The following is a 72,089-nucleotide window of genomic DNA, read 5'->3' on the forward strand; positions in this document are numbered from 1 at the left end:
ATAGTTTGATATGTGGGTGGACCGGCGCTTGGGTACTGCCCTTACTTGGACAAGCATCCCACTTATGATTGACCTCTCTCACAAGCATCCGCAACTACAAAATAAGAATTAAGACAAAGTCTAACCATAGCATTAAACTAGTGGATCCAAATCAGCCCCTCACGAAGCAACGCATAGACTGAGGTTTAAGCTTCTGTCACTCCAGCAACCCATCATCTACTTACTACTTCCCAATGCCTTCCTCTAGGCTCAAATATGGTGAAGTGTTATATAGTCGACGTTCACATAACACCACTAGAGGAAAGACAACATACATCATATCAAAATACCGAACGAATATCAAATTCACATGACTATTATTAACATGACTTATCCCATGTCCTCAGGAACAAAAGTAACTACTCACAAGACATAGTAATAATCATGACCAGAGGTGTAATGAATAGCATCAAGGATCTGAACATAAACTCTTCCACCAAGTAATCCAACTAGCATCAACTACAAAGAGTAATCAACACTACTAGCAACCTTACAAGTACCAATCGGAGTTGCGAGACGAAGATTGGTTACAAGAGATGAACTAGGGACTGGAGAGGAGATGGTGCTGATGAAGATGTTGATGAAGATGCCTCCCCTCCGATGAGAGGAGTGTTGGTGATGACGATGGCGACGATTTCCCCCTCCGGGAGGGAAGTTTCCCCGACAGGATCGTCCTGCCGGAGCTCTAGATTGGATCTGCTCAAGTTCCGCCTCGTGGCGGCGGCGAAACCACGAAAAAGCTCCCAATTGATTTTTTTCCAGACCAGGACGCTTCATATAGCAAAAGAGGGGGGCTAGTGGGCCTTCAGGCAGCCCACAAGCTTGCCCACCGCCACCAGGGGGTGGTGGCAGAGTGGGGGCTTGTGGGGCCCTGGTGGTCCCCCTCCAGTAGTTCTTTCGCCCAGTATTTTAAATATATTCCAGAAAAAATCCACGTAAATTTTCACGGCATTTGGAGATGTGCAGAATAGTGGACTTGGATTTTCTCCTTTTCCAGTCCAGAATTCCAGCTGCCTGAATTCTCCCTCTTCAAATAATCCTTGCAAAGTAAGAGAGAAAAGGTATAAATATGGTACCACAAGTAATATAACAACCCAAGAAGAAATAAATATCAACATGAAAGCATGATGCAAAATGGACGTATCAATGTCCATCACTAAAAGTGAGCTCTTCGAGCTGACCTAGGGCGGTCGATGAGAACTACTCGTCAAGCTTGGCCCGGTCAAAGCCATTGGAACGAAACTTGCCCATGGTAAGGCCTCTGATTGAGACACTGTGTGCACCGAGGATCTGGGACAATTCATCCAAGCGCTTGTGATAGCCATTGCAGAGAATGTGCTCGTGGATGAGACCAAGAGGGGCGCAACACCATAGGGGGCACCACCGCTGGGAGAGGATGGGTATCCGTACGCCATCTTTGATTGGGATAACGAAGATGATGATTGTCAACATATCATCGGGGAGGCTACTGATGTAGTCTAGGCCTGCCGGAAGCGCTTGCGATTTTGGCTTGACCCGCCTATGCTTGTTGGCAGCCTTGTCCTCCACCTCTAGAGTATCAGAGACAACGACACTTTTTGAAGTGAGTAGAGCAGTGGGAGGATAGTGATTATGTAGTTAGAATAGGGCAGAAGAATATTATATTGGTAATTAAAGTTACTTGGTAGGAATTGATTTAACTGATTCAAAAAATAAAATCCCAATTGGTTGCTTAAATACTACACAATTAATTTGATATTGCTACACAAGTCTACATGCAGAGAATAGAAAGAACATTTACTTCGAACAAAGTCTGGACGGATGATGTCATTGGGGAACTTAGTATTTATCTTATGACCAGGCTCTTTTAGGTGTAGTGTAATTTTAATACCAACTTTCAACACATAAAACTTAGAAATTTCCGTCCAAAGGCCAGCTTCAAAAAAAGGAGTGACAATCGTCATCAAGTTTTACAGAAACAACGATTGTAAATCCATGGTTTGTGTTCAATAAGACATCCTTGGAGTCTTCAGTCATGTAAAGGCCAAGATTTTACACTACAGTCGTTATTGCAAGGCAAAAGATGTACTACAGGAGGTGATAAGATTGTTAAAGAGTGGGGTAAGATGCTAATATGGGAGTAGTTAAAAGAACAATACATCAGTTGATAACAAAGGACAAAAATATATAAATAAACAGATAATGTAACCATGATGTCATGCGAATATATATATATATATATATATGAGAGTAAATGAAAGAATAATACATCATTAATTTTCTTGATATAGTAGAAGAAGAAGATCCCCTTTGACGTATATGATGCATGTGGCATACTTTATCCAAATATAGCGATATATAGTATAGGTACAAAAAATATAGGCCATGCCAACCTAGGCAGTGTTAGATTGAACATATGGTGTGCTTCATGAAGTTGTCTGGTATGGTGAGATGGAACTCCTCGGTTGTCTGGTCGAGGCCGCATAGCCCTGTTGTGTCCTTGCCTATACACTATATGTATAAAACCCTTGAATCAGCTAGAAGAAACATGAATCCACAGTGATTTTCGTCGGATGATTAAATGGGGCATGTGATACGTCTCCGTCGTATCTACTTTTCCGAACTCTTTTGCCCTTGTTTTGGACTCTAATTTGCATGATTTGAATGGAACTAACCCGGACTGACGTTGTTTTTAGCAGAATTGCCATGGTGTTGTTTTTGTGCAGAAATGAAAGTTCTCGGAACGTCCTGAAAATTTACGAATATTTTTTCTGGAATAAAATAAAAATACCTGCGCAAAGATCCACGTGAGGGGGCGTGCCAGTGGGCCACAAGCCCACAGGCCGCGGCCACCCCCTATGGCCGCGTCATGCAGGCTTGTGGGGCCCACGTGGCACCACCGCCCCCAATCTCAGTTCTATATCTTCCGTTTCGCCTTGGGAAAAAATAAGAGAGAAGGTTTCATCGCGTTTTGCGATACGGAGGCGCCGCCACATCCTGTTCTTCATCTGGAGGGCAGATCTGGAGTCCGTTTCGGGCTCCGGAGAGGGGAAATCGTCGCCATCGTCATCATCAATCTTTCTCCATCGATAATTCGATGATGCTCTTCATCGTTCGTGAGTAATCTCATCGTAGGCTTGCTGGACGGTGATGAGTTGGATGAGATCTATCATGTAATCGAGTTAGTTTTTGACGGGGATTGGTCCCTAGTATCCACTATGTTCTAGATTGATGTTGGTACTACTTGGCTATGCTTAATGCTTGTCACTAGGGCCCGAGTGCCATGATTTCAGATCTGAACCTATTATGTTGTCGCCAATATAGGTGTGTTTTAGATCCTATCTTGCAAGTTGTAGTCACCTACTATGTGTTATGACCCGGCAACCCCGGAGTGACAATAGCCGGAACCACTCCCGGAGATGACCATAGTATGAGAAGTTCATGTATTCACCGCGTGTTAATGCGTTGGTCCGGTTCTTTACTAAAAGGAGAACCTTAATATCCCGTAGTTTCCATTAGGACCCCGCTGCCACGGGAGGGATGGACAATAGATGTCATGCAAGTTCTTTTCCCTAAGCACGTATGACTACATACGGAATACATGCCTACATTAGATTGATGAACGGGAGCTAGTTACTTATCTCTCCATGTTATAGCTGTTACATGATGAATCACATCCATCACACTCATCCATCACTGATCCACTGCCTACGAGTCTCTTACTAGTGGTTCTCGCTACGTTACTTTGCCTAGGCTTGTCCCTTGCTACAAGAGGGACTGGGCCACTTTGTTGCTGGTGTCACTTTGCTGCTGTTACTTGTAATTTGCTGCTGCTGCTACTACTGTTCCTTGCTACTCCGCTATTACTTGTTGAAAGACTTTGTTGGCGCTAACATCCCGTCAACAAGGCTTTTTCTAGCGCCGTTACCAGGGATTGTCAAAGCTTTTTCTGGTGTCGTTGCTATCATACTACCTTGCTACTGATACTTTGCTTGTAGACACTAATATTTCAGGTGTGGTTGAATTGAAAACTCAGCTGCTAATACTTGAGAATATTCTTTAGCTTCCCCTTGTGAGCGAATCAATAATATTGGGTTGAATACTCTACCCTCGAAAACTGCTGCGATCCCATACGCTTGTGGGACATCAAGGCTTTTTCTGGCGCCGTTGCCGGGGAACCACATCTATATTCTCTGAGTCACTTGGGATTGACGTCTGCTAATCACTATGAGGAATCCGAAAGATCCAAGAACTAAAATCTTGCCTTCCACTACGAGGAGAGGTAAGGAACTGCCTGCTATGGCTGATACTGCTTTGCCACTGGGTACATTCCTTGATGCACATATTGCTAGAGTTGCTGCTAGACGTGATGATACTTCTGAAACTGCTGATACTATTGAAGTAGAACCTGCTACTATGCCTGAATTGCCTATTATGCCTGATACGCGCTATGTTATGGAGGGAGAGATAGCTGAGGACTTTATTACGTGTAAGGATAGCTATGATGTTGAGAAACTTCTGCGCAAGTGGAAAGAAAAATCTTTGAACGCTAGGATGAAATACGACCCGAAGTTTGCTACTTCGCCTATCTTTGTGACCGATAAGGATTATGAATTCTCTGTCGACCCTGAGTTAATCACTCTTGTCGAATCTGATCCTTTTCACGGTTATGAGTCTGAAACGGTTGTAGCCCATCTTACCAAACTGCACGATATAGCCACCCTATTCACTAGTGAGGAAAAGATCCGCCACTACTATATGCTCAAGCTGTTTCCTTTCTCGCTAAAGGATGATGCTAAGACCTGGTTCACTTCTCTTGCTCCTGGTTGTGTGCGTAGCCCCCAGGATATGGTCTACTACTTCTCTGAAAAATATTTCCCTGCCCATAAGAAGCAAGCTGCCTTGCAGGAAATATACAACTTTGCTCAAGCTGAAGAAGAGAGTCTCCCACAAGCTTGGGGGAGGCTCCTCCAGCTACTGAATGCTTTGCCTGATCACCCTCTTGAGAAGAATGAGATACTTGATATCTTCTATAATGGACTTACCGATGCTTCCAAAGACCATCTAGATAGTTGTGCCGGTAGTGTTTTTAGGAAACGAACCGTAGAACAAGCTGAGATTCTGTTGAACAACATCTTGTGCAATGAGAATGCTTGGACTATTCCCGAACCACCTCCTAAGCCACCTCCAAAGAAAAGAGGTATTCTATTAATCAGTCCTGAAGATATGCAAGAAGCCAATAAATCTATGCGAGAGAAAGGCATTAAATCTGAAGATGTCAAAAATCTACCACCTATCGAAGAGATCCATGGTCTCGATAACCCGATACAGGTAGTAGAAGTAAATTCTCTGCGTAGGTTTGATGAGAGTGATATTCCTTTTGATAAACCTGCTAGCTTATGCATGGATGCATTTGATAACTTTGTTGCCAAACAACAGAGTTTCAATGATTATGTTAGCAGACAATTGGAACAAAATGCTCGTATGCTTAGTCATTTAAGTGCTTGTGTGGACAGAAATGTCAATGATCTTAAGCTTCTGAGTAAACATGCTTCTATGGTTATTACTCAGGTAGAACAAGTACTTAAAGCTCAGAATGACTTGCTCAATGAGTTGAATGACAATTCTGTCAGAGTCGTTACTAGAGGCGGTAGAATGACCCAGGAACCTCTGTATCCTGAGGGTCATCTGAAGAGAATTGAACAAGATTCTCAAGGAGTTAGCACTGATGCACCTAGTCATCCTAGAAAGAAGAAGAAAGATGATAGGAACCTTCACGCTAGCAACCCTGTTGCTGCTACACCTGAGAGTCCAAACGATGTGTCTATCTCTGATGCTGAAACACAATCTGGTGATGAACATGAGCCTAACGTTAATATCAATAGTGATGTTCATGAAGATGCTCAACCTAGCAATGAAGAGGATGTGGAGATTGAACCTAGTGTTGATCTTGATAACTGATACGTCTCTGTCGTATCTATAATTTTTGATTGTTTCATGCCAATATTCTACAACTTTCATATACTTTTGGCAACTTTTAATACTATTTTTGGGACTAACATATTGATCAAGTGCCCAGTGCCAGTTCCTGTTTGTTGCATGTTTTTTTGTTTCGCAGAATATCCATACCAAACGAAGTACAAACGTAATAAAACTTACAGGGATTTTTTGGAATATTTATGATTTTTTGGAAGAAGAATCAACGCGAGGCGATGCACGGAAGGCCCACAAGCCATGTAGCCGCCACTAGGAGGTACGACGGCGGTTGTCAGGCTGGTGGCCACTCCTTAAGGCGGTTGGAGCCCTTCTTTTGCCGCAAGAAAGATAATATCCGGAAAACAATCGTGTTAAAATTTCAGCCCAATCGGAGTTACGGATCTCCGGGAATTTAAGAAACGGTGAAACGCGGAATCTGGGAGCGCAGAAACAGAAGGACACACAGAGAGAGAGATCCAATCACGGAGGGGCTCTCGCCCCTCCTCCACCATGGAGACCATGGACCAGAGGGGAAACCCTTCTCCCATCTAGGGAGGAGGTCAAGGAAGAATAAGAAGGAGGGGGGCTCTCTCCCCCTCTCTCCCGGCGGCGCCAGAACGCCGCCCGGGACATCATCGTGTGACGGCGGTCTACACCAACACCGTCGTCATCTTCACCAACATCTCCATCATCTTCCCCCATCTATATTCAGTAGTTCACTCTCCCGCAACCCATTGTACCCTCTACTTGAACATTGTGCTTTATGCTACATATTATTATCCAATGATGTGTTGCTATCCTATGATGTCTGAGTAGATTATCGTTGTCCTATTGGTGATTGATGAATTGCTATGATTGGTTTAATTTGCTTGTGGTTATGTTGTTGTCCTTTGGTGCCCATCATATGATCGTGCGCGTGGATCACACCATAGGGTTAGTTGTATGTTGATAGGACTATGTATTGGCTGGCTAGAGTGACAGAAGCTTCAAACCTAGCACAGAAATTGATGCATATGGGATTGAAGGGGGACCAATATATCTTATTGCTATGGTTGGGTTTTACCTTAATGAACGTTAGTAGTTGCGGACGCTTGCTAATAGTTCCAATCATAAGTGCATAGAATTCCAAGTAAGGGATGACATGCTAGCAAAGGCCTCTCCCACATGATACTTGCCATCGATCTAGTAACGTAGTCAATTGTTTAGGGACAATTCCGCAACTCCTACCACCACTTTTCCACACTCGTTAGACACTCGTAGTTGTTTCTTTATCTAACCAGCCCCTAGTTTTATTTAAGCATTCTTTACTTTCTTGCAAGCCTATCCTATCACTCCTACAAAGTACTTCTCGTTTCGTACTTGTTCTAGGTAAAGCGAACGTAACGTGTGCGTAGAGTTGTATCGATGGCCGATAGAACTTGAGGGAATATTTGTCTTGCATTTAGCTCCTCGTTGGGTTCGACACTCTTACTTGTTGAGAAAGGCTACAATTGATCCCCTATATTTGTGGGTTATCAAGACCTTTTTCTGGCGCCGTTGCCGGGGAGCAATAGCGTGGGGTGAATATCCTCGTGTGTGCTTGTTTGCTTTATCACTAAGTAGATTTATTTGCTGTTCTAAGTTGTTCTCTATCTTTAGTTATGGATATGGAACACGAAATACCAAAAAAATTAGGTGTACTTGCTACTCATGGAGATGGGGAACCTCCTAAAACCCTCGAGGCTCGTTATGTGGAAAATATTATGTACTTCTTTAATAATCCTGAGAAAGCCCCATTCAATTATATAATGGGATACACGTTGGATCAACGTGAATACTTTAGGGATCATCGGTTGACTCAAAAAGGGGAACTTTTATGGGATCAAATCCATTTGTTGAAATGGTATGCTTGGGTACTATGCAAGAGATATGGTGTTACTTGTTGCTCTAGGATGAAGGTTCCACACCTTTCCTTTTCTTGTGAGTTTAATGATCATAGAACCTTGGCTTCTTATGCTAATGGTATATATGATTACTATGATGTGGATCAAATAGAAGAGTTTGTTGCTTTTATGGGTGCTTATGAAATTGAGGCTCTGTTTAAAAGGTGTGATGATAATGATGATGTTCCTTATCGATATGAAAATTTGGCTATGCTTCGTTATTATTATACTAATTATGAATATAATGCCCATATTTAACGATTTAAGGAGAAATCCAATGCTGCCCAAGAAGAGACTATTATTTTGCAGGAAACTATGGAAGAAGAAAATGCTGAAATTGTGAGCTCATTAGATGAAAAAGATGACGAGGAGAGCGAAGAACAAAAGGAGGAAGAACGGACTAGCTACCCGTGTCCACCTTCTAATGAGAGTAACTCTTCTACTCATACATTATTTAATTTCCCTTCGTTCTTACCGAAGGATAAATGCTATGATACCTTGGATTCGTTTGAAATATCCCTTTTTGATGAACTTGATGCTTTCTATGCTTGTGGTCATGATGCCAATATGAATGATGCTTATGAAGATGAGCTAGCTATAGTTCCTTATGTTACACATGATGATTTTGATGAATATAATATGCATGTGCTTGCTGCTCCTACTTACAATTATTATGGGAGAGGAACTACATCTCCACCTCTCTATGTTTCCAATACGATAAAATTGCAAGAAACTGCTTATGCTATGTATTGGCCTTTACTTGGTGTGCATGAATTGTTCTTTTATGACATGTCGATGCATACGAAGAGAGGTAGACTTCATCATCGCATGATATATGTTACCTTGTGCACACTACTAAATTTCAAATCATTGCTAATTAAAATTGGCTTTGATATACCTTGGGATCCGGGTGGGTCCATTACTTAAGCACTTTATGCCTAGCTTAATGGCTTTAAAGAAAGCGCTGCCTAGGAGACAACCCGGAAGTTTTAGAGAGTCATTTATTTCTGTTGAGTGCATTTATTTAGTTTGAAAACAAAAAAATATAGAGGGGAACTTAAAACTTTTTCAAAAAGAGAAGCGATTGAAAGGTGATGCATTGCGGAAGTGAGGGTCGACCTTGAACACTTGTGTTCATGCTCATGGAAACAATGTAGAATTTTTCATGGAAGTTTCTCACAAAAATAATTATCCCCTTGTACAATTCCTTTGTGTTTTTAAAAATAATGTGCCAAGTAAAGCCTTTATGATTAGTTTGGGTGATAGTTGTTTGATCACGCTGAGAAAAGACAGAAACTTTCTGCTCACGAAATCAATTTTCATTTTTATTCTGGAAGAGATTTTGAGTTGGTTCTTTTTTCTTCTGATTGATATGCAAATTTTCCAGACGTTCGTAATTTGTCAGATTTTTTGAGATATCAGAAGTATACGGAATATACTGATTTCTACAGACTGTTCTGTTTTGACAGATTCTGTTTTCTATGCATTGTTCTCTTATTTTGATGAATCTATGGGTAGTATCGGGGGGTATGAACCATGGTGAAGTTGGATTACAGTAGATATAATGCTAATATGAATTTATAATGAGTTCACAACAGTAATTGAAGTGGTGATTTATTTTATTATACTAACGGATCTCATGAAGTTTTGTTGAGTTTTGTGTGATTGAAGTTTTCAAGTTTTGGGTGAGAGCACGATGGATGAAGGAATAAGGAGAGGCAAGAGCCTAAGCTTGGGGATGGCCGAGGCACCCCAAGGTAATATTCAAGGAATACTCAAGTGTCTAGGCTTGGGGATGCCCCGGAAGGCATCCCCTCTTTCGTCTACAATCTATCGGTAATTTTACTCGGAGCTATATTTTAATTTGTCACATGATATGTGCAAATGCTTGGAGTGTCTTTTGTGTTTATTTTTCCTTTTTATTTTATGCACCATGCTGGTATGAGATAGTCCTTGGTTGGCTTTATAGAATGCTTCTTGTGCTTCACTTATATTTTTTGAAGTTTGGATTGCGTGTTTCCCTACACATAGAAAACCGCCATTTGTAGAATGCTCTTTTGTTTCACTTATATTTGTTAGAGCGGGGCATATCTTTTGTAGAAAGAATTAAACTCTCATGCTTCACTTATACCTATTTATAGAGTTAACAGGAGTTGGTCATTCACATGGTTAGTCACAAAATCCTGCATAAAACTTGTAGATCACTGAATATGATATGTTTGATTCCTTGCAACAGTTTTGCGACATGAGTATGTGATATTAGAGTCATGCTAGTGAGTAATTGTGTACTTCTAGAAAATACTTGTGTTAAGGTTTGTGATTCCCGTAGCATGCACGTATGGTGAACCGTTATGTGATGAAGTCGGAGCATGATTTATTTATTGATTGTCATCCTTTGTATGGAGGTCGGGATCGCGCGATGGTTAACTTCTACCAACTTTTCCCCTAGGAGCATGCGTGTAGTACCTTGTTTCGATGACTAATAGACTTTTGCAATAAGTATGTGAGTTCTTTATGACTAATGTTGAGACCATGGATTATACGCACTCTCACCCTTCCACCATTGCTAGCCTCTCTAGTACCGTGCAACTTCCGCCGGTGCATTACACCCACCATATAGCCTCCCTCAAAACAGCCACCATACGTACCTATTATGGCATTTTCATAGCCATTCCGAGATATATTGCCATGCAACTACCACCGTTCCATCTCATGACATGTGCCACCACTTCCATATTGCCATTGCATGATCGTAAGATAGTTAGCATGATGTTTCCATGGCTTGTCCATTTTTTGATGTCATTGCTATGCTAGATCATTATCACGGTACACTACCGAAGGCATTTCATATAGAGTCATCATTGCTCTAAGTATTGAGTTGTAAGTGTGATGATCATTATTAATAGAGCATTGTCCCATGTGAGGAAATAAAAGAGGCCAGCGAAGCCCATTTACAAAAAAGAGGCCAAAGATGCCCACCAAAAAAAGGAGGCCAAAGAGCCCACAAAAAAATTAGAGAAAAGAGAGAAGGGACAATTGCTACTATCCTCTTTCCACACTTGTGCTTCAAATAGCACTATGATCTTCATGACAGAGAGTCTCCTATGTTGTCACTTCCATATACTAGTGGGAAATTTTTATTATATAACTTGGCTTGTATATTCCAATGATGGGCTTCCTCAAAATTTCCCTAGGTCTTCGTGAGCAAGCAAGTTGGGTGCACACCCACTAGTTTCTTTAGTGAGCTTTCATACACTTAAGCTCTAGTGCATCCATTGCGTGGCAATCCTTACTCACTCACATTGATATCTATTGATGGGCATCTCCATAGCCCGTTGATACACTTAGTTGATGTGAGACTATCTCCTCCTTTTTTTGTCTTCTCCACGACCACCATATTCTATTCCTCCTATAGTGCTATGTCGATGGCCCATGCTCATGTATTGTGTGAAAGTTGAAAAGGTTTGAGAACACTAAAGTATGAAACAATTGCTTGGATAAAACCGGGGTTGTGCATGATTTAAATACGTTGTGTGGGGAAGATGGAGCATAGTCAGACTATATGATTTTGTAGGGATAACTTTCTTTGGCCATGATATTTTGAGAAGACATGATTGCTTTGTTAGTATGCTTGAAATATTATTGTCTTTATGTCAAATGCAAGACTATTGCTTCGAATCACTCATGTTTTAGTATTCATGCCATGATTAGATTATATGATCAAGATTATGCTAGGTAGCATTCCACATAAAAAATTATCTTTTTTATAATTTACCTACTCGAGGACGAGCAGGAATTAAGCTTGGGGATGTTGATACGTCTCCGTCGTATCTATAATTTTTGATTGTTTCATGCCAATATTATACAACTTTCATATACTTTTGGCAACTTTTTATACTATTTTTGGGACAAACATATTGATCCAGTGCCTAGTGCTAGTTCCTGTTTGTTGCATGTTTTTTGTTTCGTAGAATATCCATACCAAACGAAGTCCAAATGTAATAAAAACTTACAGGGATTTTTTTTGGAATAATTATGATTTTTGGGAAGAAGAATCAACGCGAGCCGATGCACAGAGGGCCCACAAGCCCTGTAGCCGCCACTAGGAGGTACGACGGCGGTTGGCAGGCTTGTGGCCACTCCTTAAAGCGGTTGGAGCCCTTTTTCACCGCAAGAAAGATAATATCCGAAAGAAAATCGTGTTAAAATTTCAGCCCAATCGGAGTTACGGATCTCCGGGAATTTAAGAAACGGTGAAACACAGAATCTGGGAGCACAGAAACAGAAGGACACAGAGAGAGATCCAATCTCGGAGGGGCTCTCGCCCCTCCGCCGCCATGGAGACCATGGACCATAGGGGAAACCCTTCTCCCATCTAGGGAGGAGGTCAAGGAAGAAGAAGAAGGAGTGGGGATCTCTCCCCCTCTCTCCCGGCGGCGCCAGAACGCCGCCCGGGACATCATCGTGTGACGGCGATCTACACCAACACCTTCGTCATCTTCACCAACATCTCCATCATCTTCCCCCATATATATTAAGCGGTTCACTCTCCCGCAACCCGCTGTACCCTCTACTTGAACATGGTGCTTTATGCTACATATTATTATCCAATGATGTGTTGCTATCCTATGATGTCTGAGTAGATTATCGTTGTCCTATCGGTGATTGATGAATTGCTATGATTGGTTTAATTTGCTTGTGGTTATGTTGTTGACCTTTGGTGCCCATCATATGATCGCGCGTGTGGATCACACCATAGGGTTAGTTCTATGTTGATAGGACTATGTATTGGCAGGCTAGAGTGATAGAAGCTTCAAACCTAGCATAGAAATTGATGCATATGGGATTGAAGGGGGACCAATATATCTTATTGCTATGGTTGGGTTTTACCTTAATGAACGTTAGTAGTTGCGGACGCTTGCTAATAGTTCCAATCATAAGTGCATAGAATTCCAAGTAAGGGATGACATGCTAGCAGAGGCCTCTCCCACATGATACTTGCTATCGATCTAGTAACATAGTCAATTGCTTAGGGACAATTCCGCAACTCCTACCACCACTTTTCCACACTCGTTAGACACTCGTAGTTGTTTATTTATCTAACCATCCCCTAGTTTTATTTACGTGTTCTTTACTTTCTTGCAAGCCTATCCTATCACTCCTACAAAGTACTTCTAGTTTCGTACTTGTTCTAGGTAAAGCGAACATAAAGTGTGCGTAGAGTTGTATCGGTGGTCGATAGAACTTGAGGGAATATTTTGTTGGAATTATGCCCTAGAGGCAATAATAAATATAGTTATTATTATAATTCCTGTATCAAGATAATCATTTATTATCCATGCTATAATTGTATTGAATGAAGACTTATATACATGTGTGGATACATAGACAAAACACTGTCCCTAGCAAGCCTCTAGTTGGCTAGCCAGTTGATCAAAGATAGTCAGGGTCTTCTGATTATGAACAAGGTGTTGTTGCTTGATAACTGGATCACGTCATTAGGAGAATCACGTGATGGACTACACCCAAACTAATAGACGTAGCATATTGATCGTGTCATTTTGTTGCTACTGTTTTCTGCGTGTCAATTATTTGTTCCTATGACCATGAGATCATATAACTCACTGACACCGGAGGAATGCTTTGTGTGTATCAAACGTCGCAACGTAACTGGGTGACTATAAAGATGCTCTACAGGTATTTCCGAAGGTGTTCGTTGAGTTAGTATGGATCGAGACTGGGATTTGTCACTTCGTGTGACGGAGAGGTATCTCGGGGCCCACTCGGTAATACAACATCACACACAAGCCTTGCAAGCAATGTGACTTAGTGTAAGTTGTGGGATCTTGTATTACAGAACGAGTAAAGAGACTTGCCGGTAAACGAGATTGAAATAGGTATGCGGATAGTGACGATCGAATCTCGGGAAAGTAACATACCGAAGGACAAAGGGAATGACATACGGGATTATAAGAATCCTTGGCACTGAGGTTCAAACGATAAGATCTTCGTAGAATATGTGGGATCCAATATGGGCATCCAGGTCCCGCTATTGGATATTGACCGAGGAGTCACTCGGATCATGTCTACATAGTTCTCGAACCCGCAGGGTCTGCACACTTAAGGTTCGACGTTGTTTTATGCGTATTTGAGTTATATGGTTGGTTACCGAATGTTGTTCGGAGTCCCGGATGAGATCACGGACATCACGAGGGTTTCCGGAATGGTCCGGAAACGAAGATTGATATATAGGATGACCTCATTTGATTACCGGAAGGTTTTCGGAGTTACCGGGAATGTACCGGGAATGACGAATGGGTTCCGGGTGTTCACTGGGGGGGGGGGCAACCCACCCCGGGGAAGCCCATAGGCCTTTGGGGTGGCGCACCAGCCCTTAGTGGGCTGGTGGGACAGCCCAAGAAGGCCCTATGCGCCATAGGAATAAAATCAAAGAGAAAAGAAAAAAAAGGGGAGGTGGGAAAGGAGAGAAGGACTCCTCCTTCCAAACCTAGTTGGATTCGGTTTGGAAGGGGTGGACTCTCCCCCTTGGCTCGGCCGACCCCCTTGGGGCTCCTTGAGCCCCAAGGCGAGGCCCCCCCTCTCCCACCTATACATACGGAGGTTTTAGGGCTGATTTGAGACAACTTTGCCACGGCAGCCCGGCTACATACCTCCACGGTTTTACCTCTAGATCGCGTTTCTGCGGAGCTCGGGCGGAGCCCTGCTGAGATTAGATCACCACCAACCATCGGAGCGCCGTCACGCTGCCGGAGAACTCATCTACCTCTCCGTCTCTCTTGCTGGATCAAGAAGGTCGAGATCATCGTCGAGCTGTACGTGTGCTGAACGCGGAGGTGCCGTCCGTTCGGCACTAGATCGTGGGACGGATAGCGGGACGGTTCGCGGGGCGGATCGAGGGACGTGAGGACGTTCCACTACATCAACCGCGTTCACTAACGCTTCTGCTGTGCGATCTACAAGGGTACGTAGATCGGAAATCCCCTCTCATAGATGGACATCACCATGATAGGTCTTCGTGCGCATAGGAAAATTTTTGTTTCCCATGCGACGTTCCCCAACAGTGGCATCATGAGCTAGGTTCATGCGTAGACGTCTTCTCGAGTAGAACACAAAAGTTTTTGTGGGCGGTGATGTGCGTTTTTCTGCCCTCCTTAGTCTTTTCTTGATTCCGCGGTATTGTTGGATTGAAGCGGCTTGGACCGACATTACTCGTACGCTTACGAGAGACTGGTTTCATCGCTATGAGTAACCCCGTTGCTCAAAGATGACTGGCAAGTGTCAGTTTCTCCAACTTTAGTTGAATCGGATTTGACCGAGGAGGTCCTTGTATAAGGTCAAATAGCAATTCATATATCTCCGTTGTGGTGTTTGCGTAAGTAAGATGCGATCCTACTAGATACCCATGGTCACCATGTAAAACATGCAACAACAAAATTAGAGGACGTCTAACTTGTTTTTGCAGGGTATGCTTGTGATGTGATATGGCCAACGATGTGATGTGATATATTGGATGTATGAGATGATCATGTTGTAATAGATAATATCGACTTGCACGTCGATGGTACGGCAACCGGCAGGAGCCATAGGGTTGTCTTTAAACTAACGTTTGTGCTTGCAGATGCGTTTACTATTTTGCTAGGATGTAGCTTTAGTAGTAATAGCATGAGTAGCACGACAACCCCGATGGCGACACGTTGATGGAGATCATGGTGTGGCGCCGGTGACATGAAGATCGTGCCGGTGCTTTGGTGATGGAGATCAAGGAGCACGTGATGATGGCCATATCATATCACTTATGAATTGCATGTGATGTTAATCCTTTTATGCACCTTATTTTGCTCAGAACGACGGTAGCATTATGAGGTGATCTCTCACTAAAATTTCAAGACGAAATTGTGTTCTCCCTGACTGTGCACCATTGCTACAGTTCGTCGTTTCGAGACACCACGTGATGATCGGGTGTGAGAGACTCAATGTTCACATACAACGGGTGCAAAACAGTTGCACACGCGGAACACTCGGGTTAAGCTTGACGAGCCTAGCATGTACAGACATGGCCTCGGAACACATGAGACCGAAAGGTCGATCATGAATCATATAGATGATATGATTAGCATAGGGATGCTTACCACTGAAACTATACTCAACTCACGTGATGATCGGACTTGAGCTAGTGTAAGTGGGTCATGAATCACTCAAATGACTAGAGAGATGTACTTTTTGAGTGGGAGTTTAGCAAGCAATTTGATTAAGTTAAACTCTAATTATCTTGAAGATAGTGTAAGTCCACTTTGAATATATTTGTGTTGTAGATCATGGCTCACGCGACAGTCACCCTGAATTTTAATACGTTCCTAGAGAAAGCTAAGTTGAAAGATGATGGAAGCAACTTTGTAGACTGGGCTCGTAATCTTAAGCTAATCTTACAAGTTGGGAAGAAGGATTATGTCCTTAATGCTGCGCTAGGAGATGAACCATCCGCTATGGCTGACCAGGATGTTAAGAACGCTTGGTTAACACGTAAGGAGGACTACTCAGTAGTTCAATGTGCAGTCTTGTATGGCTTAGAACCGGGACTTCAACGTCGCTTTGAGCTTCATGGAGCATATGAGATGTTCCAGGAGTTGAAGTTCATCTTTCAGAAGAACGCCCGGATCGAGAGGTATGAGACCTCCGATAAGTTCTATGCTTGCAAGATGGAGGAGAATTCGTCTGTCAGTGAACATGTGCTCAAAATGTCTGGGTACTCAAACCGTCTAGCTGAGCTGGGGATTGAACTCCCGCAAGAGGCTATCACTGACAGAATCCTTCAATCACTGCCGACAAGCTATAAAGGCTTTGTGTTGAACTACAACATGCAAGGGATGAACAAGTCACCCGGCGAGTTGTTTGCGATGCTGAAAGTCGCAGAGTCTGAACTTCGTAAAGAGCATCAAGTGTTGATGGTGAATAAGACCACTAGTTTCAAGAGAAACGGCAAAGGCAAGAAGGGTAATTCAAAGAAGAGCGGCAAGCCTGTTGCCAATCCGACGAAGAAACCTAAAGCTGGACCTAAGCCTGAAACAGAGTGCTACTATTGCAAGGGTATGGGTCACTGGAAGCGCAACTGCAACAAGTATCTGGCTGATAAGAAGGCAGCCAAAGAAAAATCAAGTATATTTGATATACATGTTATTGATGTGTACTTAACTGGCTCTCGTAGTAGTGCCTGGGTATTCGATACCGGTTCTGTTGCTCATATTTGCAACTCGAAACAGGAACTGCGGAATAGACGAAGGCTGGCGAAAGATGAAGTGACGATGCGCGTAGGAAATGGTTCCAAGGTTGATGCAATCGCCGTTGGCACAGTTTCACTTCAGTTACCATCAGGATTAGTTATGAACTTGAATAATTGTTATTTAGTGCCTGCGTTGAGCATGAACATTATATCTGGATCTTGTTTATTGCGAGACGGTTACTCTTTTAAGTCAGATAATAATGGTTTTTCTATTTCTATGAGTAACATCTTTTATGGTCATGCACCCAATGTGAGAGGATTGTTCATACTGAATCTTGATATTGATACACATATACATAACATTGAGACCAAAAGAGTTAGAGTTAACAATGATAGCGCCATATTTTTGTGGCACTGCCGCTTAGGTCATATTGGTGTAAAACGCATGAAGAAACTCCATGCCGATGGACATTTGGAGTCACTTGACTTTGATTCACTTGACACGTGCGAACCAATGCCTCATGGGCAAGATGACTAAAACTCCGTTCTCCGAAACAATGGAGCGTGCTAGTGACTTGTTGGAAATCATACATACCGATGTGTGTGGTCCGATGAGCGTAGAGGCACGCGGCGGATATCGTTATTTTCTCACCTTCACTGACGATTTGAGTAGATATGGTTATGTCTACTTAATGAAGCACAAGTCTGAAACATTTGAAAAGTTCAAGCAATTTCAGAGTGAAGTTGAAAATCATCGTAACAAGAAGATCAAGTTCCTACGGTCTGATCGTGGGGGTGAATATCTGAGTTTCGAGTTTGGTGCTCACTTAAGACAATGTGGAATTGTTTTGCAGTTGACACCGCCTGGAACACCACAGCGTAATGGTGTGTCCGAACGTCGTAATCGTACTTTATTAGAGATGGTGCGATCTATGATATCTCTTACCGATTTGCCATTATCGTTTTGGGGTTATGCATTAGGCACAGCTGCATTCACTTTAAATAGGGCACCATCAAAATCCGTTGAGACGACACCATACGAACTGTGGTATGGCAAAAGGCCAAAGTTGTCGTTTCTTAAAGTTTGGCGATGTGATGCTTATGTCAAAAAGCTTCAGCCTGAAAAGCTGGAACCCAAAGCGGAAAAGTGCATCTTCATAGGTTACCCAAAAGAGACAGTTGGGTACACCTTCTATCTCAAATCCGAGGGCAAAGTGTTTGTTGCTAAAAATGGAGCTTTTCTCGAGAAGGAGTTTCTCTCGAGAGAATTGAGTGGGAGGAAGATAGAACTTGATGAGGTTGTCGAACCTCTCATCCCTCTAGATGGTGGCGCAGGGCAAGGGGAAACCTCTGTCGTTGCGACGCCGGTTGAGGAGGAAGTTAATGATGATGATCATGAAACTCCGATTCAAGTTCCTGTCGAACCACGCAGGTCGACGAGACCACGTGCTGCTCCAGAGTGGTACGGTAATCCCATTTTGTCAATCATGTTGTTAGACAACAATGAACCTGCAAATTATGAAGAAGCAATGGTGGGCCCAGATTCCAACAAATGGCTAGAGGCCATGAAGTCCGAGATAGGATCCATGTATGAAAACAAAGTGTGGACTTTGGAAGTACTACCTGAGGGCCGCAAGGCTATTCAGAACAAATGGATCTTTAAGAAGAAGACGGACGCTGACGGCAATGTGACCGTTTATAAAGCTCGACTTGTGACAAAGGGTTTTTCACAAGTTCAAGGAGTTGACTATGATGAGACATTCTCACCCGTAGCGCTGCTTAAGTCCGTCAGAATCATGTTAGCAATAGCTGCATTTTTCGATTATGAAATCTAGTAGATGGATGTCAAAACGGCGTTCCTTAACGGTTTCCTTAAGGAAGAGTTGTATATGATGCAACCCGAAGGTTTTGTCGATCCTAAGAATGCTAACAAGGTGTGCAAGCTCCAGCGATCCATTTATGGACTGGTGCAAGCATCTCGGAGTTGGAACAAACGCTTTGATGAGGTGATCAAAGCATTTGGGTTTATACAAGTGGTTGGAGAATCTTGTATTTACAAGAAAGTGAGAGGGAGCTCTGTGGCGTTTCTAATATTATATGTGGATTACATATTGCTGATCGGAAACAACGTAGAGTTTTTGGAGAGCATAAAGGATTACTTGAATAAAAGTTTCTCTATGAAGGACCTAGGAGAAGCTGCTTACATTCTAGGCATTAAGATCTACAGGGATAGATCAAAACGCCTGATAGGACTTCCACAAAGCACATACCTTGATAAAGTTTTGAAGAGGTTCAAAATGGAACAGTCCAAGAAAGGGTTCTTGCCAGTTTTACAAGGTAAGAGATTGAGTAAGACTCAGTGCCCAGCAATTGATAAGGATAGAGAGCATATGAGCACCGTCCCCTATGCTTCAGCCATAGGTTCTATCATGTATGCAATGCTGTGCACTAGACCGGACGTTAGCCTGGCCATAAGTATGGCAGGCAGGTTCCAGAGTAATCCAGGAGTGGATCACTGGACGGTGGTCAAGAATATCCTGAAGTACCTGAAAAGGACTAAGGAGATGTTTCTCGTGTATGGAGGTGACGAAGAGCTCGCCGTAAAGGGTTACGTCGATGCAAGCTTTGACTCAGATCCGGACGACTCTAAGTCGCAGACCAGATACGTATTTATTCTTAATGGGGGTGCGGTAAGCTGGTGCAGTTCCAAGCAAAGCGTCGTAGCAGATTCTACATGTGAAGCGGAGTACATGGCTGCCTCGGAGGCGGCTAAGGAGGGTGTCTGGATGAAGCAGTTCATGACGGATCTTGGAGTGGTGCCAAGCGCACTGAATCCAATAACGTTGTTCTGTGACAACACGGGTGCCATTGCCTTAGCAAAGGAACCGCAGTTTCACAAGAAGACCAGACACATCAAACGACGCTTCGACCTCATCCGCGACTACGTCGAAGGGGAGGACGTAAATATATGCAAAGTGCACACGGATCTGAATGTAGCAGACCCCCTGACTAAACCTCTTCCACGGGCAAAGCATGATCAACACCAGAACTGTATGTGTGTTAGATTTATTACAATGTAATTCGCATGATGATGTGAGGGCTACATTATTGACTCTAGTGCAAGTGGGAGACTGTTGGAATTATGCCCTAGAGGCAATAATAAATATAGTTATTATTATAATTCCTGTATCAAGATAATCGTTTATTATCCATGCTATAATTGTATTGAATGAAGACTTATATACATGTGTGGATACATAGACAAAACACTGTCCCTAGCAAGCCTCTAGTTGGCTAGCCAGTTGATCAAAGATAGCCAGGGTCTTCTGATTATGAACAAGGTGTTGTTGCTTGATAACTGGATCACGTCATTAGGAGAATCACGTGATGGACTAGACCCAAACTAATAGACGTAGCATATTGATCGTGTCATTTTGTTGCTACTGTTTTCTGCGTGTCAAGTATTTGTTCCTATGACCATGAGATCATATAACTCACTGACACCGGAGGAATGCTTTGTGTGTATCAAACATCGCAACTTAACTGGGTGACTATAAAGATGCTCTACAGGTATTTCCGAAGGTGTTCGTTGAGTTAGTATGGATCGAGACTGGGATTTGTCACTCCGTGTGATGGAGAGGTATCTCGGGGCCCACTCGGTAATACAACATCACACACAAGCCTTGCAAGCAATGTGACTTAGTGTAAGTTGCGGGATCTTGTATTACGGAACGAGTAAAGAGACTTGTCGGAAAACGAGATTGAAATAGGTATGCGGATACTGACGATCGAATCTCGGGCAAGTAACATACCGAAGGACAAAGGGAATGACATACGGGATTATATGAATCCTTGGCACTGAGGTTCAAACGATAAGATCTTCGTAGAATATGTGGGATCCAATATGGGCATCCAGGTCCCGCTATTGGATATTGACCAAGGAGTCACTCGGGTCATGTCTACATAGTTCTCGAACCCGCAGGGTCTGCACACTTAAGGTTCGATGTTGTTTTATGCGTATTTGAGTTATATGGTTGGTTACCGAATGTTGTTCGGAGTCCTAGATGAGATCACGGACATCACGAGGGATTCCGGAATGGTCCGGGAACGAAGATTGATATATAGGATGACCTCATTTGATTACCGGAAGGTTTTCGGAGTTACCGGGAATGTACGGGGAATGACGAATGGGTTCGGGGTGTTCACCGGGGGGGCAACCCACCCCGGGGAAGCCCATAGGCCTTTGGGGTGGCGCACCATCCCTTAGTGGGCTGGTGGGACAGCCCAAGAAGGCCCTATGCGCCATAGGAAGAAAATCAAAGAGAAAAAAAAGGGGGAGGTGGGAAAGGAGAGAAGGACTCCTCCTTCTAAACCTAGTTAGATCGGTTTGGAAGGGGAGGACTCTCCCCCTTGGCTCGGCCGACCCCCTTGGGGCTCCTTGAGCCCCAAGGCAAGGACCCCCCCTCTCCCACCTATATATATGGAGGTTTTAGGGCTGATTTGAGACAACTTTGCCACGACAGCCCGGCCACATACCTCCACGGTTTTACCTCTAGATCGCGTTTCTGCGGAGCTCGGGCGGAGCCCTGCTGAGATTAGATCACCACCAACCTCCGGAGTGCCGTCACGCTACCGGAGAACTCATCTACCTCTCTATCTCTCTTGCTGGATCAAGAAGGCCGAGATCATCGTCGAGCTGTACGTGTGTTGAACGCGGAGGTGCCGTCCGTTCGGCACTAGATCGTGGGACGGATCGCGGGACGGTTCGCGGGGCGGATCGAGGGACGTGAGGACGTTCCACTGCATCAACCGCGTTCACTAACGCTTCTGCTGTGCGATCTACAAGGGTACGTGGATCAGAAATCCCCTCTCGTAGATGGACATCACCATGATAGGTCTTCGTGCGCGTAGGAATTTTTTTGTTTCCCATGCGACGTTCCCCAACATATTTGTCCTACCTTTAGCTCCTCGTTGGGTTCAACACTCTTACTTATCGAGAAAGGCTAGAATGGATCCCCTATACTTGTGGGTTATCAATAAGCCACAACCTAAGACTAAGAGATACGATAAGAATGAATTCGCTGCTAGGAAGCACGGTAAAGAAAGGGAACCATGGGTTCAGAAACCTATGCCCTTTCCTCCTAAACCATCCAAGAAAAAGGATGATGAGGATTTTGAGCTATTCGTTGAGCTGATCAGACCTGTCTTTCTGTAGATGCGTTTGACAGATATGCTCAAGATGTCTCCGTATGCTAAGTACATGAAAGATATTGTGACTAATAAGAGGAGGATACCTGATCTTGAGATCCCCGCCATGCTCGCCAACTGTACCTTCAAGGGTGGAACTCCTAAGAAACTAGGTGATCTCGGTGTGCCCACTATACCTTGCTCCATTAAAGGCAACTATGTTAGAACTGCGTTGTGCGACCTTGGAGCCGGTGTCAGTGTTATGCCTCTCTCTCTTTATCGTAGGCTTGAACTGGATAATTTGACACCAACTGAAATCTCTGTGCAAATGGCCGACAAATCAACTGCTTTCCCTATCGGCATTTGCAAGGATGTGCCTCTTGTGGTTGCTAACACCACTATCTTAACAGACTTTGTTATCTTGGATATTCCCAAGGACAATGCCATGGCTGTTATCCTCGGAAGACCCTTTTTAAACATTGCAGGGGCTGTTATAGATTGCAACAAAGGCAATGTCACTTTCCGCATGCAGTGCACTTTCCGAAGAAACAATATCGAGTACATTGCATCAATGCTATCGAAAAAACTTCATCGATTCTTATTGGGAGCTTTGAATGCCCTATTCCTCGTGTCAAGATGAAGTATGATTTTCTTGTTGGGGAGATACACATCCCCATTGAGGTGACTTAGTGACTATTTGAAAATTCTCCGTTCTCTTTTGCGATTCGAGAAAGTTTTGTCGAGGGGATTTGATCAACCCCATTGACGGATTTCTTTCGATGACCATGAGACAGATGAATCGAGGAGTCACAAACCTCTGTTCCAAGCTTTCACTTTAGGTTGCTTAGAAGAAAAATGATAGGTTTAGATTAGTTTTCCCTATTTTCTGTTTTAGCGTCCGGTGGAAAAGTACCCCGAAAATAAAAGTTCTCCGAACGCTGTGAAAATCTAGTATGATTTTTTCTGGAATATTTGAAAAATAATGGGACAAAGAGTCTGTCTGGGGGCCACACCAATGGGCCACAAGACCTAGGGGCGCGGGCACGCCCTGGCCACACCACCCAGACTTGTGGGGCCCACAGGCACCCCCTCCACTCATTCTTGCTCCCATCCAGTTCTCCTACCTCAAGAAAAAAATGTTTCGCAGCTCAAACCCGTGTTCTTGCTCCTCTTGCTGGGATTTTCGATCTCTTTGCTCAAATCACCGTTCTCCGAACTGTTTTGGGGAAATTACTCCTTGGTAAGTGACTCCTCCATTGGTCCAATTAGTTTTTGCTCTAGGGCCTTATACTCCGCGTATTTTTGCTGCCTTGGTGACCATGTTCTTGAGCTTTGTATGCTGATTCTAGCTGGTCCCATGTAGTTTTGATGCGTAATATGGTCTCTAGGCACTTGTTGGAGTAGTTGCTACGAGTTTAGTTGAACCTTGTTCACCTTTACTTTGGGTCACTGAAAATTTCAGAAAAGGAAGATGTTGAGGAGAAACTTTCATGGTGGTTCCTCAAGCAAGAGAGGTCCCCGTCTTGCGATTCGGGAGCCTAATCCTTACCAACCTAAGGACGCGCAGGTTCAACCATGTGAATGGCCTTCTGATGAATTTATGATTGAGGCAGGCTTAAAAGATGAGTTTGATGCACTTGTTCACAATGTCGGACTTGAAGAATTCATCTTCGATAAATGTGAACAGTATGTTGCTCTCACTACCTCTTTTGTTTGTAGATTCAAATTTTTAGTTGGCTGTGAGCCATCGGTACTGTTTGATCTCTATGATAAATCGTATACCATGGATTTAGAGGATTTCGGTAGAATTTGCAAAATACCTATTTGGGGTAACCTCAATGATCCTCCTAAATCTTCGGTTAGAGATTTTTGCGTTGGTATTACGGTTGGAGAAACTAGAGACATTACGCAAGCTACCATGGGGAGTATTCATTTTCCTGCATTGCATTATTTTGCCCTCTTCATCGGCAGATGCATTACTGGCAAGATTGAGCATTATCACCTCTGCGCACCCGACCTTAGTATCCTTAAGAGCGCAGTGACGGGTAACAAAAGTTTCAACATGGGAGCTATTATAGCAACAAGGCTGAATAAGAATGCTATTGATGGGGATTTCTTTTGCGGCATCTATGGCACTCGCATAGCAAATTTTCTCGGAGTACCCATCCGCGCAGGAGATTCCCCGCTCCATACAACTTTCCTTGACCGCGTCGCTATGACACGCTACCAGTTCCTTGAGAGGGATGATGAATCCCTCCTATACCGATTGATATTTAACCGGCAACGTATTTTCCATATTACCCTTCCTGCTCCTGCTTTCTTTGACTTTCAGGTAAAACGGAGATATTACATAACCAGAGGAGAGGCAAAGGAGTATGAGAGGGAGGCGATGGCTGCTCGTCTCCGTGAGGCAGCTATTCAGGCAGTGGCTGCAGCGCTCCCATATAACCCCGTTTATGATTTTGGGTTTCGCCAGGACCGTCCTTGGGAGTAGACCAAGTTAGGCCAAAAGCCTAAGCTTGGGGGAGTATGTGTTCTCACCAACTTTACATTCTTGCATATGCTTTCACTTTGTTAGCCGGTGTTCACACTTTGCCACTGTATCATCCATGCTAGTTTATTTTGTTTTTGTCGTTTTCGTTTAGTGTGTTTGTCTAGTTTGAGAAAAAAACAAAAATATTTTCTTTTTCTTCTTTTGCTTGTTGGGAGCTTTCCCGTGTAGATAATTTTCTTTTTCTTTGGGTCAAGGTAGAAGATATTGGTTACACTGTTTAGTGGCTCTTGCATGCATACCCGTTTAGCTTTCAAAGAGCCATAGTACTTTGTCTTCTCCTTTGTGTTTGCCTACAGATTCCAGCTTTAGTCCAATGCACGAGCACTCTTATTATTGTTCACATCGTTCGGTCGTGCAAGTGAAAGGCAATAATGACGATATATGATGAAGTGACTGAGCCTGGAAAAGCTGGTATGAACTCGATCTATTTTGTTTTTGTAAATATGACTAGCTCATCATGCCTGATTCAACTTTGTTGTGAGAGAAACATGTTTGCAATGACAACTTAGAGATCATAGTTGCTTATGCCATGCTTACTTATCTAAGAGCTTATAATGGTCTGTCTTGGTTGCCAACATGAATGTTGAGATGACTATGATGTAGTATGATAGGATGGTATCCTCCTTTGAATGTTTCAAGTGGCTTGACTTGGCGCATGTTAACGCATGTAGTTGAAACAAAATCAACATAACCTCTATGATGTTCATTTTCATGGTGATTTATGTCCTACTCATGCTTGCACTCAATGTTAGTTACTCTCAATGCATTTTGATGACTGTTGTCGCTCTCTAGTGCGCGCTTCCCAGTCTTTTGCTAGCCTTCACTTGTACTAAGCGGGAATACTACTTGTGCATCCACCTCCCATAAACCCAAAGTTGTGCCATATGAGTCCACCATACCTACCTATGTGCGGTATCTACCTGCCGTTCCAAGTAAATTTGCATGTGCCACTCTCTAAACCTTCAAGAAATAATCTGTTTTGCATGCCCGAACCGCTCATGTGGTGACAGGGGGTTATTGGTATCTTCCATGCTAGGCGTGTTATCCTCGATATGTGTTTATTCACTATCACTCATGAGAAGGGGGCCGGTAATTGGAATTCCCAGTTCCATCACTACTAGGAAAAGGCCTCCTAGTGGCGCACCTGTTTTGGCTACTAACTACGCACTACAGGTGCGCCACTAGCATCACGCCATTAGAATTTTTTACTAATGGCGCACCACAAGTGCGTCATTAGTATCTGGTATAGTAATGGCGCACCAGACAGTGCGCCATTAGTATAACTCATGGTGCACCATTAGTATCTGGTATACTAATGGCGAACTAGGTAGTGCGCCATTAGTATAGCTCATGGTGCGCCATTAGTATCTGATATACTAGTGGTGCACCAGGCAGTGCGCCATTAGTATAGCTCATGGTGCGCCATTAGTATGCCTCCGAGGGGCCATATTTACCCATGTGCTCTGGCTTACTAATGGCACACTAGTTGACGATGCGCCACTAGTGTGCTTATTGCAGTGCGCCACTAAAGTGCTGAGTGGTGCGCCACTAGTATGAATATTAGGTATTGTTTTTTTTTCCTGATATTTGCACAGATTACAAAACATATTATTGCACAGAATATAGAGAGCACAATGTATAAACAACAGATTTATCGAATACAATAGAAGACTAGTCTCCGAATACAATTCATCATATTAGTATCCGAATTTAAAATACCGAACAAAGTTAGAACATTACAAGTCTTGAGACCGCGAGTAGCGAGTTTGTCTTCACATTACAAGTCGACATCGATCATCTAAACTACCATCACATAGAAGAGAGCTGCGGTCATCACGATGAGCATAATCATGATGAAACTGGTCTTCATCCGGTTCCTCCAACGCTCCCTCCTCTCTCCCGCTAGATAGCGCGCGTATCTAACCGTCGGCATAGCGATGCGCCAGGACAGCCTAGTGGCTGCCACGTGGCTGCCCCGGGTAGCACGTCTCCTCTATGCCGACGGTTTAACCGTCGGCATAGGTGCTGACCAGAACCAAAAAAAGGAATGCAAATTACAGATTATTTCTATGATATATTAAAGTGGAATGTAGCTGAAATTTACAGTGCAAGAAAATATACAACGAAAAACCTAAGGAATTAAAATGCTTTATCTCTATTTCCATGGAATACAAACTGGAGTACACATGAAGCTCAGAATTATACAAACAGGATTACACATTAATTTGTGGTATATGAATTACACAGAAGTACTACTGCAAGTACACATTAAGTAGGCATGAATACAAACATTTCAAAAGCAACAAGATTCACTTGAATACTACACTATAAGTACGAAGAAAGCTAAAAATATATAGGCTCGCCGTGGAGTGGCATCAAGCAAGCAAGCTAGGAGTAAACCATCCAGCCCAACCCTACTAGTTTAGTTTCACAACCAAGCACAATAGAAACTATTCAAAAGAATTATTGAGCACACCTTGTGCGGGGCATCGTCATGGTCTCCGTCCAGGTAGGACGAGATGATGTCCTCCTCGTCATCCTTGGGAATGGGGACCCGGTCGTCATCCATGGAGTTGGGCACTTGCCGTTCCAAATCAAAAAAAAACAAATAATTTAGCCCAGCAAGAACGAGATTGGAGTACAAGCCAAACATTGTCTATGCAGTAGAAATTTTACTTAGTTAACCAAACAAGAATGGAAGAAACTCTCTCTCTTTCTCTCCCCCTCGCTTTTCCTAAGCAAGAATGGAAGTTACAGAAAACATAGAAGATCAATTGTTGGAATCAGTAACACCGTCCTTATCTCAAACTCTTTGTCGACAGAACAAGAACACAATAATGTGAAAAGAATTAGTGGCGCATATGTATGGGCCTCCCCAGCCAAATTAACTAAATTGTAATGGTTTTGGAGCCACAAGCCTCCAAATTGAAAGCATCGTGCCATTTACCAAAAAGAAGTTTTGTATCCAGCCTGTCTGTACTCTACCTGGGAACAAATCATCTCAAAAGTGAGTACCAAAGGAGGTGCGCCCAGATCCATTTACATAAATGAGCAGCACATAAAATACTTGATCCAATGCATATCAATACCAATGTAATTGTTAGAAATTTCCTAAACAGTTTAGCATCTACAAGTGTCATACGCATAGGACACACCTAGCAGTGGAGCATCTAGAGATTAATAGATTTATTTATGCATCATCACACAGGTTATTTAATTTCATGAAGCCATGGTTCAAACAACAAAACTGAAAGCCATCCCCCTCAACCTCTGCATTTCACACAGAGTCACCAGTTGCTTAAGGCACTACTAGTTGATCTGCTACAAGAATAAATTTGTGAAGCCCCTCTAGGAAAGTTACATGAAAGGAAGTCGCCGCATAATCCACATACAGTTCAGAACAAGAACAGGAGCACTAGACAAGGGAATAAATTTGTGAAGCTCCTCCTGAAAACTAGACTAGAGCAGAGCAGCAATAACTTAGGAAAAAAACAGAGTGAGAGGGGTCGACCTTGTCTGGGAAGTCGGGATGGATGGCCTCGCCGCAATGGAGCTCGTCGGGCTTCCGGTGGTCGCCATTCTCCTCGTCGGTGTCATCCATGGAACTGCTGTGAATCGGACAAATGAGTAAGGAATTCAAAGAGAGAAGGGATGAGGGGAGATGGATTGAGGTCACCGCTGCACCGGCGGAAACTGGGAGCTTGTACAAAATACATAGAGATAAATTCACGGTTGTGGTAGGTGTCAGTGCATTTTGCAAGGGAGGAAAAAATTATGCTTGGTCCACTCAAATCAGCCACCCTCGTGATAATGTTTGTTACCTTTGGTCGATAAATAATATAAATTCTTCTCAAAGTGGCCAGTTCTAAATTCAAGGTAAATCTGCTAAGCATATCAGTAGAAGTATACTAGTATAGCACAATGCTTTAGTGTCCTTGTGTGGAGCATCATCATGGTCGCTGTCCAGGTCGGACTAGATGATGCGCTCCTCGTCGTCTTGGGCATGGGGTCCCTGTCGCTGTCCAGGTCAGACTAAATTCAAGCTTGAATAATGAACTAACTAAGAGAGAATAATAAGAAACAAGCTAGATTAGACACAAGCAATTCCGCAAAGACCCACGTGTTGAATCTGAACCAACTTATTTGGAGGCACCTAATTAGTAACATGAAAAACCAGAGCACACAAATTGAAATTAGTACTTGCAGCCCTTGCTTGGGCAGGAATGAAAGTAGGGACATCATTTTGCCACGGCTGATGAGTTCACAGGGTGCAATTATTATTAATAGATAACGCCAATCTAATATATGTTCAACTAGAAATACTAGTATTTGCTGCAACCCTAGGCTAGTACTCCCTCCATCCGGAATTACTTGTCGTGGAAATGGATGTATCTAGATGTATTTTAGTTCTAGAGACATCCATTTTTGCGAGAAGTAATTCAGAATGGAGGGAGTACTCAGTTGGAAAAAGTTTACTTTCTACTAGTCCCTAGGAGAATGGCTTGACAACAGTAACAAACTTTAGGTCCAACCAGGCACGCAGGGAGATTTATTAAAGTAGATAGCTAGGACCTTATCTGTGCCTAGATTGGTATAGAAAGAAAAAATGATGCTACAGGCCACATCATAAAATTAAACTGCCACCAAATTAAATAGCAGACAGAGTCTGAACAATGAACTGACCAAGAGAATACAATGAAACGGGCTGAATCTGAACCAATAACTGATTTGGAGGCACCTAGCTAATTAATAGTAACATGAAAAACCAGAGCATATATGCAAACTAGTTAGGGAAATCAACCATTTTGCCACAGCAGATGAGTTGAGTTCACAAAGTAGGGCCAATCTAATATCCGTTCAACTAGAAATACTAGTCGCTATCTGCTGTAACCCACAGCCGATGAGTTCACAGGGCAAAAAGCTTTACAACATAAATAACTAAATTTATGGTTTCCCCTATCAAGAACAAGAGAGTGAATCAAAAAAGAAAAGAAAACCCATCTACATGTCGAATCGGGGAAGGGGAACCAACGCGATGAACAGGAGGGATGAGAAGCGGCCGAGAAACGGTGGTACCTTCCTTGAGCACGAACGACCTCGGAGGAGAATCGTGTGTTGTTCACAAGCATGGACATTTATTAAAGTCTCTAGATTGTTAGAAAGAAAACATGACGGTACAAGCAGGCCACGTGATAAAATTAAACTAGCTATCTGAATACAGGAGAAGGGTGGAGAAATGCAAGGTCGAAATTGACGGGGGGCGACTAAACTAGCATCGAGAGGACTGTGAACTACTGTGGCAAAGATGACCAAAGGTCCCCTACCCAAACATTGTAATTTTCCATGATATCAAATCTATTGAGAACAGAGCACCGAGCAACCAGTGTTGTTTCAACAACGGCAGACCCAAGAAACATCATCATATTCTGACCAAAATTGAGGCCAACGCTTCTTCGACGTTATGGCGCGCAATCAGCTCCGGGAACGACTAACCTGTAGCAAGTTCACAAGAGTTGCAGATGTTACATTTGCTTTGCTCTGAACGTAGAGTCGCACTTAGTTAGGAATAGTAGGCGATGCACCCAATATTGTAGGTACTATGTGGTAACCTGCAACCTTTCCTGGACACAAGCAAGGTTCAGAGTGTACAGACACTTGCAGGTTTACTGTATCATCATTAGGCCAAAGTCAAAGTGGTTCAACAAGAATCTGTTCATTGAACAAGGTTGCTCCGAACAATGAACAGGGTTTAGTGATCCAGTCAGAGGCTTGCAAGATTGCTGTATAATTAGGCCAAGGAAAGGAGGGATGCTTTCAACAAGAATGTCTGCTCTGCAAATCAAAGCATACACCTATAACAAAGTAAGGGATATCGAAGTTTGTAGTGTATGGCACTAATATTTTGAGCCATATGCTATTTTCTTCAGTGAGCAGCGAACAACAACAGCATTCCAGCAACCATGACACTTGCATGTCAAAAGTCTCTAGATTGTTAGAAAGAAAACATGATGACACCATAATTAAGTAGCAGGCAGAGCCTCAACAATGAACTCGCTAAGAGGGAATACACAGAAACGAGCTGAATCTGAACTAACAGCTTATTTGGAGGCACCTAGATTATTAATAGCAAAATTAGTTAGTACCTAATTGTAGGTCTTGGTTGGGTAAGAAAGAAATAAAAAAGTAGGGAAATCAATCATCTTTCCACAATCGATGAGTTGAGTTCACAAAGTAGGCCAATCTAATATATCTGTTCAACTAGAAGATACTACAGTAGTCGTACTATTTGCTGCAACCCTAGGCGAAATTCTTACTTTCTTTCTACTAGTACGAGCTAGGAGAATGGTTTCCCCTATCAATCAAGAACAAGAACTGAGGAAGCGACGAACAGGGGAGGGGATAGCGCTGAAGCGATCGACAAACGTCGGTACCTTCCTTCCTTCCTTGAGCACGCACGGCCTCGGAGGAGATTGAAACGGCGGCCGGCGATGCCGCTCGACCTAGGAGGAAAGGAGAGGAACACCTACCCGGAGTGAATCGGAGCCCGGGACCTCGCCGGCCAGCCGAGGGTAGGCGGGGGAGGAGGACGGCACCGCGCTGCGCGGCGGCGGCGGAATGGGTAGGGTCGTGGGGAAGACCACGGGGGCGGCGTGGGAGGGGAGGGTGCCTGCGGCGTCGCCATGGTGGGCGGCGGCGTCGCCTGCTTCTGCTGGCCGGCGGCGCGGCGCGAGGAACCCTAGCTGCGGCTGCGCGAGGAGGCTGCGGGGAGGGAGCGAGGGGTGGGAGATGGAGGAAAGGGGAAGCGAGAGGAGGGGCAGAGAGATGCCTTTTTTTGTGCAAAACTACTAACGGCGCACCACCAGCTGGTGCGCCATTAGTAACCTGGTTACTAATGGTGCACCAGCTGGTGGTGCCCTGGTGCGCCATTAGTAGTTTTTAAAAAAAAAAGTAGTGGCGCACTGGGTGAGTGGTGCGCCATTACTAGTTAAACTAGTAATGGCGCACTCTGCCCCGGTGCGCCATTAGTAATTTTGCAAAAAAATATGTTAGTAGTGGCGCACCGTGTGTGTGGTGCGCCATTAGTGTCCATCACACTAATGGCACACCTGCACAGGGTGCGCCACTGCTATATAGTAGTGGCGCACTACTTGCCTGGTGCGCCATTAGTTTATATATCATCTATAGCCCTTTTCCTAGTAGTGCATGCTCAAATTGAAAAGATAATTACAAACAAAACTCCCCCAGGATTGTTGTTGGTATGGACGGTACCCGAGGATTCGGCTAGCCGTGGAGTGTAATTGATTGGTGGTGGGGGAGTTAAAACTTTACTTTTCTGTTTGGGAACCGCCTATAGCATGTGTAGCATGGAAGATATTGAGAACTCTTAGTCATTGCGTTGACAATGAAAGCATGCCACCCAAAATTATTATCTCCGTTTTAAAAGCTTGAGCTCTGGCACCTCTGCAAATCAATGCTTCCCTCTTCGAAGGGCCTGTCTATTTATTTTCCTGTTGAGTCATCCTCCTCTTACAAAAGCACCAATTAGAGAGCACCTCTGTCATTTTTATGCTTTGCTTTTAACTGTGTTGAGTATGACTATGACTGGATCTTCATTGCGATGAATTAGAATGTTTAGTCAGCCCTTGGTCTTTTAAGGTGCTCTGCATTTATGTTTTGCGGTCTCAGAAAGAGCTAGCGAGATACCATCTATTCGTACTGCTTCATGTTGTTTTGATTGAAGTGTTGACATTTCAGGCTTGTTATTATTTGCTCGCTAGTTGATTATGCCATTGATATGAGTTTACCGTGAGACCTGGATGTCATTTTCTTATGTGGTTTGCTTGTGATGTTGCTGAAATTCTGGTTATGAGTTAGACATAGTTGCAACAGCAAGATCAAACAGAGTTCGTCAAAGTTTTTCTTTTGTCTCTCTTAGTTTGTCAACTGAGTTGCTTGAGGACAAGCAAGGCTTTAAGCTTGGGGGAGTTGATACGTCTCCGTCGTATCTACTTTTCTGAACTCTTTTGCCCTTGTTTTGGACTCTAATTTGCATGATTTGAATGGAACTAACCCGGACTGACGCTGTTTTCAGCAGAATTGCCATGGTGTTGTTTTTGTGCAGAAGTGAAAGTTCTCGGAACGTCCTGAAAATTTACGGTGATTTTTTCTAGAATAAAAGAAAAATATCCGCGCAAAGATCCACGTGAGGGGGCGTGCCAGTGGGCCACAAGCCCACAGGCCACGGCCACCCCCTATGGCCGCGCCATGCAGGCTTGTGGGGCCCACATGGCACCACCGCCCCCAATCTAAGTTCTATATCTTCCGTTTCACCTGGAAAAAAATCAGAGAGAAGGTTTCATCTCGTTTTGCGATACGGAGGCGCCGCCACATCCTGTTCTTCATCTGGAGGGTAGATTTGGAGTCTGTTTCGGGCTCCGGAGAGGGGAAATCGTCGCCATCGTCATCATCAACCTTTCTCCATCGACTATTCCATGATGCTCTTCATCATTTGTGAGTAATGTCATCGTAGGCTTGCTGGACGGTGATGACTTGGATGAGATCTATCATGTAATCGAGTTAGTTTTTGACGGGGATTGATCCCTAGTATCCACTATGTTCTAGATTGATGTTGCTACTACTTGGTTATGCTTAATGCTCGTCACTGGGGCCCGAGTGCCATGATTTCAGATCTCAACCTATTATGTTGTCGCCAATATATGTATGTTTTAGATCCTATCTTGCAAGTTGTAGTCACCTACTATGTGTTATGGCCCGGCAACCCCGGAGTGACAATAGTCGGAACCACTCCCGGAGATGACCATAGTATGAGGAGTTCGTGTATTCATCGCGTGTTAATGTGTTTGTCCGGTTCTTTATTAAAAGGAGAACCTTAATATCCCGTAGTTTCCATTAGGACCCCGCTGCCACGGGAGAGATGGACAATAGATATCATGCAAGTTCTTTTCCCTTAGCACGTATGACTACATACAGAATACATGCCTACATTAGATTGATGAACGGGAGCTCGTTACTTATCTCTCCGTGTTATAGCTGTTACATGATGAATCACATCCGTCACACTCATCCATCACCGATGCACTGCCTACGAGTCTCTTACTACTGGTTCTCGCTACGTTACTTTGCCTAGGCTTGTCCCTTGCTACAAGAGGGATTGGGCCACTTTGCTGCTGTTGTCACTTTGCTGCTCTTACTTGTTACTTTGCTACTGCTGCTACTACTGTTCCTTGCTACTCCGCTGTTACTTGTTGAAAGACTTTGTTGGCGCTAACATCCCGTCAACAAGGCTTTTTCTAGCGCCATTGCTAGGGATTGTCAAAGCTTTTTTCGGTGCCATTGCTATCATAGTACCTTGCTACTAATACTTTGCTTGCAGACACTAATCTTTCAGGTGTGGTTGAATTGACAACTCAGCTGCTAATACTTGAGAATATTCTGTAGCTTCCCCTTGTGAGAGAATCAATAAATCTGGGTTGAATACTCTATCCTCGAAAACTGCTGCGATCCCATACGCTTGTGGGACATCAACATGCAGATTGGGATAAGAGATGAGCGCAAATATTTCAGTAAATTAGTTACCTAGTTCTCCATGAGGGGCGAAATCAGTACCAAATATTCCCCAATTAGGCGAGGTGGGTCGATGGCGAGCAGCATCAAGAACGTCAGTGCCGATAGGCTGCGGCAAGCAGTAGTGGAGAAATGAGGTGGTGTTTGGCGGCAACCGGTGACGGTGACAACCGTTGAGCTAAGTGGTTGTCACGGGGGTTGATAAGCCACAAGTATATGGGATCAATTGTAGCCTTTATCGATAAGTAAGAGTGTCCAACCCAACGAGGAGCTAATGGTAGAACAAATATTCCCTCAAGTTCTATCGACCACCGATACAACTCTACGCACGCTTAACGTTTGCTTTACCAATAATAAGTATGAAACTAGAAGTACTTTGTAGGCGTGATAGGATAGATTTGGAAGAAAATAAAGAACACATAAATAAAAACTAGGGGCAACTAAGATAAAGAAACAACTAAGTTGGTCTTAGTAGAGATAATTTTGTCACAAGAAGGTTATTTGTCCCTAGGCAATCGATAACTAGACCGGTAATCATTATTTCAATTTTATATGAGGGAGAGGCATAAGCTAACATACTTTCTCTACTTGGATCATATGCACTTATGATTGGAACTCTAGCAAGCATCCGCAACTACTAAAGATCATTACGGTAAAACCCAACCATACCATTATAAGGTATCAAGTCCTTTTTACTCCCATATGCAACAACCCACCTACTCACGTTTATGCTTCTGTCACTCAAGCAACCCACCATAGGCAAAACATGAACACATTGCAACACCCTACAACGGGCATCCCTCACGCTTGCGCGACACGGAGAGCACCATAGGACAACAACAATAATAAAACATGCAACTCAAACCAATCATGATCATCAATCAACCCATAGGACAAAACGGATCTACTCAAACATCATAGGCTAGCCATACATCATTGGGAAATAATATATAGTGTTGAGCATCATGTTTAAGTAGATATTACAGCAGTGAGAAGAGGTCTTGAACCGCTGCATAGAGGGGGAGAGAGTTGGTGATGACGGCGGTGAAGTTGTTGGTGTAGATCTTCGTCACGATGATGGCCCTGACGGCGTTCCGGTGCCACCGGGAGAGAGGGGGAGAGAGCCCCCCTCCTTCTTCTTCTTCCTTGGTCTCCCTCCTAGATGGGAGGAGGGTTTCCCCTCTGGTCCTTGGCCTCCATGGTGGCGGAGGGGCGAGAGCCCTCTGAGATTGGACCTCTCTCTGTTTCTTCCTCTTTCTGCCTGCCAGATTCTGGCTTTTCGCCGTTTCTTATATTCCCGAAGATCCTAACTCCGATTGGGCTGAAATTTTAATACGATTTTTATCCGAATATTAACTTTCTTGCAGAGAATGAAGGGCACCAACCTCCTTAAGGGGTGACCACAAGACAGCCTAGCGCTCCCTACCCCCCAGGGCGCCCCTGTGACTTGTGGGTCCCTCGGGCACCGCCTTCTGTTGATTCCACTTCCCAAAATTCACATATTTTCAAAAAAAATCTATGTAAGTTTTTATCCTGTTTGGACGTCATTTGATATGATTTTTTTGCGAAACAAAAAAACGTGCAACAAACAGGAACTGGCATTGGGCACTGGATCAATATGTTAGTCCCAAAAATAGTATAAAAGTTGCCAAAAGTATATGAAAGTTGTAGAATATTGGCATGAAATAATCAAAAAATATAGATACGATGGAGACGTATCATGGATAGGCGGTGACATGCAGAGTCGCGGAGGAGTGTAGGTGTACTGGGGACGGGGAGGGGGAGGGGGCGGGCGGGGGTGAGGGTTTTGTGACGTGTGGGTGCTAAGGGTTTGTTTGTCCCAGAGTAATGTGCTTCCGAGGCAACAGTTCACTAGACCCAATCGTCTGTGATAAATCATAAATATCACTCCAGAATAATGTTCTTCGGAGGCAACTGTTCGATAGACTAAACCGTGTGTGATAAATCTTAAATATCACTCTCCAAAAAGAACTACACTCCGGTGTGAGGAAGATACGAACAACCGTTCGATCTGTGTACATCTTACTATTCATATTGCATTCTGTGGGGATAGGTTTTGACCAATCAGAATGCAAGTAATGCGACACAATGAAAATCATCACACACAGTTCCAATATGGAAAAAAATACCCACACTAAACATTCATCCTAATATATGCACCCTACATGTTCAATTTTTTGGCCAACTTCAACACAAAGGTGTGCGTGTTGTGGGCAAACGGTTTCTAGTATGAAACTATGTGGGAAGACCGAAAGTAACACACATGATCCATGCTAATAAGTTGTGTGCGCTGCGGGAAATCATAGGTTGGTCTAAGAGAGGCCTAAAATAGAAACCAAACTGATTACAACTCAAGATTGCAATTACATTCCACTATTAGTTCATTACACATAGTATCATCAACATGTAGTTCAACCAATAAACATATGTACTCAAGCATAGATATAATACGCACAAACTAGATAGCTTTAATCCAACATCTCATCTTCATGCTTGATTGTTAAGATTCTCCACGTACTCACCGTACGTGGCGTGCGCCACCGTGCGAGAATACTTCTGATTGAAGGAGCCAATGGCTCATCCTCTTGCATGCACCAGAACACTAGCATATGCGTTGTTAAGCCTTTGGCTGCAGAACGGGCATCCATAACCCTTGTTCTTCGGGGCACGTCTGTTATGCTTTCCAGCCTTAAGCTCCCGTAGCTTTTGCCTCTTGAACTTTTCCTGGATGTCGTCATCCTAGTTGTCGACATTGTGAGATAGCACATGTACATATAGTAAAAAAATGTGACACTGTATATTTTATAATGTGAAATCAGCACGGAAGAGTTTATGAAACACAATATATACCGTGACAACGTGAACCCTAAATCCTCCACTGATCTTGATGAAAGAAATGCATAAATTAAGAGCACACAACTTAGTGAGGCATATTTAACTCATGCATGACTTAAATGCATGAACTGATAATTGTCAGAAAAATATAGGAACATTCAAGTAAATAGTACATGTCAAATAATAGGATTACAATTTTATAGAAATTTTTCTAGACAGATCCAAGGATCTTGATTCAATTTGTTTTAGCACAATCAGCTTCGTAAATACCAATCTAGAATAAAAAGTTAACGCAATATTTATGTAGGACATACAAATAGATTGTAAGATATGAGTATGCATTATTAGCACAATCACTTACCCTAGACGGATTATTAGCAAAACTATTCATACATGCAATCATTACTTAAAATTATTTTTGTGAGTTTTTTTACCAAACTACAACACACTTGTAGTTCAAATTTGAATTATTTCCACCAAATGCCTAAAACCCATTAACTCAATTGAATAGATTAAAAAAATATTTTATATAAAAAATTGGCAACAATCATCCAACATTGTCTACTTTGTATGAAAATTATGAAGATCCAGTTATGAATCTTATTTGTCCTAGTTGTTTCACAAAAAAGGCAAAGTTGGCACGTGGAAATGAGAAAAAATGAAGAAGTTCGAAAATTTAATTTGGTAATATTTTGTACTATGGGAAGACCGAAGTTTGAGCCAAAAATGGTCATGTTATCATGGACTATGTCATGCATATGGCCGTGACCTTGGTCATATAGCTTGAAAGTCATGGATCTTCATATGAGATGGACCATTTTGTGAAGTTATTTTTTTAGTTTGTGGTATTGCAAGTTTATCGATTTCATACATACTGGTACCTAAAAGGGGATCCATGTCGGTTACTTCTCCACATTACATCTTCATGGTGAATGATCACCAACATGACCACGCAACTTGGACAACATTTGTAGAATTTTAGTGGAAATACACTGAAAGGGTATCCGGAATGCAAAGAGCAAGGTTTTCAGTTGTTATGGGGGTGTAAGTTTCTGAAACAAGGATGTTTTAGCAAATATCATGATATTTCGTGTGATCCTACACAACATGATCATAGAGGGTGAGAAGGATATGTGAAGGTCCATTTGCTATGATGATATTGGCACAATTGCCAAGCCTCACAAGTGTGCATGCCACATTCAAGCATTTCTTGAGGCGTACTCGCAGATTGAAGAGTGGGCCTCGCATCACCAGCTGAATGAGGATTTTATTGGGCATCATTAGCACATACCTTCGAGAAGTGCATTTAAATTATTTAAAATTCATTCATTTTTTACTTGAACAAAGCTTTATTGTAGCATTTGTTGCATTTGAATAATGTTGTTGCATTTAATATATTCAGATTAATGGTTTGCAATATTATTTGTTGAATTGTTTGATCTAAGCTCTTGTAAATAGGGTATAAAGAGTAAAGCAAAAAACCGAGAACACTTTTTCGGTGACTCAGTGTTTGCGCAGATACTCCAAAATATTCTAGAGGGCGCTCCATATGCGGTATGAAGGCTCCAGATATTGCGACTGTGCTAGAGTTACTCTAACTATGCCACATATCTATGGGACATGCTCTAGTTTGTTTTTTAACATTTTACCGATGCATACGTTCATACATACGCATATACACTCGTCCTTGTGAACACACACATGCCCTACTCCTATGAGCACCTCTCGGAGACCGGGGCGACACATCATCTCTAGATTGACGAAGTCGCTAATGACGTCCTCATAGGCGAAGGGAACATCTCCTCCCACGAAATACAAATTATTGTAAGGCCTGAAATAAATGCAGAAAGTGCGACCACCAACTCCAAGTCTAGGACTTTAACCCTGTTGGTTAATTCCACGACAAGGAAACCAACCATCTGAGCTACGCTCAATTCACACATGCTCTTTCTTGTTGGTAAGCTCTGAAGTGTGTAGACCGACCACACGAGTTCGATCTTCACGATCAATGGATGTGTCATTTTTGCAGAGGGGGATCATGTGTGCATGTTTAGTAAGTCTGTGTGTACTCGCACTCCAGAGGCTTGCGATGTCTAATAAATTTCCTAGCGTGGACCAAATATGTGTACATGGATGTGTGCATGACACCTAATAGCATTCTCACTTTCATTCATGCCATCATCCATGATGTTAATATGGATTGTACCTACACCACTTGAATAACTTTTCTTCTTCCTAGTTGAACAAGAAGGTGAAAATATTAGTACCAAACCAATGAATACCAAACTCAAACCCAAAATGTGTTATCTAAAAATCTATCACCACTTGCCACTCGACTCTCAACTTTAACATGTTGTCTCAAACCCTCATTCGATCCCATTGCAAAGTGTACTATGGCTAGCTTGCTATCGAAGATAACTTTCATATATGTCTATAGTTCTCATGTAGGACACTGAGGAATTCAACATCCTTAGTATATGCGACCTATCTATGATTATCCTGCATATATATTCAATTTTGTATGGCATTCAATATAAAAAACGTTCCAGCAATAAATAAGTGATTACAACACTTAGAATTGATATTTCAGCCATATACAACAAATCTCCAAATTTCAAAAAAATGGTGCTTAAAATAGATATCAGTAATAAATATCCAAATTCGGCACTTAAATATAAATAAATATGAGAGTCATCATTAAATAACATATTACAAAAGTTGAAAACATATTATAGTCCAACATGAACATTTATGTATATACATTGTCGTAATCCAAGTAGTATTGCTCTTCTAACAATAACGTGTCGTTGACATTATTCCAACATGTCACACTTAATCATCTCAACCGAGTAATTTTTACCCACCTAACTCGCCGCTTGTGAGGATGATTGTGCGCCAGGATGCTAGTCAATCGAAACCCAACAAATCACTCTAAGAGTATGCAACATGGATAAGATGGGTCTCCTTGAATCTTGAATAAGTCCTAACAACATTTTCTACCATCCTATAAAGAGAACGCATCTAGAATGTAAACATACGAGGGGTCCAAATAAGTGAATCCTTGATCTTCTGAGCGGTAGCATGACCATGTTCAACCATTTACAACAAGCATATATCACATCTTCATGCTTTCTGCACCAAATGACACATTTAATCTAACAAGATATTTCGAAATAAGAGGATATATAGCACAAAATGATACATTTGAGAACCAAAATAAGAGTTTAGCATAGAGCAACTCGGTTCAACAATAAATAACATATGAGTGATAGATCTCAAACGTATCAATAAGTTTTTATTATTTCATACTACTATCATACCACTTTTAGATACCTATTATGGCAAATTATATTGTTTTCCAGGACTAATCTATTGATTCAGCGCTCAAATTTATTTGTTGTTCTCCACATGTTTTTTATTTTACAAAAAAATGATATCTCCAGATTTAAAAATACCCCATGATTTTTGATGATTTATTTTCACAAGGAGAAGATTATATAAAGTAGCTCGGGGGCACCCAGTACCCCCACACGGTCAAGGGGCGTGTGACGGGCCCGTATGGCACCCCCGTGCACCACCTTTTGCCTATAAATTCCATATTTCCATAAAACCTTCATACCATTTTCCTCGATTTTTCCGCCGCCCCAAGTTCTTGTTTCGCGAAGAGAAATCCGAAGGTCTGTTCTGGTGCTGCCGGAGGGGGGGTCATCACTGGAGACATGTTTATCAACCTTTTTGCCACCATTTCCATGTGTGAGTAATTCCTTAGGACCTTGGGTCCAAAGCAGTAGTGAGATGAAATCCTTTCTCTCTTATGCCTCGATACGAAGTTTTCATGAGCTACCTCACAAGATCAGGATCAATATGATGTAGTCAGTGTTGTTTTTGTTGGGATATGATGAATTGTCACTTTATGATTAGATTATTCATGAATTTAATTGAATCTCATATGGTTTATTTGTTGCATAATTAAGTAGTCATATATGTTTTCTAGCCTATGTGTTATTCTTTGGCAAAGTTTAACGCATAAATCTTCACAAGAACTTGTGTATGTTAGTGGTCTCAATCTTGTGGTGTTCTATATCCCAGTGATAATAAGGGACATGACACGTATTGTATTGTTTCTACCAAGAATAAAACAATGGTTTCTTTATCATACTTAGATAATAGTTTTACTTTCTACATTATGTCATCAAGCTTACTATAATAATATGTTTATTATGAACTTAATATCTCATATGCATGGTGGATAGTTATCTTGGGGTGGAGTATTAGTTATAAATTCAATTGTAATATTGGTCTGCATATCATGGATGAATGCCTATACAAGATTGTGCCATGAGTAATCATACTCATAAATATAAATATTACAGCTTAATGTTGCCAATTATAATTTGTTCACCACAACACATTTATCTTCCTTAGAGTGATGCTACGGCCCCACACTATTTTCCCACTATAGAAATCACCTTATAATTTTACTTTATCACGATACCATTTTATTTATTTATCAATTCAATTCATACCATATAAGTTATCCTTGTAACTAACAAGATAAGAACATTGACAAGCTTGTTGAATCGTCGGTGACAAGTTTGTTTTGTGTGTTGTGTGCACGTACTGATAATGAGACGTTGCCAAAGTAATTCCTACTAGTTAGATAAACCTTGGTTCTCAATCAAGTAAAATACTTATTTATCAGTTATAGCATCCTTAAACCTCGGTGTTACTGTTGGGGAATGTTGCATGGGGAATAAAACTTTTCCTATGCACATACAAGATCTATCCCGATGATCATATACGAGAGGAGAGATCGGATCCACATACCCTTGTAGATCACTCAGCGGGAAGCGTTAAGAAACAGAGCTAATGTAGTTGATCCTCTTCGCGATCCAAATCGCAAGCCGTCCCGCGATCCAACCACGATCTAGTGCCGAACGGACGACACCTCCGTGTTCAGCACACGTACAGCTCAATGACAATCTCCACCTCCTTGATCCAGCAAGCGAGGGCGGAGAGGTAGATGAGTTCTCTGGTAGCACAACAACATGGTTGCGGTGGTGGTGAACTAATCCGGCGGGACTTCGCCGAGCTCTACCGAACTAATCAAGAAGAGGAAGACGATCTAAAGATGAGAGGGCAACACGTGGCTTTTGAGGTGTGGCTGCCCTCTCTCCCCTCAAGTATATATAGGGGGAGGGGTGGATGCGCCAACCCCTACGGTTTCCCCTTTAGGGCGACGACCAAGGGTGGAGGCGCCCTAGAGGTGGCTTGCCACCCAAGGAAAGGTGGCGCCACCCCTAGGGTTGACCCTCCCACAAGCCTAGCCGCAAGGGTCTAGGTGGGGAGGTGTGCCCAGCCCACCAGGGGCTGGTGCGCATCCCTCACAGGCCGTGTGTCCCCTTCCGGTGGACCCCCGGAACCCTTCCAGAACTCTCGATACGCTACCGGTGACGCACGAACTTTTTCCGGTCACCAACATAGAACTTCCCATATATCAATGTTTACCTCCGGACCATTCTGAAACTCTTCATGACGTCCGGGATCTCATCCGGAACTTTGAACAACCTTCGATCACCAACATACTTTACTCAATAATATCGAAATCACATCGAACCTTAAGTGTGCAGACCCCGCGGGTTCAAGAACTATGCAGACATGATCGAGACACTCTCCAGTCAATAAACAATAGCGGGACCTGGATGCCCATATTGGTTCCTACATATTCTATGAAGATCTTTATCGGTTAAACCTCTATGTCAAGGATTCAGTTAATCACGTACGTGGTTCCCTTTGTCCATTGGTATGTTACTTGCCCGAGATTCGATCGTCGGTATCTGCATACCTAGTTCAATCTTGTTACCGGCAAGTCTCTCTACTCGTTCCGTAATACAAGATCACGTGGCTAACTCTTTAGTCACATTGCTTGCAAGCTTGTTGCGATGTTGTATTACCGAGTGGGCCCTGAGATACCTCTCCATCACATGGAGTGACAAATCCCAGTCTTGATCCATGCCAACCTAACACACACCCTCATAGATATCTGTAGATCACCTTTATAGTCACCCAATTACGTTGCGACATTTGATACACACGAGTTATTCCTCCAGCGTCAGTGAGTTGCATGATCTCATGGTCATACGAACATATACTTGACATGCAGAAAGCAATAGCAATAAACTGACATGATCATATGCTATGTTCACAGTTTGGGTCTTGTCCATCACATCATTCTCCTAATGATGTGATCCTGTTATCAAATGACAACTCATGTCTATGGCAAGGAAACCTTGACCATCTTTGAACAACGAGCTAGTCCTTTAGAGGCTCACTGGGGACAGTGTGTTGTCTATGTATCCAGACATGTATTTGAGTTTCCAATCAATACAATTCTAGCATGGATAATAAACTATTATAATGAACAAGGAAATATAATAATAACCACTTTATTATTGCCTCTAGGGCATATTTCCAACAGTTATCCAACCACTCCTATGGGTGATGAGGTAGCACACCAAAAAAATACTTTGACAAGAAAATAAGAAATTCTGAACCAAATAAAAAGTCACAAGTTTTGTAATGAAACTACAACACCAAGTCATAACAAAATAATTGAATGTGTGCCAACAATGAAAATCCTAGCCTCTAGAGAGTATAGGGAATGTATGCTCGAGGATGAATGGTAAACCTATAAAATAAGAGTTTAGAATGCCAAAAGATTATTTTTTAGACCATAGATGTATGTATATTCCATCTACATGCAAAACTCCGTGAAGAAATTGCATATGTCATGTTATGGGAGAACTAATGAAGCTATCTTGGAAGCACTACTTTTTCACAAGCCGTCATATTTATATTTTTCTTCATGAAAATTCGTACACACCCTAGATGACATGGACACTACACTTGTCCATTCCGAATGTTCTCCATGTGCAAAGAAATATTACAACCACAAACATATGCTCGCCGGAGTTGTCATGCATCTCCGTGTGCCACCCCCCTCCCCCCACCACATAAAACGTATCTATTTGTTAGCATATTTCCACAAAAATACCACACCATTAGCATTGTCAACTATTATTTGCACAAAAATGATGGACATTATGAAGAATGGAGGGTGCACTTTTAGGTCGGTGTTGGCTATCTATACAATGATTGGTTTTCTTTTTGTCACGAGTTTAGCAATGTAGCCTTTGAATTTTGCCCTAGGAAACTAATATGGTAGCCCATGTTCTAGTTAGTAAAGTCAAGAGCACTTCTCCTGATGCTTGGCAAGCGGATTCTCCAAATTTTCTTGTCGATGTAATCACCAACGATGTAATTGTGTTTCTATAAAAATAAAATCTGCCATGATGGCTTTCCTTCAAAAAGGTAAAGGAGTGCCTCAAATTTTAATAATTTCTTTCTCCCTCATTAGTGGAAACCACACATGGCATGAAGAAATTGTACATGTTTTTATATATAATCAATTTCATTTGCAAGTTTGAGAGTGGTGGTTTTGACCACCCTTAACATACAAAGTGAATAAGCATTAATTTGTTCTTACATCCGTATCTTGCCAAGTCCAAACGGCTCCAATGTTTGTTACAAAATGATTTGAACATGTTTGTTGCGAATCTCATGTTATTTGCAAAAGGAAATACAAACCATGGTTAAAATAAATCTAATTTCAATGTAGTAATAATTTATTTGTGTTTTCCCATAAAAGTCTGCATACAGCAAAAAAGTCACATATATTCAAGCCTCGCGTGTACACATGTCACATTCAAACATTTCTTGAGGCGTACAGAAGATTGAAGACCGACCTCCTATTGTCAATTGAATGAGGATCTTACACTAGTAGGAAAAATCTTATAGGTAGGAGCCTAGTAGTAGCGCTGGAAAATAGCACGCACTGCTTTTACTTAGCAGCAGCGCTGACTCTGCCAAGCGCTACTGATGATGGTCTTAGTAGTAGCGCTTGATATGCAAAAAACGCTACTGCTAAACGTGGTAGATAGTGTGTTTAAATTGCTTAAAATTCATTTCTATTTTTACTTGAAGAACTTTTTATCTTATTATTGTTTGCATTTTAATATATTTGTATTAATCGTTTGTAATATTATTTGTTGAATTGTTGAATTTTTTGATATAAATTGATGTAAATAGGGTAGAAAGAATAAAAAAGAAAAAATAGGATATGTGCCCTACCCGTGATTATCCTACATACATATTTTAATTTTGTATGTTATTCAATATAAAATAACCATATCAACAATAAATAATAGATTACGACACTTAAAACATATATTTCAGTCATATACAACAAATATCAACATTTCAAATATTTTGACACTTAAAACATATTTTGGCAATAAATATCTGATTTCGACATTTAAAAATATTTCAGCAATAAATATGAGATTCATCTTTACACAACATATTGCAAAAGTTGAAACATATTTCAGTCTAACCTGAACATTTATGTATATACATTGGTGTAGTCCATGTAGTGTTGCTCTTCTAACAGTAACGTGTCATTGACATCATTCTAGCGTGTCACACTTGATCATCTTAACTGAGTAAACTTTACCCACCTAACTTGTTGCTTGTGAAGATGATTGTGTACTAGGATGCTAGTCAACTGAAACTCAACAAAACACTCAAGACTTTGCAACAAGGATAAGATGGGACTCCCTTAATCTTGTATCAGTCCTAACAACATTTTCTAGCATCGCATCAAGAGATCGCATCATGAATGTGAACATACGAGGGGTCCAAATAAGTGAATTCTCGGCCTTCTTAGCGCTAGCTTGACCATGTTCAACCATTTGCAACAAATATATACCACTTCTTCATGTTTTCTATACCAAATGGCATATTTAAGCACTTAGTAATATATTTTAAAATAAAAAGTTATGTAGCGCAAAAATTTACATCTAGGTGTAGAAATGCATGCTCTAGCCAATGCAACCAAAAGAACGATCTGATGGAAGAGACTAGGCAACACATTATACGTCAACACTTCCCATCACGTGTGGCTCCCTCAGGCCTAAACGTGGACCGTAAGTGGGCTGCAATTTAATTGCGCCAGCCGGGTCTTGAACTCGAGACCTCTTGGCTCTGATACCATGTAGAAGTGCATGCTCTATCCAATGCAACCAAAAGACCGATCTGATGAAAGAGACTAGGCAGCACATTATACGTCAACACTAGGCACAAAATATAATAGTTTAGCATAGAGCAACTCGGTTCAACAATCAATAACATGTGATGGTACCCCCCCTAGAAAATATTTGGGCCAGAAAATAACATATTTAAGAACCAAATAAATAAATCACAACTTCTTGTAATGTAACTACAACACCAAGTAATAACAAGATAATCAAATGTGTGCCAAGGAGACAATGCTTAGCCTCTAGATTGAACAGTAAAATGGTAAAATATGAGTTTGAAATGCCAAAAGACCTGCCTTTCTAATTTCTATACCATACATGTATGCATATTCTATATATCTACATGCAAAGTTCTATGAAGAAATGACATATGTCGTGTTATGGGAAAATCTAATGAGGCTATCTTGGAAGCATTCACTTCTTTCACAAGCCGTTATATTTATATTTTGTTCATGAAAATTCGTAGGCACCCTAAATGACAAAGACACAACACTTGTCCATCTGATTGTTCTTCATTTGAAAAAGTGTTTATTACACCCGCGAGCATATGCTCGTCGAACCTGTTATGCATTTATGTGTGTCCCCCTCTCTCCCATATCAACTATATATATTTTGCAACATATTGCCCATAAAATTGCCTCAAAATTAGCATTCTCAATTAAGATTTTCATAAAAATGATGGACGTTATGAAGAATGGAGGGCACACTTTTGGGCCAGTGGTGGCGATCTGTACGATGATTATGTTTTTCTCTTCGTCACGAGTTTAGCGATGCAATCTTTGAGTTTTGGTCTAGGAAAAAAAGCAGACCATGTTCTAGTTAGTAAAGCGGTGATCACTCTTCTTCCAATTTTTTTGTGGATGCAATACCATCATTGTAACTGTGTTTAAAAAAAAAAGATGCCATGATGGCTTTCATTCAAAAAGGAAAAAGAGTGCCTCGAATTTTAATCATTTATTTCTGCCCCGTTAGTGGAAACCACACTTGGCACGAAGAAAATTGTACATGTCTTTTATATAAGGGGGTTGCTACACATCCACCGGCGGATGTTTAGTAAACATCCGCCACCTCAACGGCCGTTGGATGTATTGGTGCAGCCGTTCGATCTACGTCCCCGTATCCAATAGTTCCTGAAACACAGGTCGAGTTACAGAAACAATAGCCGCGTTGCGAAAACAATGATCGTGCTTAAAAAAAATCCTGAAACAATGATCGCGTTGCAGAATTTTTTTTACGTAACTCGTGAAACAATGGCTGAGTTGCAGAAACCACGACCCTATTGCAGAAATGTTGCAGGCCAGTTGCGGAGCTGCCTGACGGCGGAGGGCGACGGGCAGGCCGGCGGCGGAGGGCAGTGGGGCAGGACGACGGGGCGGGGCGGTGGCGCGGGGCGGCGGAGGGCGACGGGCAGGCCGGCGGCGGCGAGGTCGTCGGGGCCGCAGCAGGCCAACGGCGGAGGGGCGACGGGGCCGCAGCAGGCCGGCGCCGGCCAGGTCGTCGGGGCCGAGGCGTAGGCGAAGGCACGGACTAGGCAGTTTTCTGAAACACCTGCCCAGTTTCTGAAACACCGATCCAGTTTCGAGGTTCAACGGACGAGCGGGCGGCGGATGGATCGCGCGGATCGGCCGATGGAAGATAATCTTTTCCCTTTATATAATCAATTTCAGTTGCACGTCTGAGAGGATTGTTTTTGCCCGCCCTCAACAAACAAAATAAATAGGCATTAATTTGTTCATACACCCGGATCTTGCCAAGTTCAAACAGCTCCAACGTGTCTGCCGCAAAACGATTCCAACGTGTTCCTTGCGGATCTCATGTTATCTGCAAAAGGAAATACAAAACCGTGATCTAAAAAGAAAATCCAATTCCAAAGCAATGATATTCTATTTGCGTTTTTTCCCATAGAGAAATCCGCAGACGCTCCATCAAAATGGCACGTACGTGCACAACACATGGCGATTTTGCCCGGCTAGGCGTCCACATCCAGGACGCAGCCGCGGCATTAACCATCCGTCGATACACGCGGATCTTGCCAGCTCCGGCCGATTAATCCACCGTGCGCGCACGTAAATCCTATCCCAATCCGCTCTCTCCCTCTCGCCATGGCAGCTCAAAGAGGAAGATCGCGGGTGTGATCGTGCGCAACCCACAGAAGATTTAGTTCCCAAGTATAGCGGCTGGCATTGACGGGCAGAAATCTTGGCAGCATCCATTGCATCTGGCCCAGGGGATCCGGCTCAAGGAGAAGGGATTAAAGCTGGGGGGAAATTTGCATGTATGGCAGACAGCGCAGGCGTATCGCGGCCGATTGCTCCGGCATCAATGCTGAGATAACAGCTCACTTTCCCGTCCGGGGAGCGCATGCCGCCGCGCCCCCCCGGTTTAAATACGACCGCCTCCGCGTGCGTGCGTGCCTGATTGGATTGATCCATCGGTCGAGCGGCGGCCATGGCGAGCGGCGGCGGAGTGATGGCCGGGAAGAAGAGGAAGTCCGCGGAGATGGGCCGCGTGGACGTGCCGGCGAGAAGGGAGCCGCGGCGCGGGCTCGGGGTGGCGGCGCTGGAGAGCATCAGGGCGCAGCTCGAGACGGCCGAGAGCTTCTACGTGTTCCCGTCCCTCGCGACGGCGACGGCCGCGGCGGCGCCCCCGACGCCCCAGCTGCCGTCCCTGCTGGCCGGGCACGTCGCCGGCGTGCGGTTCGATCCCTATGTACGTGCCCGGCGCGAGGCGATCGATCACGGCCTGATCATTTCACTGCTAGATTTTTACTCGTCATGTCGATCGATCGTGGCGATGGGATGGCATAATTTACGTGCGTATGTGTTGCACACACAGGTCGGGAATGGAGCAGCGCAGAGGGATTACTATCCTCACTACTACGGCGCCGAGCACTACACCTTGGCACGCAGGTAAATACACACATGAACATATATATATATATATATATATATATATATATATATATATATATATATACACACGCCTGTTCTTCAAACTCTGTATGTATGTAATTTATATTTCAAATTTAGCATGTAGTTTACGTGTGTGATGTAAACAATTTACACACGTGCTGTACACACGCACAAACATGCTTAACCAGTTCTTCACATTCAGTATGTAATTTACATTTCAAATTTAGCATGTAGTTCACGTGTGTGATTTACACAATTTACGCATGTGCTGCACACACACAAGAGAACATGCATAACCTGTTCTTTAAATTTAGTATATGCAATTTACATTTCAAATTTAGCATGTAATTTACGTGTGTGATGTACACAATTTACGCATGTGCTGCACACACACGGGAACATGCATAACCTGTTCTTTAAATTTAGTATATGCAATTTACATTTCAAATTTAGCATGTACGCAATTTACGTGTGCGATGCACACAATTTACGAATGTGCCGTACACACACCATCTTGTTTACCCCCTTTGCACTCATCCATCCTTGTGTATATTGCACATCGCACAGGTACATGCAGCAGCTGCAGGCGTCGAGCGGCCAGCCGGCGCCACGCCACCACGATCACCACCATGCATGGCAGAGCAACGCCCCGGCCGTCGCCACAGCGGCGGCGCCGCCCATCTTGGAGCAGGACCACCGCCGTCGAGCGCAGGTGCACGGCGGCCATGCGAGGAAGCCTTATGTTGCGTTCGTGGACCTCGTCGACTCCGACGAGGAGGACGGCCGCGGCTGCGCCGGAGAAGAACTGGACCTCGAGCTCAAGCTCTAGCTGATACGACGATTGAGATAGAACACGATCTTTTTCTCTTGCTGGTTTGGCCACTTGTTAGCTGCTCCCGTCCGACGGAAACGATGGACGGATTCTTTAATTTGTTCTTTTTGTTGCATTTGCATAGATCGAGGTTGTAGCAGTGCAGATTTCCTGTGCTGTGTAGTCATGTACTGTACGTATGTACACATGTTCACGCCCCTTTATTATTGATGAGTAATAACCGTATATCATCTGTTTGATTTCGTGTGTTTTTCTGTGTAGTATATAATTTTTTATGTGTTGATTTTTCCTTTGGTTAATTGAAATAGCAGGTTTGTTTGTGTTTATTTCGAGCTACATATTTAGCTCAACTGTGTCGTGTGTTACTTTTGTTATTCTTTTTACCTCGTTAGATAATACTTGTTCTGGAACTCGACGTGGGAGGTCATGTATATCATGATAGGGTACATGTTATCTTTTTTTAGGGATAGGGTACATGCTATCTTAATATCAATTTGGTTGTGAGTTTGTCGAATTGAAGTGACTTGGTAATCTTTTGGTGCATTGGAGTTTCTACTTGCAACTTTGTTTGACAAACGAAAATGAACAAAGTCCAGACATACATATAGCACAAAATGGCTTCGATGAACGCCAAAGGAAATTTAAGACCTAGGCAATCCATAATTCATAAGACGGTACACAAAATTGAGGGGATAAAAGGGTAATTGGTTATAGTGAAGTAGTGCATTAGTGAAGTTGATATTAATGCTTTTGCAAAGGATTGGTATACTTCAACCATACTTTTGAATTTTTTGTTTGCCTGATATGTGATATAGCACGCATCAAACGATGACACAAAACTTGAAGGTATAGTCGTGTTTGGGAAAGAAAAACTTGAAGCTATTTAAATATTATGGTTAATGGGAGTTTCAGCCTACTACACTTTCAGTTTATGGTGTTGGATGTTCTGCATGTTTTGTTTATCTCTCACTAAACCACCAATGGACACACACATCCACCACTGCCCATAGTTGCTAGGAAACCCTCAGAAATTTAATGCCCTGATGGAGAGACCAGAGTCAAGTGCACCTCGGTGCGGTACTTAGATTTAGGTCTGACTTCGGTTAAACGAATTATGCATTTTTCATAGAAATTTCACTTAGCTTTAGTCAGATTTAAATCAGTACATTCGGTGATACAAACAATACAAATAAAAAATTAATGGTACAGTAGTACGGGGCAATAAACCTCCTTAACACCTACACTACATTCATTGTTTCTAGACTTCACAACAACTTCTCCAATATACTGTTACAATGTCTCGATTTGCAAAGTCAGATGTTTTAATTTTTCAGATTTATACACCTGAGAGTAACAATTCTATCTTGTCAATATGTTTACAATTGGAAAAACATTTGACTATGAAATTCCACAATGGCAATCCTTTTTCTTTTTCTTTTGAGGGGAACACAATGGCAAACCTACCACTACCTCTTTAATGTCCTCAAAAACTGTCGAGACTTTAAAATACTTGTATCGGATAATCGTTTGGCTGGCTATGACAGCATACCATACATGCATCTGGATATATGACATATATGTCCGTCAAATATGAAAATATATAATGATTGTTTTTTACCACATATGACAATTTATCGTGATATTTGGATTGAAAAAAGAAAAAATAACATTGAATGTAGCTAGGGTTATGATATAGTTGTTTGTATCTATGTTATATGGAAGAAGGAACTGTTTTCTTTTCATGAATGTGATTTAGAGATATTTAGTGGCCATTCTATGGAACCATGATGTGTCAAACGTCACCATACACTGCCTAATAATACACTATGTGGCTAATTTTCAGAGAAAAGGTCCTAGTTTAGGACATACTCCCCCGTTCCTAAATATAAGTTTTTTTAATATTTCACTAGAGGACTATATACGGAGCAAAATGAATGAATCTACACTCTAAAGTATATATATATACATCTGTATGTAGTCTTCTAGTGAAATCTCTAAAAAACTCATATTTAGAAACGGAGGGAGTAGTTGCTAATCTGAAGGACAAAGCTTTCAATCTCCTATTTTTCTTACATGGAAACTTGGGGATGCCAACAATGTTGACTTTATTTGTTTGCGCTTTTGCTTTCGCTTTAGCCTTTCGAGTGTTTTCACTTTGGCAAAAAAGAAAAGAAAAACTCCTAAATAGGTGCTTTTTGCTTCGCCTTTTTTCTTGAACAATATCTCTCCCTAATAATAAAGCAAATATAGTTTCTGGTCGTTCGTCGTGGCTTTTTTCGAAAAAGTCCCTCCATTTTCAGTTAATCAACCCGCAATCTTGTTTTCATATGAGATATTGTTTCACTTTTGCAAGAACACCCCCTATCCGATCCAACACATGGTCAACCTCTTCCTCTTATCCACTCCCAGGCGCCCCGATGCGCCGCCGGCAGCTCTCCCTGATGGGTCGCCGACAGCTCACCGGAGGTGGCCACCTTGTGCTTGGCCGCCGTCAGCAGCGAGTTGTGCTTGGCTGCCTCCCATCTCATCTCCACCTCAAGTGCGCCGCCACCCCCTGCCATGCTGATGCGCGTCGTCGGACCCCGCCTTGCCATCGCGCCGCCGGAACGCGCCCCACCGTCGCGTCGCTCGTTCTGGTGATTGCCTTCCGCGAATGGGATCTGTTCCTCCTGAGGGTGTTGGTGAGGCCGTGGGATTTGACAGGATCGGGGTGAAGAGGAGGCTACTGGAGGGAACATGGGGCCGAGGTGCTGATGCGGGCACAACTGGATGCGGGGCGTGCGAGCTCGGCGTCGGGTGAGCTCGTGCACCACGATGAAAACAAAGGCCTGCTGGATCCACCTCTGGCTCCTTCACGACCACTCACCGGCAAAGGAGGGCCTTCCTCCGTGCGCTTCTTCTCTCCCGCGACGCCACCGTGGAGATCCGAACCCACATCAGTCGCATCCATGGAAGGTCTCCCCACCGCTGGAGCTCGCCAAGGTCCCTCTTTTCCTCCTCGCCTCTCTCTCCCCCTCTCTTCGTTTCGATTCGGCCTCTCCCTGATGTGTTTTCCTTACACGCGCAGACCACCGTGCGCACCTTCGCGGCATGTGCTGCACTAACGCCGTGGAGCTCGTCGAGGTAGCGCCCCCTCCATCTCTCTCATGCTCTGGTTGTACCATTGAGGCGTGTGAGTTTTATTCCTCACGAATTTGGTGCTGAGTTTGCTGTTTATTGTACTAGCGCATGAAAAAACTGAAACTTTGTTCAGAGATGTCATGTGCATGTCAGAGGGATTCGATCAATTATCTTTGTCGTTCACATGCAGTGTCACAGACTGTCAATGTGATGTTCCTTAATTAAACTAATTCCTACTATGTTACTATGGCGGCACTAATGTGAAGGTCTTCATTGATACACTGCTCATGTTTTGTACATTCTGACCAGAACAATCTATATGGTTTAGTGCCCCTGTAGCTCTCTTTGCTCACCTCATATGGATAACAAATAATTAGTAGTGGTAGTACAAATTCCAATTTTCCAAGGAAGCCTCTAGCTTAGGTTCACAAGATGCAGCGATGTGATCTGATCTACTTTCCTTCGTGGGGTAAAAGACCAGGCTGGATCGTCAGCTTCCTCCAACGACAAGCTAATTACCATGAATTCTAGGTACTTATTTCTACTGCTGCTCATAGGTAATTTTGAGGTGTACTGATATCCTCAGGTTTGTTTCTTCCAACCTTAATCATATGTGTTTCTTCCACTCAGAAGTTGCATGCATGGATGCAATTAGTAGATGCAAGATATTTGAAGCGTGAGGTAACATAATGTTTAGATTCAGATTAGATGAGAAACTGATGACACGAGCACACATCAGATTATAAGCTTTGGATCCAATTGCTTCATGTAATTATATTAATAATAGAGAAATCATAGCATGCTGCGCCTAACTGCATACCAGCCAGCTGCTAATAAACTCATGTCTAATATCCTAAGAATGACTACTATCAGCACATATCCACACTTTTTTGGGACAGTCTGATTATAGCTTGTTGTTCTCAGATAATTGAACACTTAATACTATAGTGAATAAATTTAATATTACAGTCAGCTGCTGAATGCAACATCTTACCTGAAGTAAGAGAATAAACTGAAATATTGCGATTGTCAAATAGTGCTGCAAGAGAACTGACCTACAACAATGTCCTAGAAACCTAATTTTTTTATCTGTGTTTGCAATTTTACATCGTAATTTCTATGGTAAGTGGTACTATGATCTTGGTCCGGGGCCAACAATACCACCTGTAGTGCTTAGATAGGTTAATTATGCAAGCACGATTCCATCATTTGTTTTTGAAGTTACCAATTGTTTTTGCTTCATAGTAGGCTATTATTGTTGAATGTGGTATAATTATATGCCGACAGATATTGACTGATGTATAATGTTGTATATATTTCTAATTCCTCCAATGTCTTAATTGTATGAAGAAAGTAGCACTTGAGGTCCCCATCAAGTAAGTTTTTCTTTTAAGCATGGTGTCCATGCATGCTATTGGTAACTTTGCTAACAAAGGCAACTCAGTGATTACCATGTTTATTAAATTTAATTTTCACCTCCGTGTAATGTATCATAGTACTATGCACAAAGATACTTGAACACTAAAGCTCACACCTAACTTACTCGGGTGTCGGCTCGGGATTCTTTCAACTTTCATATAGTGTTGTTGAAATATATATTATGTAATACTCAAATTTGGTGATGTTTTGAACGGGCATAACTCTGTCGGTAGAGGTTGACAGTTAATGAATTTTGTGATAAATATTAAGTTATATTGTTATATATGACACTTTCTTGGTTATATGGATCGCATTCTGTGAGCCAATTCACAATGACCATTCCAGATTTGGGCCTTATATTTTTAAATTATTCTATAACATTTTGGTTAATTTTTTATGTTGTTCTTTAAATTTCTACGTTGAACGGTGTAGAACTAAATGAGCGTTGCCATTCACGAAAAGCCACAAGCTTTAAAACAGTATATGAATGTTGTTAGTTCGGTCCTTCACAAATAAGTCCCTTGACGTGTGTCATCTGTCATTGTGCATAACATTTGGTATTTCTATTTTTCATTGATTTTCTTTGTGTTGGCATGGACATTTTTGAAGTTTGGGCCATCGTTGTCCGATCTCATCTCGAAGGCCGAAACTGTGTTCGAAGTGCTGAGATTTTATATTCAGAGTACTGTTTAGCCGATTAGGCCCACAAGACAGCCTCATATAGCAAGGAATTGTCTTCGTCACATCGAAACGATCGATCTTGATATAAAAAATCATCATGTCGATCCGGGATCATATGCAAAAGTTAGAGCCATTGGAGTACAGCCCTACCACAAGGCGAAATATGGCGCGAGGGATCAGACAACTGTGTGAAGGATGGCGCAAGGTCATGCGAGGGATCAGACAAGCTGTCTGATGGATGGCGCGAGGTCGCGCGAGGGATCAGACAAGCTATCTCATGGGTTGCGCGAGCTGTTCGACCCTCTAGGGCATGATTTGGTGTATTTTTTGTAAGGAAAGCCTAGATGAGTACTTTGCTTGTACGGGAAGTCTAGCCGCCTCTTATATATGGTGGAGGTGACGACCAATTGAAACAACACACAATCAAACAAATCAATCTACTACTTTTACCCTAGTTTTTACATCCCTACCTTGTTCTTTCCCTCTCATTCTTCGTTCATTCTTCGTGTTGAAGGGCAGCGATCCTCGAGGCTCTAGGAGCGGGCGAACTGACCTAGGGCAACCCATAGCCACCCCACTCCCTCACGAGGTCCCTCCCGGGTGTGTGGGGGTTTTGGGACTGCAAAAGCATCCACCGACTGTCTTGCGTATCGCGTTGTCGGTCGGATCTTCGTGGATGTGAGCTGCAGTGCATCACCCCGACGTCGAGGGTACACGTGACGTGTTCGTGTGTCAACACACTTTTTGGCGACTCCGGTGGGGACAAATCTTCGAACTGTCTCCAGCCTATTCTTGCTACGAGGAGGGCATCATCAAGCAGGTGCAATCTAGGAGGTAACATGTATCATCAATCCCCTTACGTAGATGCAAAGAACCGTCATGTTGATGTTGCTAGATATTTCAATAGACATGTCATGTCGTCTAGCCCTAACGAGCAAAGACCAACTAGTTATTTTGTTGGAGAAGCTTGGAATTTACATAATCGCGACATGCAACTTTTGGGCATCAGCAACACCTCTCAATATGCCGGTGAACAACATGATGAGTTCGAGTGATCAATATAGGACACCCCGTGTACAGGAGTGTGTCCCACAATTTTTCGCAATATGTGGGTTCATCCCCAAATATGCCGATGGATAGGAGCATCGGCCATGTTTCCCTTAGAAATTTGACCGGTTATCCCCAATCATCATATACTATACCTCATGAGATTAATTGTCTAGCGACATATGCGACTAAAAATATTCATGATTCGGCTCACCTTCATGTTTATGGCCGAGTGAATGGAGGTTCTACAGGAGCATATGTGCCTGATATTGAAGGAGATGAGGTGGGTCTCGCTGCATTAAAATGTTTGGCCCAAAATAAGAAGATCAACACTATTTGCCTTGAGCAACATGATAAGGGGTTGGTTCCTGATTATAAGGCAATAAGAGCTAGGGTTTTAGAAAGAAGACTAAGTGTTGCCAGTTGATCAAATTATCAAGAGGAGATATTCAACACCCCTTGTACAATTGTATAATTTCGGCAACATCAATTCATTGCCGAAATATCCGAAAAGCATTTGGGGCAAGCCAATCCATGCAGAGACAAATTTGAAGAAAAACATGTGGCCCAAATGGACGAGATCAAGCCAAAGCTCATATGAGATTGCATCAACAATTTTACTACACCGACTCTTGAGGAATTATGAGGAGAATATCGACTTGCTTACGAAGCACTCAAGAAGAAGCATGAAGAGGAATATTTGCAACAATACGTCAAGAGCCTTCCTCCATGCATCAATCATGTTGACCCTTGTGTGATGTTACCGCAAGATAAAAAAGAAACTTTGCAAACAAATCAGAAAAAACAGATTCACTCGGCTAGTACGGCGGATCCAGTTGAAACCAAGTAAAATATTACTAAGTCATCTATAGCCGAGTACAACAATTCCTTTAAAGCCAAGACAATGCAGGATTTGGATGAAACCGAATTCAGCACCGAGATGGTTAAGGCCGAGTACAACAAGTCAGCCGAGTGCATCGAGCCAGTTAAGACCGAGTGCAACAAGTCAGTCGAGTGCATCGAACCAATTGAGTACATCATGCCAGACAAGTGCATGGATCCATCCGATTACATCGCCGGCTAATGCCGAGTGCATCAAGCCAATTATTGCTAGGTGTACCAAAATAGAAGATGCAAGCTTCACCGAGCTAAGGAACGACAAAGACATCAAACCGGACGTGCTCGATTTTTCTGGATGTAAGGGAGCTTACATCATGCCCGGTGAGTTCCATGCCAAAGTTGATGAGCATCAAGAACAAGAAGAGATGACCGAACAAAATTCGGTTAAAGATGAACATCAAGAGCCAGAAAGTATAGTCGAACAATGTTCGGTTAATAAGAAGCATCCAAGTGATGCGGCACGAGAGCCAGAAGAGGAAGTCGAAGCATTGGAGAGTTATCCAGAGGAAGGTCAAAGCATTGTACTTGTTTTGCCGATATCGCATTCTCCCGACGTCTTCGAAGAGGTTCGCCTAGTCGTCAATTTACTTGTCTTTCTATTCGGTCAAAATTATACTATCGACACATCTTCAAATACAATTCTAATTAATGTTGAAAGACCAATCAAGATAAGTAATTTGTTTGCTAGGAATAATCTTATCACTAATTATGTCACACAACATGTTGTACCAATTGTAGAGGCTAATAGTGGCAATCTGTTCCAACCAAAGTTGTCATCGTCATACCAGCTAAGCTTTATTTTCATATGGACAACTTTGATTGTTTCATGCCTGGCTAACATTTGGTCTCAGATGAGATATATATTTTATAACTATTTTGGTTGCAGAAACATAAAGCCTGGTTCAAAGTCCTTCAAGATTGCTGATTCAGGAAAATCAGAAAAAGTGGACAAAAAACGATGCATAGCCGAGTTGGATGATGTTAAGCCGACACCACACGATTTCTTAATTCCAAATACAGTAGCCCAATATCAACCAAGGGATGAACAGTGCCCCATCAGTTTGGGCGTATGTGATCACATTGTCGGTGCATCACCGACTAATCCAATTATCATAGAAGATCACCATATTGAGCCGTCAAGACAAGAGTGAATGCCCAATTCATTCTAGCAGAAAATCAGACACCACGACCTGCTTCATCAAGCCACATAATCGACCGTCAAAGGACGATTGGAAAGTGATGGAACACAAGATGATGGCCAACCTTCTATCAGTAATCTTGACGAAGATCATGTCTTGACTCGGCTGCAAGCCGACTCCTGGCAAGACGAATGAGTGCACGCTGAAGATGATGGGGCCAGTTAATCGCATGGAGACATTATACAAGACGACAATCCTAAAGACGAATGTTCCATCATGGCTACAACGCGAAGCCTAACATTGGGGGGCAACTAGAAAATCCAAAGGCCAATGCAGGTAAAAGAGCCGACAAACAAGGACCCTGCAAAGAGAGAAAGTGCAGTGGTGAGTGATGATGAGTTGATGGATATACTTCTCGCCCCTCGTTGGTTACCCGAAGTGGAAGGTGGAGATGTAGTCAGCAGCAGATTTCCCTTACACAAGGACTGTAAGGTTTATCGAACCAGGAGGACTCCGAGGATCAACAAGTAGGTGTTCGCTGCTCTGACGCTAGCAGAAGACGTGGACCTGCACACACAGCAAATAACTTTGCTCCCAACGAGTTCAAAGAGGTTGTCAATCTCTCTGGCCTTGTAGTTTGCAAAGGATCAAAACACAAGCAAGAATAGTGATAGTGATTGCAACGGAAAAGTAAATAAAAGCAGTAAATGATGGAGGTGTAAACAATGGTGGAAATATGGACCCGAGTCACATGATATTCACTAGTGATGTCTCTCTCCCAAAAGACGATAAACAACTATGGTGGGTAAACAAATTACAACTTGGAAATTGACAGAATTATAAATGCACCGCAATGCTAATCATGCTACTAGAAAGTTAGAGGCTCAAAAGTAATGGGCAGTACGCCAAGACAAGTAGACCGTTTATCCATCAACATCTACTCTCTAATCATCCACCTTGAGATTGTTGGAAATATGCCCTAGAGGCAATAATAAAATGGTTATTATCATATTTCCTTGTTCAAGATAATCGTCTATTGTTCATGCTGTAATTGTATTAACAGGAAACAGTAATACATGTGTGAATAAATAGATCACAATGTGTCCCTAGCAAGCCTCTAGTCAGCTAGCTCGTTAATCAATAGATGCTCATGGTTTCCTGATCATGGACATTAGATGTCATTGATAACGGGATCACATCATTGGGAGAATGATGTGATGGACAAGACCCAATCCTAAGCGTAGCAATAGATCGTGTTGTTCGTATGCTAAAGCTTTTCTAATGTCAAGTGTCTTTTCCTTCGACCATGAGATTGTGCAACTCCCGGATACCGTAGGAGTGCTTTGGGTGTATCAAACGTCACAACGTAACTGGGTGATTATAAAGGTGCACTACGGGTACCTCCGAAAGTATCTGTTGGGTTGGTACGAATCGAGATTGGGATTTGTCACTCCGTGTGATGGAGAGGTATCTCTGGGCCCACTCGGTAGAACATCATCATAATGAGCTCAGTGTGACTAAGGAGTTAGTCACGGGATGATGTGCTACGGAATGAGTAAAGAGACTTACCCGTAACGAGATTGAACAAGGTATATGTTAGGCAACGTAACATAAATTCAAAATTTTCTACGCATATTCAGATCTTCCTATGGAGAGACCAGCAACGAGAGAGGGGTGAGTGCATCTTCATACCTTTGAAGATCGCTAAGCGGAAGCGTTACTAGAACGCGGTTGATGGAGTCGTACTCGCGGCGATTCAGACCATGGTGTGATTCCGACCTAGTGTCGAACTACGGCACCTCCGCGTTCAACACACGTGCAGCCCGGTGATGTCTCCCGCACCTTGATCCAGCAAGGAAGAGGGAGAGGTTGGGGAAGAACTCCAGCAGCACGACGGCATGGTGTCGATGGAGAGACGAGGTCTCCAGGCTGGGCTTCGCCAAGCACCGGCAGAGAGGAGGAGAAAGAAGGGCAGGGCTGCGCCGAGGGAGAGGGAAAAGTCTGTCTCCAACAGCCCCAAAACCCCCACTATTTATAGGAGGAGGGGAGGGGGTGCACCACCCCTAGGGTTCCCCCCGTAGGTGGTGCGACAGCCCCAGATGGGAGAGGGGGCGGCGGCCAGGGCAGGGAGGAGGGGTGGCGCACCCCTCTGGTGGGCCTTAGGCCCACCTGCGCTAGGGTTCCCCCCTCTCCCCTCTTCCTGCGCCATGGGCTGAGTGAGGGGGCGCACCAGCCCACCTAGGGACTGGTTCCCTTCCCCACTTGGCCCATCTAGCCTCCCGGGGTCGTTGCCCCCTTTCGGTGGACCCCCGGGGCCACCTCCGGTGGTCCCGGTACATTACCGGTGACGCCCGAAACACTTCCGGTGTCCGAAACCATCCGTCCTATATATCAATCTTTACCTCTGGACCATTTCGGAGCTCCTCGTGACGTCCGGGATCTCATATGAGACTCCGAACGACTTTCGATAACCTCGTATAACAATTCCCTATAACCCTAGCGTCATCGAACCTTAAGTGTGTAGACCCTACGGGTTCGGGAGAAAGGCAGACATGACCGAGACACCTCTCCGGCCAATAACCATCAGCGGGGTCTGGATACCCATGCTGGCTCCCCCTTGCTCCACGATGATCTCATCGGATGAACCATGATGTCAAGGATTCAATCAATCCCGTATACAATTCCCTTTGTCTGTCGGTATAGAACTTGCCCGAGATTCGATCGTCGGTATACCTATACCTTGTTCAATCTAGTTACCGGTAAGTCTCTTTACTCATTCCGTAGTACGTCATCGTGTGACTAACTCCTTAGTCACATTGAGCACATGATGATGTTCTACCGAGTGGGCCCAGAGATACCTCTCCGTCACACGGAGTGACAAATCCCGATCTCGATTCGTACCAACCCAACAGACACTTTCAGAGATACCCGTAGTGCACCTTTATAGTCACCCAGTTACATTGTGACGTTTGGTACACCCAAAGCACTTCTACGGTATCCGGGAGTTGCACAATATCACGGTCGAAGGAAAAGACACTTGACATTAGAAAAGCTTTGGCATACGAACAATACGATCTAGTGCTATGCTTAGGATTGGGTCTTGTCCATCACATCATTCTCCCAATGATGTGATCCCGTTATCAATGACATCTAATGCCCATGACCAGGAAACCATGATCATCTATTGACTAACGAGCTAGCCAACTAGAGGCTTGCTAGGGCCACATTGTGATCTATTTATTCACACATGTATTAGTATTTCCTAATAATACAATTATAGAATGAACAATAGATGATTATCATGAACTAGGAAATATGATAATAACCATTTTATTATTGCCTCTAGGGCATATTTCCAACAGTCTCCCACTTGCACTAGAGTCAATAATCTAGTTACATTGTGATGTATCGAACACCCATAGCATTATGGTGTTGATCATGTTTTGCTCGTGGAAGAGGATTAGTCAATGGGTCTGCAATATTCAGATCCATGTGTACTTTACAAATATCTATTACTCCACTCTGGACATGGTCTTGGATGGAGTTGTAGCGGCATTTTATGTGCATGGTCTTCTGGTGAAACCTGGGCTCCTTGGCAATGGCAATGGCCCCAGTGTTATCACAGAAGAGTGTCATTGGACCCGACGCACTTGGAACCACTCCAAGGTCGGTGATGAGCTCCTTCATCCAAATTCCTTCATGAGCCGCTTCTGAAGCAGCTATGTACTCCGCTTCACATGTAGACGCTGCCACGACTTCTTGCTTGCTGCTGCACCAGCTCACTGCCCCACCATTCAAAACATATATGTATCCAGCCTGTGACTTAGAGTCATCCGGATCTGTGTCGAAGCTGGTGTCGGCGTAACCCTTTACGATGAGCTCTTCGTCACCTCCATAAACGAGAAATATTTCCTTAGTACTTTTCAGGTACTTAAGGATATTCTTGACCGTTGTCCAGTGTTCCATACCGGGATCACTTTGGTACCTCCCTACCAAAGTTATGGCAAGGTTTATATCAGGTCTGGTACACAACATGGCATACATTAGAGAGCCTACGGCTGAAGCGTAGGGGACACTACTCATCTTCTCTCTATCTGCTGCCGTGGTCGGCGACTGAGTCTTACTCAATCTCATACCTTGCAAAACTGGCAAGAACCCTTTCTTTGAGTTTTCCATATTAAATCTCTTCAATATCTTGTCAAGGTATGTACTTTGCCAAAGACCTATGAGGCGTCTCGATCTATCTCTATAGATCTTGATGCCTAATATGTATGCAGCTTCTCCAAGGTCCTTCATTGAAAAACTCTTGTTCAAATAGGCCTTTATGCTCTCCAACATTTCTGTATTGTTCCCCATCAATAATATGTCATCCACATACAGTATGAGGAAAGCTACAGAGCTCCCACTCACTTTCTTGTACAGACAGGCTTCTCCGTAAACCTGTATGAACCCAAACGCTTTAATCACCTCATTAAAGCGAATGTTCCAACTCCGAGATGCTTGCACCAGCCCATAGATGGAGCGCTGGAGCTTGCACACTTTGTTAGCACCCTTAGGGTCGACAAAATCTTCTGGTTGCATCATATACAACTCTTCCTTAAGGTTCCCGTTAAGGAACGTTGTTTTGACATCCATTTGCCAAATTTCATAATCATAAAAGGCGGCAATCGCTAACATGATTCAGACTGATTTCAACTTCGCTACGGGAGAGAAAGTTTCTTCGTAGTCAACTCCTTGAATTTGTCGAAAACCCTTTGCGACAAGTCGAGCTTTATAAACGGTTACATTACCGTCTGCATCAGTCTTGTTCTTGAAGATCCATTTATTTTCTATGGCTTGCCGGTCATCGGGCAAGTCCACCAAAGTCCATACTTTGTTCTCATACATGGATCCTATCTTGGATTTCATAGCTTCAAGCCATTTGTTGGAATCCGGGCCCGCCATCGCTTCTTCATAGTTCGAAGATTCACCGTTGTCTAACAACATGATTTCCATCACAGGGTTGCCGTACCACTCTGGTGCGGAGCGTGCCCTCGTGGACCTTCGTGGTTCAGTAGTAACTTGATCCGAAGCTTCATGATCATTATCATTAACTTCCTCTTCAGTTGGTGTAGGCGCCACATGAACAACTTCCCGCGCTGCGCTACTATCCTGTTCGAGAGGGGGTGTAATTACCTCATCAAGTTCTACCTTCCTCCCACTTACTTCTTTCGAGAGAAACTCTTTCTCTAGAAAGGATCCGTTCTTGGCAACAAAGGTTTTACCTTCGGATCTAAGATAGAAGGTATACCCAATAGTTTCCTTAGGGTATCCTATGAATACGCATTTCTCCGCTTTGGGTTCGAGCTTTTCTGGTTGAAGTTTCTTCACATAAGCATCGCAGCCCCAAACTTTAAGAAACGACAACTTAGGTTTCTTGCCAAACCATAGTTCATAAGGTGTCGTCTCAACGGATTTAGACGGTGCCCTATTTAAAGTGAATGCTGCAGTTTCTAATGCGTATCACCAAAATGATAGCGGTAAGTCGGTAAGAGACATCATAGATCGTACCATATCTAATAAAGTGCGATTACGACGTTCATACACTCCGTTGCATTGCGGTGTGCTAGGCGGCGTCAGTTGTGGAACGATTCCACTCTTCCTTAGGTGTGTGCCAAACTCGTGACTCAAATATTCTCCTCCACGATCACATCGTAGACACTTAATTTTTCTGTCACATTGATTCTCGACCTCACTCTGAAATTCCTTGAACTCTTCAAATGTCTCAGATTTGTGCTTCATCAAGTAGACATACCCATACCTACTCAAATCATCGGTGAGAGTGAGAACATAACGATAGCCACCGCGAGCTTCAACGTTCACTGGACCACACACATCAGTATGTATTATTTCCAATAAGTCGGTTGCTCTTTCCATTATTCCTGAGAATGGAGTCTTGGTCATCTTTCCCATGAGGCACGGTTCGCATGTGTCAAATGATTCAAAGTCAAGAGACTCTAATAGTCCATCAGTATGGAGCTTCTTCATGCGCTTAATGCCGATATGACCAAGGCGGCAGTGCCACAAGTATGTGGGACTATCATTATCAACTTTACATCTTTTGGTACTCACACTATGAATATGCGTAACATCTCGATCGAGATTCATCAAGAATAAACCATTCACCAGCGGAGCATGACCATAAAACATATCACTCACATAAATAGAACAACCATTATTCTCTGACTTAAATGAGTAGCCGTCTCGCATTAAGCAAGACCCTGATACAATGTTCATGCTTAAAGATGGTACTAAATAACAACTATTAAGGTTTAAAACTAATCCCGACGGTAGATGTAGAGGTAACGTGCCGACGGCAATCACATCGACCTTGGAGCCATTCCCGACGCGCATCGTCACCTCGTCCTTTGCCAGTCTCCGCTTATTCCGCAGTTCCTGCTTTGAGTTGCAAATGTGAGCAACATCACCGGTATCAAATACCCAGGAGCTACTACGAGCGTTGGTAAGGTACACATCAATAACATGTATATCACATATACGTTTAACGTTGCCGGCCTTCTTGTCCGCTAAGTATTTGGGGCAGTTCCGCTTCCAGTGACCCTTTCCCTTGCAATAGAAGCACTCAGTCTCAGGCTTGGGTCCATTCTTTTTCTTCTTCCCGGTATCTGGCTTACTGGGCGCGACAACGGCTTTGTCGTCTTTCTTGAAGTTCTTCTTACCCTTGCCCTTCTTGAAACTAGTGGTCTTGTTGACCATCAACACTTGATGCCCTTTCTTGATTTCTACTTCTGCAGACTTGAGCATCGAGTACAACTCGGGAATGGTCTTCTCCATCCCTTGCATGTTGTAGTTAAGCACAAAGCCTTTGTAGCTTGGTGGGAGAGACTGGAGGATTCTGTCAATTATAGCATCATCCAGAAGTTCGACTCCAAGTGAAGTCAGACGACCGTGTAACCCAGACATTTTGAGTATGTGCTCACTGACATAACTGTTCTCCTCCATCTTACAGCTAAAGAACTTGTCGGAGACTTCATATCTCTCGACACGGGCATGAGCTTGAAAAACTAGCTTCAACTCTTGGAACATCTCATATGCACCGTGTTGCTCAAAACGCCTTTGGAGCCCCGTTTCTAAACTGTATAACGTGCCACACCTAACCAGAGAGTAGTCATCACTTCGCGTTTGCCAGACGTTCAGAATGTCCTGGGTTGCTGCGGGAGCGGGAGGATCACCTAGCGGCGCGTCAAGGACACAAGCCTTTTTAGCTGCTTCAAGGATGAGCTTCAAGTTGCGAACCCAGTCCGTATAGTTGCTACCATCATCTTTCAGCTTGTTTTTCTCTAGGAATGCGTTGAAATTGATGTTGACGTTGGCCATCTACAATATTTATAAGGACAACTTTTAGACTAAGTTCATGACAATTAAGTTCATTTAATCAAATTAAGTATGAACTCCCACTTAAATCGACATCCCTCTAGTCATCTAAGTGATACATGATCCATGTTGACTAACCCGTGTCCGATCATCACGTGAGACGGACTAGTCACCATGGTGAGCAACTTCATGCTGATCGTATTCAACCATACGACTCATGTTCGACCTTTCGGTCTCTTGTATTCGAGGTCATGTCTGTACATGCTAAGCTCATCGAGTCAACCTAGGTGTTTCGCGTGTGTAAATCTGGCTTACACCCGTTGTATGCGAACGTTAGAATCTATCACACCCGATCATCACGTGGTGCTTCGAGACAACGATCCTTTGCAACGGTGCACACTTAGGGGAATACGTTCTTGAAATTTTAAGAGGGATCATCTTATTATGCTACCGTCGTTCTAAGCAATAATATGAAAAACATGATAAACATCACAATGCAATCATATAGTGACATGATATGGCCATTATCATCTTTGCTCTTTCGATCTCCATCTCCAGGCATCGCATGATCATCATTGTCACCGGCGTGACACCATGATCTCCATCATCGTGTCTCTGTGAAGTCGTCACGCCAACTACTACTATCACTACAACTATAGCTAACCGTTAGCAATGAAGTAAAAGTAGTAAGCACATGGCGTTGCATCTCATACAATAAATTAAGACAACTCCTATGGCTCCTGCCGGTTGTCATACTCATCGACATGCAAGTCGTGAAACCTATTACAATAACATGATCATCTCATACATCATACATGCAACATCACAACTTTGGACATATCACATCACATGTAAAACCCTGCAAAAACAAGTTAGACGTTCTCTAATTGTTGTTGCAAGTTTTACGTGGCTGATTTGGGTTTCTAGCAAGAACGCCTTCTTACCTACGTGATAGCCACAATGATGATATGCCAAAGCTATTTACCCTTCATAAGGACCCTTTTCATCAAATCTAATCCGACTAGAGTAGGAGAGACACACACCCGCTAGCCACCTTTATGCACGGTGTGCAAGTCTGTCGGTGGAACCAGTCTCACGTAAGCGTACGTGTAAAGTCGGTCCGGGCCGCTTCATCCCACAATACCGCCGGAAAAGAATAAGACTAGTAGCGGCAAGAAATTGAAAAATCATCGCCCACAACCTTTTGTGTTCTACTCGTGCATAGAATCTACGCATAGAAAACCTGGCTCGGATGCCACTGTTAGGCAACGTAACATAAATTCAAAAAACTTCTACGCATATTCAGATCTTCCTATGGAGAGACCAGCAACGAGAGAGAGGTGAGTGCATCTTCATACCTTTGAAGATCGCTAAGCGGAAGCGTTACTAGAACACGGTTGATGGAGTCGTACTCGCGGCGATTCAGATCGCGGTGTGATTCTGATCTAGTGCCGAACTACGGCACCTCCGCGTTCAACACACGTGCAGCCCAGTGACGTCTCCCGCTCCTTGATCCAGCAAGGAGGAGGGAGAGGTTGGGGAAGATCTCCAGCAGCACGACGCCGTGGTGTCGATGGAGAGACGAGGTCTCCCGGCAGGGCTTCGCCAAGCACCGGCAGAGAAGAGGAGAAAGAAGGGCAGGGCTATGCCTAGGGAGAGGGAAAAGTCTGTCTCCAACAGCCCCAAAACCCCCACTATTTATTGGAGGAGGGGAGGGGGGTGCGCCACCCCTAGGGTTCCCCCCCTAGGTGGTGCGGCAGCCCCAGATGGGAGAGGGGGCGGCGGCCAGGGCAGGGAGGAGGGGTGGCGCACCCCTCTGGTGGGCCTTAGGCCCACCTGCGCTAGGGTTCCCCCCTCTCCCCTCTTCCTGCGCCATGGGCTGAGTGGGGGGGTGCACCAGCCCACCTAGGGGCTGGTTCCCTTCCCCACTTGGCCCATCTAGCCTCCCGGGGTCTTTGCCCCCTTTCGGTGGACCCCCGGGGCCACCTCCGGTGGTCCCGGTGGTCCCGGTACGTTACCGGTGACGCCCGAAACACTTTCGGTGTCCAAACCATCCGTCCTATATATCAACCTTTACCTCCGGACCATTCTGGAGCTCCTCGTGACATCCGGGATCTCATCCGGGACTCCGAACGACTTTAGATAACCTCGTATAACAATTCCCTATAACCCTAGCGTCATCGAACCTTAAGTGTGTAGACCCTACGGGTTCGGGAGACAGGCAGACATGACCGAGACACCTCTCCGGCCAATAACCATTAGCGGGGTCTGGATACCCATGCTGGCTCCCACTTGCTCCACGATGATCTCATCGGATGAACCACGATGTCAAGGATTCAATCAATCCCGTATACAATTCCCTTTGTCTATCGGTATAGAACTTGCCCAAGATTCGATCGTCGGTATACCTATACCTTGTTCAATCTTGTTACCGTTAATTCTCTTTACTCGTTCCGTAGTACGTCGTCGTGTGACTAACTCCTTAGTCACATTGAGCTACGGTCTCTAGGCACTAGTAGGAGTAGTTGCTACAAGGTATGGTGGGTCTTTATTCACTTTTCTCTTGAACTTCAAAAATTCCAGCATAAGGAAATTATGTTTAGGAGGAAGTCTCATGGTGGTTCCTCAAGTAAGAAGGGTCCTCGTCTCTCTTTTCGGGGCCCGAACCTTTTCAACTAAGGGACAAACCGGTACAACCATGTGAATGGCCTTCCGATGAGTTCATGATCGAAGCAGGCTTCAAGGATGAGTTCGATGCACTTGTCCGCAATGCCGGGTTAGAAGAATTCCTCTTAGATAAATGTGAACAGTATGCTATGCTCACTGCCTCTTTCATGCATAGATTTAAATTTTTAGCTGGCCGTGAATCATCCATACTGTTTGACCTATACGATAAATCCTATACCGTGGATCTGGAGGATTTCAATAGGATATGCAAGATACCCGATTGGGGTAGTGTTAATGATCCTCCTAAGTCTTCGGTCAGAGACTTTGTCTCCAGTATAAGTGTTGGAGAAACCCGAGATATCACGCAAGCCACCATAGGAAGCATCCATTTCCCTGCCTTGCACTACCTTGCCCTCTTCATAGGTAGGTGCATTAACGGCAAGGGTGCACATTGTCACCTATGCGCTTCCGACCTTAGTATCCTTAAGAGCACAGTAACAGGTGACAGGAGCTTCAATATGGGAGCTATTATAGCAAGGAGGCTGAATAAAAATGCCAGTGAGGGGGATTTCTTTGGTGGAGTTTATGCTACGCGCTTAGGAAATTTTCTTGGAGTATCCATCCGTCCAGAAGACCCTCCTCTCCGTACAGCCTACCTTGATCGTGTCGCTCTAACACGCTACCAGTTCCTTGAGAGAGATCATGGATCCCTCCTATACCGCTTGATATTTAACCGGCAGCGTGTTTTCCATATTACCCTTCCTGCTCCTGCTTTCTTTGACTTGCAGGTAAAACGAATATACTACATAACCATAGGAGAGGCAGAGGAGTATGAGAGGTAGGCGACTGTTGCTCGACTTCGTGAGGCAGCTATTCAGGCAGTGGCTGCAACACTCCTGTATAACACCCATTATGACTTTGGGTTTTGCCAAGATCATCCATGGGAGTAGACCAAGCTAGGACAAAATCCTAAGCTTGGGGGAGTACGTGTTCTCACCGACTTTACATTCATGCTTATGCTTTCACTCTGTTAGCCGGTGATTACACTTTGCCACTGTATTATCCATGCTAGTTTCTTTTTGTTTTCTTGTTTTCTTGTTTTGTGTCCTTTTGAGAAAACCCAAAAAGATTTTTCTTTCTTCTTTTGCTTGTTGGGAGCTTTCCCGTGTAAATAGTTTTCTTTTTCTTTGGGTCAAGGTAGAAGATATTGGTTACAGTGTTTAGTGGTTCTTACATGCTTACTTGTTTAGCTTTCAAAAGAGCCATATTATTTTGTCTTCTCCTTTGTGTTTGCCTGTAGATTCAACTTAGTCCAATGCACTTATTATTGTTCACATCGTTCGATCGTGCAAATGAAAGGCAACAATGATGATATATGATGAAGTGACTGAGACTGAAAAGCTGGTATGAACTCTATCTATTTTGTCTTTGTAAATATGACTAGCTTGTCGACCTAGATTCAGCTTTGTTGTGAGAGAACCATGTTTGCAATGACAACTTAGAGATCATAGTTTCTGATGCCATGCTTATTTAGCTGAGAGCTTATAATGGTTTGTCTTGATTGCCAACATAGATTTTGAGATGACTATGATGTAGTATGATAGGATGGTATTCTCCTTTGAATGTTTCAAGTGGCTTGACTTGGCGCATGTTCATGCATGTAGTTGAAACAAAATCAACATAGCCTCTATGATGTTCGTATTCATGGTGATTTATATCCTGTTCATGCTTGCATTCAATGTTAGTCAAACTCATTGCATCTTGATGACCGTTGTCGCTCTCTAGTTGGTCGCTTCTCAGTCTTTTGCTAGCCTTCACTTGTACTAAGTGGGAATACTGCTTGTGCATCCACTTCCATAAAGCCAAAAGTTTTTCCATGAGAGTCCACCATACCTACCTATTTGCGGTATCTACCTGCCGTTCCAAGTAAATTTGCATGTGCCATTCTCTAAACCTTCAAGAAATAATCTGTTTTGCATGCTCGAACTGCTCATGTGGTGACAGAGGGCTATTGGTATCTTCCATGCTAGGAGTGTTATCCTCGACATGTGTTTATTCACAGTCATTCACGAGAAAGGGGCCGGTATTTGGGATGCCCAGTTCCATGCTTAAATCGAAAACATAACTGTAAAACAAGATTCCCCCGCGGATTGATGTTAGTATGGACGGTACCCGAGGATTCGGCTAGCCGTGGAGTGTGATTGATTGGTGGTGGGGGAGTTAAAACTTTACTTTTCTGTTTGGGAACCGCCTATAGCATGAGTAGCATGGAAGATATTGAGAACTCTTGATCATTGCGTTGACAATGAAAGCATGCCACCCAAAATTATTATCTCTGTTTTCAAAGCTTGAGCTCTGGCACCTCTGCAAATCAATGCTTCCCTCTGCGAAGGGCATGTCTATTCATTTTCCTGTTGAGTCATCCTCCTCTTATATAAGCACCAATTAGAGAGCACCTCTGTCATTTTTATGCTTTGCTTTTGATTCATATTGAGTATGACTATGACTCGATCTTCATTGCTACGAATTACAATGTTTAGTCAGCCCTTGATCTTTGAAAGTGCTCTGCATTTATGTTTTGCGGTCTTAGAAAGAGCTAGCGAGATACCACCTATTCATATTGCTTCATGCTTGTTTTGATTGAAGTGTTGGTATTTGAAACTCATTATTATTTGCTCGTTAGCTGATTATGCCATTGATATTAGTTTACCGTGAGACCTTTGTGGCATTTGCTTTTGTGGTTAACTTGTGATCTTGCTGAAATTCTGGTTATGAGTTAGACATAGTTGCAACAACAAGATCAAACAGAGTTTGTCAAAGTTTTTCTTTCTCTCTCAGTTTGTCAATGAGTTGCTTGAGGACAAGCAATGTTTTAAGCTTGGGGGAGTTGATACGTCTCCATCGTATCTACTTTTCCAAACTCTTTTGCCCTTGTTTTGGACTCTAATTTGCATGATTTGAATGGAACTAACCTGGACTAATGCTGTTTTCAGCACAATTGCCTTGGTGTTATTTTTGTGCAGAAATCCAAACGTCCTGAAAATTTACGGGGAGCAGTTTTGGAAAATATCAAAAATATCTGCACCAAGTTCCACCTCAGGGGGTGGGCCAGTGGGCCACAAGCCCCTGCTCCGCCACCACCCCGTGGTGGCGGTGGGCAGGCTTGTGGGGCCACAGGCACCTGCCGCCCCCAACTCCAGCTCTATAAGTTGCCTTTTGTCCCAGAAAAAATAAAAAGAGAAGTTTTCGTCGCGTTTTCGATACGGAGGCGCCGCCACCACCTGTTCTTCATCTGGAGGGCAGATCTGGAGTCCGTCTTGGGCTCCGGAGAGGGGAAATCGTCGCCATCGTCATCATCAACCTTCTTCCCTCTCCAATTCCATGAAGCTCTTCGTCGTTCGTGAGTAATCTATTCTTAGGCTCGCTGGGCGGTGATTAGTAGGATGAGATCTATCATGTAATCGAGTTAGTTTTGATGGGGATTGATCCCTAGTATCCACTATGTTC

This window comes from Hordeum vulgare, chromosome 5H, assembly GCF_904849725.1.
Source record: "Hordeum vulgare subsp. vulgare chromosome 5H, MorexV3_pseudomolecules_assembly, whole genome shotgun sequence".
NCBI lineage: Eukaryota > Viridiplantae > Streptophyta > Magnoliopsida > Poales > Poaceae > Hordeum > Hordeum vulgare.